Source organism: Numenius arquata, chromosome 13, assembly GCF_964106895.1.
Source record: "Numenius arquata chromosome 13, bNumArq3.hap1.1, whole genome shotgun sequence".
Classification (NCBI taxonomy): domain Eukaryota; kingdom Metazoa; phylum Chordata; class Aves; order Charadriiformes; family Scolopacidae; genus Numenius; species Numenius arquata.
Window position 1 is genome coordinate 18,467,227 of NC_133588.1, and position 72,089 is coordinate 18,539,315.

Below are 72,089 nucleotides of genomic sequence, written 5' to 3' on the forward strand. Positions count from 1 at the left end.
CCATTATTTTTCAATGGTTACCATAGACTCCGTTGTTATTTTCCCGCTGGCTGGAAGCACGTGGGAACAGGCACAAGTGAGTCTGTTGCAGCAAATGCTGTCCCTGTACTGTTTAAACTGTCTGACGTTGGAGAATGCTTCCAGAAAAAGTTCTCTGCAGGCTGCTTTTGAGCTCTGCATCATTTTTTGCATGATTTCCAATGGAAGCACTTCGTTAAGGAAATTTCACGGGGGATGTGTTGCAGTTCCTCTGTACATAAAAGGGATCTGCGATGAGTCAAAGGTGATTGATACGTCTGTCAGATCCATAGGTAGAGCACACACTACTGCAAAATCAGCAGTTCAGTCTGGATGGCTGTGAAAGGAATGAGGGGAGAAATTTCAGAAGGCATTTTTAGAAAATCTTAGGCATTATTGTGGAGGAATAAAGAGTGTGCAAAGGATATTCCTGCTCCCCGGTGTGTGTTGATGTCTGGTCCAGAGGGACTGCACAGCTGGAGATTACCGCAACTCCATTCACATTTCTGCAGTGCCCAATACTATCCCCAGCATACCTATTTCTGCTTTTAAGTCAACAAGAATTTATTTTAATTGTTATTTTCCCTTATATTATTACAGGAGAGTGAATCCATTCTGACGACCGTCTCGGTAGATGTTACCCTCCTGACTAGTGAAGACTACGGGAAACCAGTGTGTCATGGGGATGCGGTATGGTTCTGGTGTATCTCCTCCTAACTCACATCTGACTAGGATGCAGTATTAGGCAAGGAAGGAAAAAGTAGAGGGGAAAAGGTCAGCCTCTGACTATTTTTTTTTTTTTTTTTCCCTAGAACTGAGTAGTCTGGTTTTACATGCCAAGGCTCACAGGTAATCCTCAGCTGGGATGTGCAGCGGTTCCTCGCTGAGAAACAACCAACCTTAGTACCCCTGTCCCAGGGGCATAAGGATAAAGAGACACAAGATCTGAGAGGCAGCATCAGCCCACAGAAGAGGGCAGAGCGATGTGCACGCTCTCTCGCAGCCGCTCTTTTCCCAGTGAAGAGCTCTGTGTCCCGCTCAGGCAGAACTCCTGTAATTTACAGATCCCTCTGTCCGAGATTTGACCCTTCCTTTGAACGGCTGTAAGATGAACATTAATTGCCCAGATGACTACAAGCTAAGAACATCAGATGAATTTAAGCAGTCAGCCATCTGACAAAGAGATTTTCATCAATATTCACAGCACTTAGAGTGCCACAGAGCAGATACGCGATGTGATACTGATCTTACTCTGGCAAAGATGAGCACACACACACTTCTAGAAGAGAGGACTCTTCACACCAGCCATGCTTTCTGTCTCGGGGTAAGGATGTACATGCTGATATACAGCCCAACCTTGGTAAGGAGGTAAACGGTTGCCAACTATCATTCTCATTCGCTTACCTTTTTGAATCGAGTTAAAATTTCAGCACAAAGGATTTTCTAGGTTGGTGACTGTCATTTTGAAGGAATGTCTTTTGCATGTCTGAATTTACTAGGTAATTAAAAGGTAAAAGAGAAGCATAAAACTAAGACAAAAGCCTTACTGTTGCATAATGTTAAGCTTTTTTAACCCTTAGACAATGGTAAAGAAGGTGATATAAAAAAATACCAAATAATGATTGAGCAATGAAAATCTAATGGCACGAACAAAAAAACACGCACAGTCAGTCTTCTTGTACCTGCCACAGATCAACACATCTCATTAAGTCTCTGCTGCTTAGAAAGTCACTGTAAAAACTAATCATTGGGAGAAGTATTTTCTTTATTTTGTCCCATTGTTTAAAATATTTAAATTTCTTTTGCACTTGAATTGCTTTATGTTTGGACCCTGCTGCAAACTTGACACCATTTCTATTAAGAAAGAGGCAAGCTTTCCAGATTCTTTAATGTTCCTTGGGTGGATTTCACCAAGATGTAACATACTTATTGGTGTTCTCAAGTGAGCCTTCAGCAGATCTGAACCATTTAAGGGTTCACCCTCATCTAGTTAAAAATCAGTGTTTGAATATCTATCAGTATGCAAAACATTCATTTGCTACTAGAGTTAGGGCTCCTTATTATACCAGGAAGAATTTAAGTTTTAATTAGCATTTCCTCTGGTGTACTAAACCCACTGAGATTACTACACTTAGTAAAATTTAATTAACTTGACAAAAGATCCTAATTGTTTTCATGCCACTAGTCCTTAGTGGGACTAAAAATAATACCCTTCAAATTAAGTGTCTAAAACCAACTTTCCTTTTGGTTGTCCTATATACATAAAATTGGTTGGCCTACATATAATTATAGTTGGGAGAAAGTCTTGCCCAATATGGAATCAAGATTGTTTGCTCAAAGACAGAGATTTTTGTGGCAATGCCTAATGATAAAAACTGATTAGTCGAAAGACCTCAGCTAACATTAATTCTTCCCACCTTCCTATTAAGTTTTGCAAATGGGAGGTTTATTGATTTACCTAGGTGCACAGACTAATCAACGCGTTATAGTATTCTTTTAAATCAATATCGTAATGTAATATTGGCAAGAGAAAAGAAAGATAAATATATCAATAATGTAACTATGATAACCAATATATATCTATATCAAGTGCAGTGTGCTAGGAGAAATTTGCAATTAAAATGAAAATACTTCCTGTTCAAGACTCTTCTCATATCTTTACTTCTTTCTCAAATAGAGCTGGTCACATAATGCCAAGGCTTTATTCACCTCAAGACACTCATCTTGAAAGAAATTTGAGTATGGAAAGTATTAGTGCATAGACAATCTTAAGAATACTGGGGACAGCTTTCAGCTCAAGAGATTTGTTACGGAAGTTTATATATAGAACACAAGTACTGGACTCCAGAAAATCCTTTGGCTCTGGATGTCTGAAGAAGAGATTTTAAGGAGAAGGGATCAAGGAAGATCAAGCAGTAATGACACAAGTCGCTCTCACTGCCTGGTGAATTGGCACCATCCGACGCAGTGATTGTGGATTTCCTGTCCTGGCTAACCCCATTTCTATACTGACCATGATGTCTGGGGTATGGAATATTCCATTGGCCACTCTGTTGTTCTGTCTATGCTGCTTCTCAGCATCTGTGGGAAGCTGAAAAGAGTCCTTGAAAAGTATAAACATTGACTAGCAACAACTAAAACAATATGCATTATTAATGTTCCTTTCACAGCAATCACAAGAAATAAAACTAACTCTTTCCCAGCTGAAACCAGGACAGGAAATCAAATTAATCACTTGTTATTCCTGTACTGAGCTTTGTCGGGACTGAATAGCCTTGATGTGCTTAGAAATTACTGCTAATACAGATACGGTTTTGGCAACATAATCCATTATGTGAATGCTCTTTTTAAAGAAACCAGGTCTTTGGTAAGAGTTGAACTCCATCCCCTCATGAAATAACAAAGTTGAGACCAAGGTTTTACTATCAAAACCGCAAGAGAATATTAACTATAGGCATGTTAAGTCCTTATAGTACTGGGAAGAAAAAAACCTGTAAATCTCTAAGTATCTAGAGTCTTCAGCTTCCTTTTTCTGCCCGAACATCTGGCTGCTTTATAACATTTGAATACTAAGAAGATTATCTTGGCTGATTATTCCTCCAGATTGGCTGTTAAACACCTCTTTTCTGCTTCCTTTGCCAAGTTCCTCCTTTGTTTCCTTCCCTCTCAATTTAAACCACAAGGTGCTCTTACAGACCTCAATCTCCATCAAGATTTATCCATGCGAGCTCGAGATACCCATCTATTCTAGTTAAATCATTAGAATTTTCTGAATATACATAAAAAACTAATGAACAATGCTATCAAGTTCACATTGATAACTTTTGCCCTAATAAATGCAACCTTTCTGATGTCTTTCATTCAAGAAGACCATATTTCTGTGCCTGTTTTATGTAGACAAATATATAAAATTACACTCCCATTAGCTTTTCTCTGCCTGTATAAAATAGTTAACTCTGAAGAGTTGTCAAAGGCTTAAGTTTAGTACATAAAAATCAAAGTAAGCCAGGTATAGAGTTGATAAAATGGAGACCATAGGAAAAGCAGTCCACAAAAGAGTCACTACAGGAAACTTTTTGCATTTAGAGGAAATTAAGTTCATATTTCTAGGAAAATGCAAATGCTCTTCACCTTTGTTCCTGCTGATAATATATTTAGAACATTAAAAATCTTAAGTAAATTGTTGTACCTCTTCTCATCTCTGCCTTTGATATTTTTCTTCATATGGTTAATGAGTCATTGGCAACATTAGATAAAACGTAGGAACTTTATCTCTCTGGTTTAACAAACTGTGAATAGCAGCTTGGAACGCTCTCATATTCTCATCATCACTTATTAGAATGCATTGACTTTTAAAAAGACTGTTTTCAGCAGTTTTTCATGACCTGACCTACTGTTCACCTCAAGTATTTAGATACTTAATATCTATAATGAAAAAGAAGGTATTTTATAAAACAATTAATTATGATACAATTTTCTGATGCAGCATTTTCACACACCTTTGGAGTTTTACATTAGACCATAACTATTTATGCATTTAGAAAATTGAAGCGTAATTGAAAATTATAATGTGTAAAAGCAGTTCTGATTAACATAACGTAGAGGCATGTAATAGGAATGTTAAAGACTCGAGAAAGGAAATAAAGTATTTTAAGCCTCTGAAGTTTTAAGTGTCTCTAGCCAGAATATAAGCCATCAATACCACAGTGATTTGTGGGAATGCTGAGAACATTTACAAAATCAGTTTCTCATTATCTTTCATAGAGAACACTGATAATTTGATTTGGATCTAGTCTTGCTCTATTCTAATACTCTTTCTTCTATTATGTAGATACATTTTTAAAAATTGTGTATTTTTAATATTTTATTTTCAAATTACTTGTGAATTTTAAAGGAAAAATAGGTCCTCAAAGCAACTAGTAGTAGCTTGAGAATGGTCCTTTGGAAAGAAGTCCTTTGAAAAGAGAATGCATGCTCGATTTTAAATGAGAATGAGTGTTCTTAAGTACACTCCAGTTTCTGTTGCAAATTTAAGGCTTGACTCTGCCTGACTCAAGCAAAAGAATAATTTATCATGGAGTAATTTGTCCAATTTAATTTTTTGGGGCTGTCAATAGCTGATGAGGGATACGTCTAGTACAGTTCCCCTAAATAAACGGAGAAGAGAACAGAGTTAGAAAAATGTGAGGTTTGGTTTGGGGGTGGATTGTAAGGAGGTAAGAGAAATATTGGTGGGATGAATCTCTGATATTTGTCCATGAAAAGACTTTGTGTAAGATGCTCTTAACCAATTTTAAATGTCAGCGTCATGAATATTCATCTCCTGCTGCTTAGAACAAAAGCATTTTCAAGAAAAACCTGAAGAAGGTAGAGCCTTAGCAAGTGTTAACATCTCTCTCTTGAAATCAGTCAAGCTATACTGATTTATGTCACTTATGGTTTAAAACACAAAAATCATGCATTTTTTGAAAGAAAACCAGCTTATACTTTCTTTAACTATCAAATTACAGTGAGAGATTTTTCTAGGAATGAAACATAGCATCAGGCTGAAGAACACTGGCGCCGTGAGGAAGGAATAGCTATTTCATAAAGTTTTACCAGCCATAAGCATTATATACAAGACTGAAAAGACAAGTTAATATTTTGGTAGGAAACATCCCAAACTGATGGAAAAACATCTGCTCCATTTAAAAACTAATAGAAAATATCAGTGCAATAAAAAGAAATAGTGCAATTAAAAGAAAGGGAAATGCTGGGGGAATGTAATTTGTGGGAAATGTTTATCAGCTTTGTTCATCTATTGAGGATTGCTGAGGCACTTCTCTCCAATCAACAGAAATCCAAATACTGTTACGGTATATGCAAACAAAATGTGTGATTGTTTATTTTTTTTTACAGCAGAGCTACAAACTCAACAAAGTTAACATTAAGTCATAGCAAATGCTGCAGCCACAGTGTTGCTGTACTTTTCCTCTTGGATTTTTCAGTAAGTAGAAGAGACATACTGTATATTTATGGGGAAAAAAAGTGCACATTTTTCTTTTCCAAGACACTATCCTCATGTTCTCTGAACCTAAAATAGTAATAATAATAATTTGGCTTTATGTAACAGCAACAGCTATGAAGCAATGATATTTTCTGACTATGTTGGCCAAAATTGTAAGATTCTCTTCCAAACTTTGTAGAATCCAGTTAAGTTTTTTGCGCATGCGCTGTCTAGTTTTAGTTAGAATGTGATATAGGATTGAAGAGAACTCATTCCACTCCTGATTGTATTACTCTCTATACAACTATAACTCCACAGACTTCATGTAACAAAGGCTACAGAGCTGTAATATAGAAATGAACTGAGGTAAATCCATTTAGAAATAGATCTGGTTATCAACCCCAAGTTATCTATAAGTAGACTGGAAGTCAAAGCTGATAGCAGAGAGTTAAGGCTGTATTTCACCTCCCTGTCTTCTTTCAGAGGCTGGAAGTCCTGAAGACTCTGATCATTCAGTGATCTAAGCCCCGCGTTGTGCTGGATTCCCTGATGGGACCACACCACTTGCCCCTCTGGACTGAACCACCCAGTTCCACGGCAGGTACCAAAACTGTCAGCTAAAGGCTTGATATACAGCTTGATATTCTTAGCAAAGAAAATCCAGAACATCTTCATTCCCACTGGTTTAAACGTACGTGGCTTAAGTCACTGTTCAGTGATGAGGGTCACTGCTTCTGACTAAAATCCTGACACTGGTTGAAAATCAGCTGCAGAGGTTACTGAAATACACATCATCTAATCGCTAATTAAGTTTTATAGGAATACTTAAGCATACAGAAAACCAGAATTTTCCATTAGACATCATTTGAGGCGCCTATCTGAATGTATGAATGCTGTAGTAAGTATCTTAATATTTTTATAGTGATAATATTGTATGAGAATAGAGTATTTTGTTTGCATATTTTAACCTGTGGTGAAGGTTTTGGATGAGTTTTTTTTCTAAATTGGTGTGACATCAGATGTCCTATTCATACCTTTAATTGCACTAGATAAGCATATTATTTAACATTTTGTGATTCAAGAATTGCTTAGTTAACAATGTATTCTTTTATTGCTAAGACCTGATTAGATTTCGGTGTTTACTTCCAGTCACCACAAATCAGAAAATCTCTGATTTGGGTTCATACATTTGTTTGGGTCTTGGTTTTGCACAAACACTTCTCCGTGGCGGAGGGAGCCAGGGGGAGATGGATACTTAGGTCACAGATATTGTACAGAGGCTTTTCTGTAATTGTCACTAGCAAATAAAGGCTTTACATTATCTGTTGGTTTAAGGTAATACCTTCAATGCACAAAGTGCCTTCACACCAACTCAAATGTAATTGCTGGTGTGAGAGGAAAAATTGATTGTTTGTAGTAGGAAATAGCAAAAAAAAAAATATCTTGTACCTGGAGAGGAAATTTTAACCTTTTTTTCTCATTATTTTAATGTGTTTCTGCAGTGTGTGCAATGTTAACAGAGAGATTTGTCAGTGTTCTGGGTTCTGTGTATCAGTCCCTTGTGTCAGATGCTTCCTAGAGAAAAATCTTTTTCCGTTGTCATTCCACACATGAAATTGTCAGAAATTCCTGATAAACAGACTAAAAAGGATTTTCCATATTCTTTTTTTCCACCTCTTTGCAGTTGCATTAAACTGCAACAACAAAATCTTTGAAAGACCTGAGTGCATTAAGGTGGGCACATGCTCACTATCTTGAGACGCTGATTTAAAAATGCTGAGATCTACGGACCTCAGCACAGATACTGACATGACTCCATAGGCAGGGGTGTTATAGATAAATGCAACCTGAGTGAATGTTATAATAGAACCAGAATAGTAGGATTTAGGAGCCCAAGTTTTTTCTGCTATCCTTGTCAGCTGATGATGTGTGGTCTTAGGCACATCTCTTTGGACCTCAGTATTCCGAAGCCAGACAAAGCCCTGCATTCCCTCTTGTCTCCATTTTACTCCAGTTTTACCAGCTCTGAAACCCAGTTCCTTTGTTGATCTGACACAAAGAGGGTTGTGGCCCAACTCCTGGCATTTGATTTCCAGGGGGCTGGTGGCTCAGCGTTCTCCAGTCTCCCAAGACCCAGGCCTGTAAAGCAGTTAGACGTGATGCTTACTCAAATTCCAGCTTTAAATGCTTAAATGAAAGGCTAAATATGTAACCTGACTATGTTCCCATGAAGATAAAACTGCGCCTGCTCTCCTTGTTATAACATTGTTAAGTTTATCATGCTGTCTATCTGCCTATATTAAAAACAGACTTCCCTGGTGGAATGTTGCAGTTAAAACACGAGCTCAACAGAGTCAGGAAAAACACAGATAGTTCTCTGCTTTACTTGTCTCAATCTAAGCTGATCCTACCATTTGCCATTCCTTAAAAGATAGGGATCTCACAACGAGCTGTTGTTGATGCCAGACGGGCAGATCCTTTTCTGTAGATAAGTGGGTGCTGGAAGCCTTCTGCCAAAATAATGTCTGGAATGCTGGAAAGGAGAGCTCCAGTGACTGGGAATGAGACGCAGCAGGCGCTGCCGGGCCATCGGAGCTGGAGAACTCACTCAGAACTGTAAAAGTATTTCTTGGTTATACAGAAAGCATGTTCCGATTTCTCATATAATAAGATCAAATGTTGTGGAGGGAAACGCTATTTAAAGCAAAATAGGAGGGGTGTGCTAGGTTCAAAGCAGTGCAATGGTGCTCTCAACTGAGGGGGCCTTAGTTTATGGCTTGGTTGTACGTCTCGTTTTCCGAGATCCCAGAAAGCCATGGGATGTCTCCATACCTCACATCAGATACTGCTGTTTTGTTTCCTGGGCTCACTTTTTGAAGTTTAAAGACAGATGAAGAAAGGGTAGGCGAGAAAATTAATGGTACCTAAGGAAGCAATTAATTCATACACTGATGGTATTTCGTGTCTAAATTCGTAATTCTAGGTGAAATCAGCCTTTCTGAACAGCAGCCCAGAACATTTATGTAGGGCATAGACTTTATGCTGGCCTGCACAGAAGAAAATTTCTTATATTCAATAGTGTTTCTTTGTTTGGTTTATGTAGATCATGTAGCCAAATACTTTGTATTTTTAGCTGACATGAAAAGACTGTCTCAGTACAATGTGGTTTAGAAAAATCCATTCAGTCAGGAAAAAAGGGTTGTGGTGACCCATTAAGGAAATGTTCCTTAAAACCCAGCAGTTTAATTTAAAAATGTCTTGTTTCTTCAGTCTGTTAATCCTAAACAAGCCCTGGACATTTTTGAACTATGCAACTAATCCTGAGAACGCTCGCTCATGCAAATTGTTGCTTAGAATGGGAATAAAAGATTATGCTGTCAGGTTTCATATCTAGGATATGTAGGACTTCACATTTTAGATTATAGAAATGTCACTATTCTTCCAGAGTAATGAAACATACTTTAACCTTGCAGAAGTTCTGCTTTACTATCGTTAAGGTAAATAGAATGAATAATAATAGTAGTAGTTGGCCTGTTTAGGATGGATGGCAGTTTCTGTACCAAAATGCAGTTCATAAAACTGAAGTCTCCATGTCTTCTGCCTCTGTATCTATGGGTCTTCCAGCCACAAGCCATCAGACATTGTGGCTACTTACAGTTCTTGTGGGAAGGGGAGGAGAGAGTGAGATCATAGCCCTAGATGATATGGTCATAGTAAATTATTCATTATTGTGATGTATGTATAGCATCTGCCTTAAGTGGTACTTCAGCTACATAAAACATGACAGGTTGTTTCTTTGTTTGTAAATAGACAAAAAGCCTGAGAGTGCTTCTTTCTTCTATTTCACCTTTTTGTGGGTTTTCTCTTGCGTTTAACTTCCTGAACATGAGCTGTAGATGAAATAATATGATGCAAGAATGAAGACAGCATTTACAGCAGGGCAGAACTCCTTTTCCAACGCACTATGTAAAGCATCTTGCAGGCATTGACATTACTCCTTTCATATAAATTTAACAAATATATATTTCAAAACTTTCCCATGCTTCTGAACGATAAATATTTAATTCTCAGTATTATCATCAACCGGGTTAGATGATCTATGAGAGGTATCGGTGGTAAAAGCTTTCTTGCCCTGTTCATTCTAGAGCTCCAAAAGCACTCCACGTTCAGGGAGAGCTTCTAAGGAGCTGATGGCAGAGGGGGGGCTGTTGATTAATGGCTCCCTGGGACACTCTGACACCTCTGCCTGGATCAGAGAGATAAGAGACAGCCAGACTCTGCCAGAGAGCGGTGCTTTCTACGAGGGAGGCAAAGGTTAGCAGCACGGAGGAATTCCTGCAAGAGCCGAGAGATACGCAGCTTCCTCTGGGGCAGGATAGTGGTCTGCAAAGGGGAGAAACAGAATGGGGGATCGTTTTGTAGTGCTCAAGTGAAAACGAGAGAAGACAGATGATGTTAAAGGGTTAGAATAAAAGCAAGAATAATAATCCATGGAGAAATGAAGCTTAAAGCATGTCGAGTTTTGGTTGTCGAGGGGTTTTTAAAGTACACTTTAAATTATCATCCATAACAGAGGGGTTTTGCCATGAGGGTTTTGTTTATTCATTCTTTTATATCGTAATTTGCCATGCTAAACAAAGTGCACTTCTCCATTGTGGAAGGAGTATCACCAGTACACCTAACAGTACAGATCTTATTTAGTTAAAATAATGCTCACGTTACAGTGGTGTAAGGAAAATTCAGATAGATTGGTTAGAGTAGGCTGATCTGCAAATGTGTGTTGCTTGTGATAATTGGCACAAACCAGCTATTGTAGCGAGGCAGGTTCCACGACCCAAGAACATTGCTAGCATTTCTTCCATGTAAAATAAAACAGAACACAGGAATTTGCAATGCTCAGTCATCCATTTATCCTGGCACCGTGCCTTTGGAAGTGTCCAGAATCACATGCTTCAGAAGAAAATGGAAAAAAATGTATTTTAGGTTAACTTTATCTGTTCCCCAGGCTCTGCTTAGAATTCACGGTACAAAGCAAGTAGGCTTCTTGGAATCAGTTTCCACTTGAAGTCATCAGAATATTTTTCTTGAGTAAAATGCCATCACACCAGTTGCATTTCTGACCAAGCAGAGAGATTTGTTATTTACAGATATAACTATTAGTAAATGCTGTGCGTAAAGGTGGCTTTAAACTTCGCAAAGAAAGGCACAAGCCTTGGGAGACTCCTGTAAACAGGGTTTGATTCAGAGAACCTGGGAATCATTGGAGAGAAAAAATAATTTGGCTTTAATGAGCTTTGACGGTGTTCAAAGTTGGAAATTTTGATGCATTTGGGAGTACTTTCCATCAGCACAAGTGAGCCAGCAGCACAAACCACCCTTGGAATGGGAATTATTTCAAAATTATTGTAGACTGACGTCACTGACTGGGTTTAACTGTGTCCCTTTCGGTGGGAAAGGTAAGGGGGGAAGGTCCATCAGTGCGTGACAATATAAAATTGTGCCCAGCTGGAGTCTGAACAGGACAAACCTCTACAGCTTCTCCCAGATGTGGGTGGGTGAAGCCTAGAAACGGTTATTAGAAACTTTATTAACTGGTTAGAAGTAAACTTTATTAACTGCTGGTCTTGGAGAGAAAGCTGCGGGTGAAAAGGGTGAAACGTTGGGTATACATTGCTTGGCACAGAGGTGAACATCACACATAAGTGAACATCACCTCCAGGAACTCCAGAAAAAGTGTTTCTTTGGGCCAAGAAGGAGGACTTAGAAGGCTTCTCAGAGAGTTTTTTTTCAGAAGAGTCATTTGGAGAGCTGTTTTGAGCCTACAAGGATAAATCTTTCAGTTACATCAACTAACATGTGCGGCGCTCATTTGCAAAATGCAATAGGAGAGCAACAAATCATCAACTTAGAAAACAACGTAGTGTCATATGGAGTTGGGCTTGCTACTCTCTAGTAACAGTCGAGGGTTAGTAAATGTCCTTTTACAGAGAAATCATTGCTGCATGAAGCAGCAAAAATAAAAATAATGCATTCCTTCATGATAAGGAAATAAATTAATTTCTTTAACACTATTGTCATTACTATAATCAGAATTGAATGGCCAGAGGGTAGTGTAAGCAAAGGTCTTATTCGCTACACGGCATAATTGCAAACAACAATAGTTTGTGCCGTGTTTACTTTCTTCGCTACAACGGTGCTGAGAGATATCACTGTAATCCAAAAGCACAGGATTTTTTAAAAGGCATTTACATCTTTTTTTTTTTTTTTTTTTTAAGCAAACGGGCATCTGATGGAATTTAGTTGCCTGTGACTATATTGAAAAATCCCACTAGATACCCTGCACCAGTGAAAGAGCTTAAAAAATAACACTTGTAATTTCTTAAGTTTCGAAGGGCCGTTTCTTTATCCCCGGGCCTGGGAGAAGTTGAGCACGTGGGCTTAGGCCTTTAATGTCAAGGTTGTTACGACTGAAAAGAAAATCCGTGAGGGGAGTTTTGCTAGTTTAAAAATCTTAAAAGTACAGTCTCTCTAGGGAGAGAGGTTTGGAAATAAAGGGATAAGCTAATTATTTATAATTAGGTCAGGCTGGGTAGGCTGATTGCCATAATTAACATTGCCTAATGACTGTCCTCAGGGTGTTACTTGGATATACCAGGTGAAATCTGGTAAAAGTGGGTATCTATTCTGCTCCTCGGGTGTGAGCGTGGAGACTGGAGCTGGGGAGGTGTGTGGGAGGCTGGGGGCGTTGGAGAGATGTGGGTGAGTGTGCGGGAGGGCTGAGCAGACACCGGCGCCCTGGGGAGGGATGTGTGGGCTGGGGAAACACTCCCGAGCGATGGGGGAGCTGGGTGAAGCTGGTAAGTAGTTAGAGATCTGCGCATCAAAGTAAACGGCAGCATTTCTTAATTGAAAAGGAATCTCTGGGAAATTGGGAAGGAGTATTCACGGGGCTCAAATAGCTAGGGGGACTTCTCACAGACTGAGTCAACCAGAGGTACACAGACAGTGCACGTAAATATTTCAGACAGGAATAATGAGTCATGAACATTTCCCTTCCTATAGCTTCTTGCAGAGTAAAGCTCAGACACGACCCTGCGGGCTCCCGTAGGGAGTCTGTGCGAGCGGCTGTGCCTGACTGCACGACGGTCTCCCACAGCACAGTGTTTTCCTGCCTGCCCTTCTCTCACCATAGGAACATCTTCTTCCATCGGCCTGGTTGCTTTAATCCTCCCTGTGACACACGTAACATGAAGCAGAACAAGCCAAGTGGACACGAGATAATTAATGGCAAAGAGGACAGAAAAGAAGCAGAGACTGAGTTGCTTCAAGCCCGCCTGGGAGGAGCACCATGGACACCTTGAAAGACAGGTACCGTGATCGAAACTCCTGCCATGGCCCTCCTGCAGCTTTCCACCCAAGTGTTCAGGAACACTTTGTCAGGAAGTGTAGTGACAGGACAAGGGGTAACGGTTTTAAATCGGAAGAGGGGAGATTTAGATTGGATAGCAGAAAGAAATTCTTTACTGTGAGGGTGGTGAAGCACCGGAACAGGTTGCCCAGAGAAGCTGTGGCTGCCCCATCCCTGGAGGGGTTCAAGGCCAGGCTGAATGGGGCTTGGAGCAACCTGGTCTGGTGGGAGGTGTCCCTGCCCAGGGCAGGGGGGTTGTAACTAGATGATCTTTAAAGTCCCTTCCAACTCTAACCATTCTATTCTATGATTCTATGTTCAACATTTCAGGCTACATCCAAGCTTTGGCCTTCACAAGCTGTATCGTGCTGGTTGTCCTTGTTTCTACTACAAGGAAAGAGTAGCCCAAGTGCTTTGTTGGCCAAATGGTAGTTGCCTGATGAGGAGCAAGAAGATATAAAAATGACTGGTCCAGATCACTTAGTACATAATAGGAGACAAGATGGTTTCTCCATAGAGAGAGTGACAGGCAGGGAGTGGAGGCTGATCAGTGTTCCCCCAGTTCTTGTTATCATCTGTAGCTTAATTAAAAAAATGCTTTTCCATCTCCACTGACGTCAGGCTCAAATGATTTAAGAAGGCTTCCAGGTCTTTCATAGATACGCGGTTTTATGGGGAGGGCAAATAAATACATTTCTCTGCTTTGAGCAAGTTGATGCCTCTCTGCTGCTTCTTTGGAAGCGTGACTGGGTGTGGGGTGTTTTTATGCAGAGTTAAAGTGTCTGTCTGAGGTAACAAAGTGGTTATAGGATCTACAAGATCCACAGCTGTCAAGATACACAACCAAAAGACAGATTATTACTAGAACTGTGTGAAAAATGCAGACACTTGGCATTGATGTGCATTTCCAAGTCACAAGTTGCTTTCATTGAAATATTCATGCCCCAAAAAACACCCCCCACAAAATTTTATAAAAGTCAAAACATTTAGTTTTGACAGATTTTAAACACATCTCCCTCTTTCCATTTGCATTGGTTTTCATTTGGAAGTCTATTTCAAGTTTATGTAAACTTTTCCTCTGTACCATACCAAGGTGTTCTCAAAATACTGAAATCCAAAATGAAGTGTTCATTGCAGATCAAAGTAAATGCTTTCATTCTCTGGTGAGCTTCTAATCCATTCCTGTCCCCCCAAAACTTTAAAAACATTGTTCTGACAAATCTAACTTTTTTTTTTTTCAATTTAAAAACAAAACAACCCAGCCAGCCACTTAATTTGGAGGCAACATGGGCAGCGTCCTGATCAAACACAGCCAGATGCTCATGGCGCCACAATTTTATATATGGGCATCTAACAGAAGAACGACTGTTAAAAATGACCTTCATATTGCAAATTTTGGTAACCAACAGCTGCAGTCAGGCACTCGGGGCCGGGGGGGGCTTTTTGTCTCTTGCTTCTCCAATGGCTACTTTCCCCAGGTTACCATCAGTGTCTCACCCATACATTTTTTTGAAGTCATTTAGGACCTGTCTCAATTAGGCTAATTTTTGCCTCCCACCCGTGTTGAACGTTCCTGTTCCTGTTACCTTCTTGCAGGAGAGGACTTTTGGGGCGCAGAGATTTAATTGCTGTGTTGGAAAGGACATTACCCTTCACCATATAAAAAATACGCCATTGTCTTACAATTACAGACCATTTTAAAGAGGCCCATTGTACGTCTGCAATTCACGGGCAGGGCTGCCAGCCTGGCAATCCCACGCTGACGCCAAGGGGTATGTAGCAGCCACTGGGGGAAACTGTGAATGAAATGAATGAGTTCCATTGAAACTGGTGCTAAAATAAAAGACTCGTGCACTCTTAACCAGCACAAGATTGTTCATTATAAAAAAATAGTACCTCCACATTTTAAACTAATGATGACTTTTAGGCACGGTGTAATTATAGCACCAGTGGGAACCCATATGTCACTGAACTTTCAAATGTAAAGGTTGTGCCTACAGAATGAAGCCATATATTCCCATTAATTGAAGCAGTTGATTTCCAGTTATACAATATTAGTTTTAATGGTGAGACTATTAGGAAGCCTATGAATTTCTTTTTGCTATTGTTCTGTAGTGTTAAGGTGGCCCACTTTAAAGTGATCAAAGTTGGTAAGAGGGTGACATTCGTGCCAGCAGAGTTATAAATGTAAGTGACTCTTATAGTTGCCATCTGTAAGTTAGTATTAGAATAACCTTGGAGGACTGGTGGTTTTGTGCTGTCAGCACAGCCTGCACAGCTAGAGGATAAAGGATTAGCAAGAGAAATTTTGATGAGGGTATTTACTACTAATGACTGCCTTCAAAATTGCCTTTTATCTACAGCTTTTCAAAGCATTTTCCATTCATTAAGCCTTATAAAACCTTTGTAAAATCGGTAGAAGATATAGAAATGCAGATATCTTTGTGCCAAAACACACAGTAATGCTTTGACAGAAAAGGGCAGCAGTACACACTAAACATTATTTAAAATAGGAATTGCACAGTTTTACAGTGATGCTATCGCTCTGTTAATTAGAGTTTGACCAGAACAGGGGAACAGTCCCGCTCTTAAGTAAAATGTTGTGGAATAATCGGTAAAGAGTGCCCAGGGCTTCTGTTCTGTGTTGTATCAGTAAGACAGATGTATATTATGCAGTGATAAAAAAAAAAGTTAAGAATGTGAATGGCACCTGTTCTTTTATTGTAATGAAATCTGCTTCCCAAACTGCCAACCCCAAGAGATCAAAAGCAGTGAGCCAGGCCTACTAAACTGATGAGCTGAAAACCCTGAGATTTAAAAAATAATAAACATAGAGTCTTTTTTTGAGATCTTTTGAACCTTTAGAGTCAAATTTCCATTCCTCTGCAGCCTCAAGGAATATAAATATGGGGGCATATATACCAATATATTTTGGTAAGTCCATCCATCTTTCCTTCCTTCCTCCCTTCCTTCCTTTCTTTCCCTCTCTTTCTTTCTTTCTTTCAACTACGCTATTTATTACTTTTTTAATAGTGGGTTAAGTCTTAACATTGCTGTTTAAATTTCTGGTTACTTGAAGCGCCTCAAAATTCAGCAGTTGCTATAGGAGCAATGTTTAAGGGCTATCAATACGATTACTCAGTCCTACAAAAACACAAGTAATTTCATAGCAATAAACGAAGGCTGCCAAAATATACACTAATCTGTTGGAAATCTGAAGTTATATGCACATGTGTCAGTCTGAGTCAATGAATGATATGTACATTAAATAAAAAAAAAGTAGAAACACATTTTTACTTGGAAATGACTTGCGGAACAAGCTTCACAGTATCTCTGAATATTTTTAAAGGGAAGGACGTAAAAGATAATGCACAGGGTGACTTGCGGAATCAGCCATGCACTGTTCCAAGGGCTACAGGAATTTCTGCGTCAGTAAATGGTAGCACCTCCCTGCAGTGATCAGAAGACTTGGTAAGAACGAAGGGTCATCGTCACAGTGAGTAAAACTTTGCATCCAATTTGGTTGGCTTCCAGGAAATGTTGTTATTTAGTCAGTTCTCTTACTGCTTTATCATTTCATCTCATTAAACCAGACAGAATTTAAAATAATAATAATAAAAAAGAGATTTCTGCCAGTCAGATAGCACAGAAGAAGGTTGGGTGAGCACCAGAGATGGTACACTGAGAGTGTGGGGGAGGCAGCAGGAGGGTGCAAGAAGGCTCTTTGCGGCTCCCCCCATAACTTCCCTAATGGTTTGTAGAGGGAACCTATGGAAATTTCCTCTTTAATTTTTGGTGGGTGTGAAAATCCCCACTGGCCTAGTGTAAAGGCCTAACCATGTCAATAATGACTGTGATTAGGGTGTTATAAAAAAGAAATTAAGCTTTTTCTAGGTAACTCGGCCTGTAAGTGCTTCTGAAGTAGTTAGGGGTTTTTTTTGTTTCTGAGGGCTACAAAGCTGTAAATTTGTTGATTAAAGAATCACTTGTTGGGTGTGAAGAAGCACTCTGGTTCCTGGGTGGAGTGCAGCGAGGTAGGGTTCAGTTTGCAGTGGTTGTGCTGGTTAAAATATTCCCATTCTGCAGCGTTAATCTGTTCTTTAATAGCCTGGCTCTGGCCATTGAAATGCACTGTAGGATTATTTTTTTTTCCACGCTGTTTGATTCACAGCATTTTCAATTATTTAGATAGCAAACAAACAAACGAGCAAACTAGCAAACAAAAAATTGCTTAGTTCCACAAGAAGATGGAAACTTTAAAATAGCTTCATGGAGCACGGATCCTTTTACAAGGAGGATCTCAGGAAATGCTTTGAAAAAAAAGGACATTTCAGATTTAGGGTTCTTTTGAAGCCCCCACTGGGCACCAACAGAGCTTTGAAGTCCTTTAATGCTTCTTTTATATACCATGGGCACACACTCAGCTAATTTTTAATCAGACATAAGAAAAAGCATAGCATAAGCGTGTGGATTGCTTTCATAAGGCTTGTTGGCTACTGGAGTACTGCTGAAAAAAGGCAGCTAGGTTTCAGTGCTTAATGTGACTCTAATAACCGCATGGCCACAAACCATTAGGTTCTTCGGCTGATAGGTGATTCATTTCCAGGGAACAGATGTTACAAGAACAACGTATTTCCCCAGACCTCCTCCCCAACAAGTAAGCCTAAGAAAGGGTTCTCACAACGCAACGTCAGTGCTTTGTATTTACTGACAGAGAAATGAAAAAAAAAAAAGAGACAAAGACTTAGAAGAATAATGTTTAAAAAAATTATTCCAGCAAAACTAGTTTCTAGTGTTTTGGGCACAAGAGGGAAAACAAATATTCCCACAATTTCTGGAAAGTTCTGTAAATTAATACCTTAAAGTAATAACAGTGGTCATGAAGAAAAGAGTGATTGCAGCTAACGTATTATGAGTATGAAATGTATCGTCACTGTTCCCTGACTTCTGACCCCGAGTAGTGCAGGTTCATAGAATGACTGTAATTTCTTAAGAAAACGTGTTTACATGCCTTTAAAATAAACAGAGATGTCATTACATTGACTCCTCCCGCATCTTGTTTTAACCCTCTTCAGAGGCAGCTCAAGGCTCAAGCTTGTCGGTGGGGGCTGATGCTGAGCCTGGGGAGGGCAAGGAGAGGATGGGAGACTTTGCTGCCCAGACTCTTTAGAGAATTTGGCTGCCAAGTACTAACAGGTCCTCACTGAGCATCTGCACACTGAGAGGCTGGGTTGGGTTTGGTTTGTTTTTTCCTCCCCTCTGAATTGATACCTTTTTTACAGTTGGATGGGTTTTCTTAGGGAGAGCTGAGTGTTTATCAGTGACAACACGGTTCTCCTGCCAGGTCCACATCCCTGCTCCAAACCTTAGCAATGCTGAAACGCCGTAACAAAAACAGTTGTCAGGATTCTTTTAATCTTAGCTCTAACATATTCTCTGAAACTTTTCACCTACTTTTCCTATTTTCCTCTGAAAATGTTAACTTTTTTTTTTTTTTAAGTAATTCAGGAAAAAAATGAGGTTAAGTGGTTTATAGTTGACAATTTACAAATATTTGTGTGTGTGTCTGCACGTGTGTGTCCGTCCAAGGTGGATCTCATAATGTGAAGTTACAGTGCTGTCTACGGTGTTATTGTGTAAGGACATTTTAGCAGCGTTTTCAAGGATGTCTTATGTCAACACAAATGTTTGAAAAATAGTGAAAAACTAAATCTGTCTTTAAACCTCCCTATTTATTGTGTAAGCTTTCGACATATGGACTTAAATATCAGTATCAAAGTAAGTCATCCATTTCACCTGTCTCATTACAGAAGTATATGTAACAGCTATAAGAATATAAGGGTTATATAAAATTGTATCCACTATTTATGTATTATTGTATCCAACACATATGTCCTTTCCATATGGGATGTTCTCACTGTACAGAACATGGTCGGTTCCAAGTATAACTCAACAGAAGCATTCAACCTTTGATTTTAAAACTGTTATCATCTCCACTTCAACAACCCACGTTGAAAGGAAATTCCAGATTGTGGGGGGGGAATGGCTGCCAATCTGAATAAGGAGGAACATCGTCAGATGGCAGGGAAGTATTTGTACTAGTTGTATTAACAGAAGCAATGACCTTTACACACTCCAAAACAAGCCATATGGGCCCTGGATCACAGCAACCGTTTGTCAAGCAAAACTCCTGAATCATTTCAAGCAGTGTTCAAACACAGGCGTAAGAAGCCCGAACACAAAACGCTCTTATGCAACGCATCTCTGAAAGAGGGGAGATGCACCAGATTTTTGAGGTAACTGCTATTTAAACTTTCAAATCTTAGAGCAAATTTTTTTTTTTTTTTTCGCTTAAATTTTGGCCTATCCATTGTCGGGGATGGAAAACAGATGGGCTGCAGTTTAGCATTGCAGCAAGAATCCAAATTCAATTCTCTGGCTTGTTCTTAGGAGAGTTAATGAAAGTTGAATAATATGCACTGGCAGCCCCTAAAACCCTCTGTGTTTTTTTTTTTTTTCTTTTTTTTTGGCAGGGTGAGACTATTCTGCATTAGATTTGCATATGGCCACCTTTCTCCCTAGCGTAACTCCAGTGATCCCTCTGGCCTTATTTCTGATTAATATGGGCCCTAAACTTTACAAACGCTGCCCTCATTCCTTAGGCAACATCTATGCTCCTTGTAGCTTCTGCAAGTGAACCAGAAGGACCTGTAGAAGTGAGCAATGCTTTAGTATTTATCTTATTTATTCATTAAACTGCTGAGAGTGATATTCTGCTCCTCCATGACAACACTGATCTTTAACTGAAACAAATTAAACCTGTACCGTAAATTTTCCTTACAGAGACTAATACACTGAGTTCTGGATGCTTGTGGCAAGGACGTTAATGGAGTACTCGGGGTGGCAAGCAGAATGCATTTTAAATGTAATCTAAAAGAGATTAAGAAAGAGAATCTTTCAGGGAAAAAAACAACAGCAACAAAACCCCAGAGAGCAAATCAAGCACCTGTCCTTTCCTGTGAGTAGCACAAATAGAGTGAAAAAAGCTGAACTCTGCCTGGAGACCCTCAAAGAGGTGAGGCGGTCAGGTGTCAGAAATTGGGTCTAATAAAGCAATGCAAACAATGAAGCCATCTGAGTTTAAATGATGACAGGATTCAAAATGACAGACAATGACTAATTCTGAAGGTTCTGAGGTAGAGAGATGGAAACTGTTTGGCAGATACATAACTCTTAATTTGGCCCATTAGGTGCAACAGTCTTTTACCTGCTGGACGACCCACTTCACTGCCATTCAGCTGTGAGGAACGAGGAGGCTTTTGTGAGCGATCTATAATGCTTCATAGAGATGCTCTGACCTGACCCCACCACCGCGATGACAGCAGAGATGTACCAAACCAGCAGGTGAGTCCTGGAGCACGACATGATTGGAAAGGGACCCAGCAGAGAATGGATTAAAGTTTTCTAGGTGTCTGTCACTATTCTTAAAGCTCAATGGGGTTATGAGAGAAAGAAAGGGGTTTTTAAGAGCTGCAAGGTGATATTTGAAGTCAGCAGTAGTCTTGACTCTTGCACCCTCAGCAGATCTGCAGGAGATCTCAGCATCTCCTGAATGGACATGTTCCCATCTGCAGGGCCTCAGAGCAGCCCTCTTTCTTCTAGCATAGAAGCAAACCTTTTCCCCACCTTGATTTGTCTTCCCTATCTGTGCTTTGGTGTCGGGTCTCCCTTGGTGGCAACACAACCAAAGTGGTGGCTGGAGAAGGAGGGGGCTGAGATGAGCACTGAGAACTACATCCCTTTCACGCCTTTGTATGTGCTCAGATTATCTTGTCTGGTAGACTTCTATCTCTCTCCCTAGATGACATTTTACCAATCAGCAACAAAGTACTTTGCTTGAATCTTCTCTCCTCCCACTCTTCCCTGAAAGAGCTTTCTAGACAAATTTTAAAGTAAGCGCAGGGAGACGAGGATGGTTTAAGGTGAGTTCCTCCTCCTTCCCCTGCTGCCTTTGCTTCAGCACCTCTCCTATTGCCTGGTGGCCTTCCTAGAAATGCTGCTTATCATCAGTGTCGCAACGCCTCAAAACTGAAATGTGTTTTTTCTCATCAGAGGAGGGGTGGGTTTTTTGCTGGTTTGATCACAGTGTGGTGTTGCCTTGGCAGATGCAGCTCCGCAGCCGGCAGACCCACGCTGCTCCCAGGACAGCCTGGTTGCCCCCTGCACTGGGCAGGGAGCCCTTGATCTCTCCTCCGTGAGTGACTATTCCACGTCCTGGCTCACAGGAATAACCCATGAATTTTGCCCTTAGACTCTGCAGCTAACACAAATTGGTAGCAAAGAATGATAACGCCTGAGGCTTACGAGGGAGGTCACAGGAAAGGACGTGGTCAGGGCTCTCGGAGGCAGATTATTATTACGGTGACCTCCACGGTGCCAAATAAACAGCCCAGCTGGCTGTTACTGAAATTTGGCTCACCTCTTGTACCTGTGATGGGAAGGGGCCACTTCTGCAATGAATCGCTGGCGTAAGGCTTCATGCACCGCACTGGAAGGGTTAGTTTAGGTTCTGAATTTTATAGGTGCAGTGGGAGTCTAATGCTCTTTTATTAGCACAGCTCCACGCTGACCTCCATGCTAAAAAAAGCAGGGACTTTTTCATATTAGCTCGTAATCCACCAAGGGCAAATAAACAGTCAGACATTCTAGTCTGTGTTTTTCCCCAACTCTCATTAAAACTGTGGGCTCTGTTATTATCAGGCAGACATTTTGCACTAGTTTTTTTATTATAGTCAAGTACAGATGCCCTTTTTATTTTGAAGCAGAGTTAACAGCAGAGCTTGCTTGCTAAAGTTTCTGATTATCCTCTATGGCTGAGAGCAGTTTACCAGCAATAGTCTCCTTGGAATATGCAGGGTTATGCACAGCTTTTAATTCTTTAAAGAGTTTGGTGATAAATAGCTTGTTTATACTGTGATCTCACTTGAAAAGCAGCCAGCAGCTTTCTGAATGCGCTTGTCCGCTTCTTCCACCACCGAGCCCCCAGTCCAGCACCAGGAAGGTGAAGCTGGTGATGCAGAAGCCATGCCAGGCATTTACAGATGGCTCCAGGGAGCATTAGGTGGCTTTACAATGGACCAATGGGCACATATATATATATGAAAAAAAAAGAAAAAAGCCCTCTTATCCATGTCCTAGGTGTTGGTGTGTCTGTGCGCTCTGTAAGGGGGGGGGGGGGAATGTCTGACCTTGCGGCTCTGCGATCAGAGTGAGTTTAGTTTTGCGAGTGTGATGGGAAAGGGGCAGCAAGAAAGAAAAACTCCTGATTTTTGAGCTACATGTTATACTGGCTCGATAGCAGGTGCTGACCTTGCTGGTGAATTACAGTATATCGCAATACAATGCATTCCTGCTGCTTGCTTCTGGATTTTCAAAATGTTTTAAAGCGGGTGCTATGGCTTTATTTAGTTCGCTCTTCTATTTTTTTCCCCCTTTACTACAGTTGCGTATTGTTACTTACATGAATGAAACGTGCAATCAGTCCTCTTTGGGTGGCCATGACGAAAAAAGTATGCCTTTTGAGCAGGGCTCGGTGAGACACTTAGGTGTTATTGGTGGAATTTTTCCTCCATGAAAGGAATTTTACGTGACACCGGGCACTCCAGCGTCGTCGTCAGTGCAGTGGCAGTGTGTGCAGGCACAGAAAGTGTTCCCGTTCTTTCATTTAAGAATGTTTCAACACAGTGCGAGATACTAGCGTCCAGTAGTGTGGGAGCACTTAGATTACGGCACTGTTACCTCATTATACTTCCTATTATGAGGGCTACCATTTATTCGCAGTAGTAAATTTTGTGCTAAATAGTGAGGGTATACAGGATCTGGGCTTTAGAAAATAACACCACAGTTATGAGTACTTGTGTGTGGTGACAAAGCGTTTGCTGGAGCATTGTGTACAGCCACAGAGATAGGCAGCTCTCAGTTGTCAGAAGCCTTCCCTTTGAATCCCTCCCCCCCTTAAAATTCTGAAAGAAATTACATGTCTGAGATTAAATGTGATTCATTAGCAACTAAAAGTGCAGAACCTAGGGCAGTCAGCCATTTTGCCTTTGACCTCTTCTGAGCCTGTTAGCAAGGCTGATGATAGATAGTCAGAGGATGGGTTTTGAAGTGGAGATTTCTGCTAAATCAATGGACAAGATATGTCAAATTTCTAATAATTTTCAGGAGCTTCTGCCAGCCCCCCAGGTAGCTACTCTCTCAGTCACTATTGCGCTGTACTAGAGCCACCTAAATTAACACGAGAGAAAAGTATGTTCTGTGAGTTTTTATAGTTCAATGCATCCAACTTTCCATTTTAGAAAGCAAAGAACATAAACAACAGTTTTGCTTCTATGTCCGCATAACGCACAACAGCTCCAAAATCAATAACAGAAAATGTTACTGAAAGGCCCAATAGACCTCAAAGAGATAATGTGGATCGGCCATTAACAGTAAGTCATTATAGAACTTATTAAGTGAAGCCTTGGGGCTGTCAGAGAGCCTAAAGGTTGACATAAATTTTTTATACACATTGAACTTTGCTAAATGTGCTTGCATTTGATTAATGATGACTTTTCTTCAGTACGCTAATAAGAAGAAGGAAAAGATGAGCTCAGGCTGCAGCAGGGAGAGCAGTGTCCTGGAAGGAAGGCCACTTTTGGTGGCAGGGGGACAATGGGGCTTTCTAAAGACGCCCTGCCAAGTACGAGGGACTTGATTATGCCCTGAAAAATTGCTCCTCACCACCCAGATAGAGGGCACTGCATGCCAACAGGGAAAGCCAGTTTTTTTGTAGTCGTGGAAGTGAAAGCATTGGAGAGCCAAAATAAAATTTAAAAAAAAAAAAAAAAATATCCACCCCCTGGCTCTCTTAAGGCCTCTGTATATCACAAAGAACAATACAGAAGTGTTTCATATTTATAAAGTGGCTTTACAAGGCCTGCTGGTGATAGAGCGGGAGGAAATGTGCCTTGGCAGCCAAAGTGGTGAGTCACGGACTCATGGAATGATTTAGGTTGGAAAAGAAGACAACAACAACAAAATAAAGCCTTCACTTGCAGGGAGGCCTGGAGAGCAGCATATGGATTTGGTCAATTAAAATAAACATGTTTTTCACTTGTTAAAAAAAAAAAAAAAAAAGAGAAAAGCAATCACTAACCTCAGTCCAAAGCAGCCACAAAGGCGAACCACCAAAAATGCTAGGCATGTCTTAAAGTTCCGGGAAGAGCTTTAAAAAAAAAAAAACAAAAAACCTACAGCGTGTGTTTTTTTTTCTTTATCTAGTGTCAGTACTTCCTCTGCTGTGAGACGGCAGAAGATCTGATTTTTGCAAGCAAGGCCCAGGACTTTGTGGAGAGCTACAAGCAACACATTTTTCAAGTGAGTACAAATCTATAAATCTCAATCAAGAAGAGGTCGGAGTTGGTTAAGATTGTTGTTCTTGTGACTTGGGTATCCACAGCCATCCCAGTTTGGTCACTCAAGGATTTGAAACAGCCTTCTTTGCAAATGGTGAGATTAGTGACATTAAATAATAGAAAACTTGTTCACTAGCATCCCTGGGCATGGAACCGGGTCACACTGGGCTATCCCCAGTCTCAGCCTAAATTAGTGAAAACAATAGCAAGGCTCCAGAGACCTTCATCTAACTAATTCTGACAAGCTCACTCGTCCCTCCTTACACGAGCCATTCCTTTCTAGTCTATGTTTGGGGGTTTTTTCATACAGAACATGATTCTGGTGGCAATTGTTCAGCTTTGGTTACAGTAGCTCAGTATTTCAATCAGTCACCAAAGTGGAAATCTGCACAGGGTCCACCTAGATCAGTTTTTTTACCGAGCCTTTCATCAAAAAACACGTAACGCTGAGAATTCTGCTGGATGGAGAAGTCATAAAATAATTCCAGGCTTTTGTGTCCCAGAAAGCTAAGGCTGCCTCTTTGTGAGCTTGATTTAAATTCCCATTCGTCACTTTTTCTGTAAGCTTATCAGCACCAACATGGTAAAATTCAGCATTTTATTTTGTCGGTCAGTCAACAACATGGAGCCAAGAACACATGGAAATTATTTAAAGGCTTTTCTCATCTGTGGTCACATTGGCTTCTGAGGCACAATCTTGCACAAGGTGACGTAAATGTTGGTGGCAAGCTCACGAAAGCTTGAACTCCTTGACACGGCATCAAAACCCGCTTGACATAACTGCAAGAACATGACAGAGGCGATCTAAAAAATCCCAAACAAACCCTCCCCTTCCATATCAGGGGAAGTTTTGAGAGTTTCCTTAGCAACCGGCACCGAACTTGCATACCTAATTGCTTCTTGCCAGTGAGGAGAGAAGCTGTGTACAAAGGAGCTGTGGATGTACGTGAGGTGGGAGGGAGGGACATCAACCTTGCTGCTCAGATGCCAGTTCTTCTGGTGATCAGCAGCCAGGCGAGGTGCTGCCTATTTTTGCCAACAGGAGCACGCTCGGCTCTCAAAATAAACATCACTCCTGGTGATGATGGCCATGCTGTTGGTTACTGAGGGTGTTTGGAGGGGTTTCGCTGTGTCCCACCCTCCAAATGACATCTCAGGCAGGATTTCCGAGGCCAAAACATCATCTGTGCTTGCTACTGTCCCTTGCCTTACCTGGCTCAGGCGTGGTGATCCTCCTTTTAATTAGAGTTTGTCTTCTTCAAACCCGCTGAAGTTGTAATTAATCTTGCGGTTGCCTTCCCCGGCTGTGAGGCTCCATCAGGAGAGCGAGAGAGACTGCGCTAAAATAACTCCTGCAACCAAATCCCTTCCCGGGCTGCCGAGATCCTGGGGAACAACGCGACAAACTCCAACCCCAGCCCAGCCGTCTCCACTGGGTGTCGGGGACTTACCCCGCACGGCGGCGCTGGGCTGGTTTTAACACTCCCGGGTTATAAACCCACGACTCCTGAAATCTTAACACGAATACACGTCCTGTTGCCGTGCCAAAACACGCTGTTGGGCGGGGGTGCTGCGGGTGGTACGCAACGAGTATAAATCCCAGCCTGTCAGAGGTAGCGCTGGCTGAGATTAGCCAGACTAACTCAATAAAGCGCTAGTGTAAGTGCACAGTCACTGGGAAACGGGAAAAATAATCACATGAAAAAGGACAAAACCAGCAGGGAAAGAAAATTTATTTCCAAGCATCTACGAGAGTGCTACAAACAATAGAGACTAAAAGCATTTAAAACTATTAAAAAATGTAGTTGACAATGTCCTTCTTAAAAATTAAACATAAAAATGTAGAAAATGCAGTTATTAACTCTAAAGCTTGCTCAATACTGAAATAAACCGATAGCATCAATGAGGATGGAGTCCTACAAATGACTTTTTTTTTTTTTTACTTTATTTCCATTTGTTAATTTGTAAATTGATACTCATTTCATTTTTTAATGTTTATTTAAATTTATAATGGAGAAATGTGCAAATCTAGCAAAATATTCTTTGGATTATAAACAGAGAAAAATCAACCACCAAAGAAATTTGAACCAAGTTAATAATAAACTATAGAATTATATAGAATGCATACAGCTATAATAAAGTGAAATATTACAATAAACATTGTAGAGCAAATCTGCTGATTTAGCAAACTCTGCCTTATAAAACATAGGGATATAATGGGACAAGTGAATATGTTATGAATATAGAGTTGAAACATCATTCATAATTTTAACGAGTTAAATTTTAATCTAACTACATATATGGGGGGTCTTCAGAAAAGCAATACACCAACAAATCAGATTTCCTCTCGGATCAAGCAGTTTGGAACCTGACTGCAAATGAAGGACAGGGTCTGTAAAATGAACAGTAGAAAAATGTATATCATTTCTATTTATTGCCTCTTCCCATATTGCAGCTGCTGATCTCTGACCCTAAACAGCAAACTATATTAAATTTAGCAGAAGTACAGCTGTACACAGATGCTGAAAATGTTGATGCGCGGAACATGTTCCAATCCCTTGCTCATTCTGAACCAATATAAAAAAAGTTATAGATCATTTTCCGATTAAAAACATACATTACAAAGGACAACTCTGAAAGCACTCTGTATTTCTGTCATCACAAATTAAAATGTCTTCCTATCAGTAGACGATGCTATTCTACTGCAGTAAACGGGAAAAAAAAAGCAAAAGGAAAAAAAAAAAGTAAGTGCCAGAATCTTAATTACTACTCAGGTAAGGTAATTGTCAGGTAGAACAGTCTTTAGGGAACTTACAGCTAAACTGGGTCAGATTTAAGTCTCTAGAACCCGCAGAAGCTTAGCACAGATACGGAAATTCACAAGCCTGGAGTAAATTGTAAGCACAGAGTACTCCTGTCCACTTATAAAGTCATTTCTGAAACCTCTGGAATTTCTAAGATATAAGATAAATGCATATTACATGGGAAATATTGAAAAGTATTACACTTAATTTAATCCAGAAGACACAGTAGTATTATATGGAGATTATTACTGTGTTCTGGGAGCAGCCACAAGCTGTAGATAGAGAGGGTACAAAATGTTCACCAGACGTTACATTTTTTTTTAATCTAAAAAACATTTGTAAAATGTACTTGATTTTTAAATAATCACTTAACAAGGCAACAAACCAACTACAAACACATAATAAATAAGGCTATTAAAAGGTCACAATTGTAGTAAATTAGTCAGAACTATAAATGGGACATTAGAAACACTATGTTTTTCCTTATATGCTTAATAACCAGAACAAGAATTAAAAAAGAATCAGTTTATTTCAAAGTCTGCTTCTTATATTGAAGCACATATTAAAGCAACAGTACAATGTTCATAAAATATAAGTGTGATGCTGTAACATTTCTTACATGTCAGAATACTGATATTTGTATGTATACTAAAATAAGAATTTTAAAATTGTACAAATAGATACATTAAAAATGACATAGAAATAGGGCGCCTCCCACTGCAACAAGACAGAGTTTTTATATCTGGCACGTATTAGTTCAAGATGAAAGTATAAGCAAAAAGATTTACAAGAATCAGCAGTAACAAGTTTGATGCTCAAGAGACATAATAATTGTACATTGTACTGTACATACATCATATGGGTTTAAGCTGGCTGAATATTATATATTTCAAGTTTAAAAATGCACTACCATATAGAGTGTCCATAGTTTAAGGCGAAATTACAGCTCAGAACTGTTATCTTTTCTAATTTGTGGAAGCTTCTTTGACATAAAAGATGTAGATGTTCATAATACGTAAAAGATTTCCCTTATTTGTAGGTTCACTTTTAGCATTTTCCTTCATTTAAATATTTTGTATTTCTTAAGTGGGTTTTTTCCTCTAGTGAAGTTGGCAGCCAACTTCCATATTTGCCTTTTGTAGGAAAAGGTACTTCACAGTATTTACCACTTTTATGTCCTTTTTTATCAAAGGAATCCTCTCTGTCAAACTTAAATGTTTAAATGAGATTTTTTCTTGATTTTTAAAAAAATACCTGCTTACATTTCTTCTGGATTCTTCAGAACATCGGACACAGTTCTTAAGGCCAAATCTTAAACTTTATTGTTAAGAATCGTCATCGAAAGTGTCTTTGGAGCCATACAAGTCTGCAAGTTTCTTAAATCGAGGTCCCCAGTTTTGTAGATAGTCGTAGTCCAAATCAGAATCTGTGGTCGCTGACTCTAAGGAGCTAAGTGAACCAGCCACTGAGCCTCTCCCTTCGTAGCCATAGATCTGGATAGAGTCATAAGGAGGAGCCGTCGGATCGTTATCAGCCTCTTGTATTCTCGTGTTGATGAAATCATCAACATCAACGCTATTAGGAGCTGGCCGGAGCCCTGGTCTTGGCATATACTGGTACTCGGGTTTTATGTCTTTACGAGGAATAAACCCATTGATGCCATCGGGGTTCTGCAGAGTGGCTATGTCAAAAGCTTCGGTATCTTCCTCTCCTCCACCTTCATCATCATAAGTAATAATGTTCTCTCGGACGTCTTCTTCTTCAAAAACAATCAGAGGTTCTTTTTTCTGCCTTTTCAGCGTTACAAACAACACTACAATGACTAAAGAGAAAAAAAGCAAGTTAGCACTCTCAAACAGTAGCTGCTTTATAAATAGATTACTGTATTCACCGAAACCTCAGCTTTTGTGCTGCAGTTCATTTTTGCTAACATCTGCATTTTTAGCGTACCTAGCTGGGGAAAAGCACTGATGTTTGTACATGGAACCGAACATACTGGTTCCAGGTTTTCTCTTTGGGCTGAATGCCACCGCTCCTACTAATTGCTCATTACTGCAAGACTAATTCAGTTGTGGGCCCCCAGTGCTGCATGAAGGCTGTGGCCCTGCCTTTGAGCAGCGCAATCACACGTATGTCTGCAGCACAACAAAGAGGAGTCTTTACTCTCTCTCCGGTGTGCCCAAAGCTGAAATCTAATTCCATCTCTCATTCCCATGAAAATGGATTTTTTTTTAATCAACACCTCAAAACACATGCCTTTGTCGTCTTTCTTACTTCAAAGTTCTATAAAGTAACTTTAAAATACATAAAGAAAGAAAGACTATCAATTACTAGGGGCAAATTAAAACATTTTATATAAATATTTTTGAATTTATAGCACTGTCTTAAAAGCAGGTCTTCGTAGCCATTCATTTGTCTTCACTGCAAGAGGAGTCCGAGGGAAAGAGCTGGCAGGAGCCATGAATCCCGGCTGACCTCAATAAGGAACCTGTCATCCAGGGGAGATCACAAAACCTAAAACTGTGTGTCGTGACCTCCTTTAAACAGTGCCCCCCGATTAACTGATACGAGGCCACAAAAGGACGTTCTCTGCGCACACCTAGACTTGCTGTTTGCTATTATTGGTGTTAATAATAATATTGCTATTAGTATTATTGGTGTTATCACATATTGCATTCCAGCCAGGCAAATTAGTACCTCCTATGAAAATAAAAGCTAAGAAATTAAAGATTAATTTTTCCACCTTGGAGCTGAAGGCAAGGTTAGTTTTTTAACACAAACAAGTAAAGAGCAATAAGCAAATAACTTTTGTTTTTTACCTAACAGAATCACAATGCAAGCAAGAATGGCCACTAAAGCTCCGGTGCTTAGCCCAGCGTTGAGGACGTAAGCCTCGGCGTTGCAGGAGAGCAAGGAGCCGTTGCTGTCGCAGCCGCAGACCCGAATGGTGAGGGTGTTGGTGCTGCTCATAGGGGGGAGGCCACCGTCGCTTATGACAATAGGAAGAAGGTATAAATCTTGCTTTTGGCGACTAAATCCTTCACGTCTAACAAGAACGCTCGCTGTGTTATCTGTTTAAACAAGAGAGATACTCATAGTTATTTTTTTCCACGAAGTCATCCTCTTAGTAAATATTGAAAAAATGCATCTTGCTACAGTGGCTCTGAATTTTCAGATGCTTTAGCATTATTTGTACCAATACCAAAGTATTTTATCAAAACCTGTTTTTCCACCCAAACTCCCCCAAACCAGAAATCAGAAAGCTTGCCCACACGTGCACAGTATGTCTGGGCACGTTTGGAATTACGTGGCCGTGAGGAAGAGTTAAAAGCATTGTTCTAACGCTATTTTCCATTGTTCTCTCTGAGCAGTTGTCAGCCGTGGGCCTCCTGGTGCAGAGGGTGGAACCACAGTTGCCTTCTCGGCACAGAAGGTCATTTTGGATAGTCCTTCACACCTCCTGCCACAAAGGCGTTCGGAAGGGAAGTGTGTGACATGAAATGGTGGGACGAGATGGACAGTGCTTCCCGCTCCTGGCCACGTCGGAGAAAGGTGAGGAAACACCAACAGCGTGCGTTTCTTGCGCTCCTTGTTCCTCAATTCGCAGATTGAACCAAAGTTTATAAAATCATACACGTCCTGAAGTAAATAAAATGAAACAATCGTATCCATGGTTTTTCAGACCTTCAAAAGCTAGTTTGGGATGAGAATTTACTTCACGCAACCTTTTCTTTTATTTTTCATTATATAGTGGAAAGGGAAAAAAATGAATGGTTCTTTTATCTACTAAGGGAGGGCTGTTCACCTCCAAGGGTACCCATGTGACTATTGCCTCGGGGCACTGCAGACAATTAATCATCTTCCTGTTAAGAGTCAGCATAAATTCCAGCATTTAATAATGCAAATCATAAAACCTCTGTTAATGATCTAATCACTGCTATTTCCATGAAAGTTTGTGAATAAATTATACCAAAAGAGAAGTATTCTCGCCTTACGTTAACCACCCGTGCAGGCAGTACCCCTGATGTAGGACAAGGTCTGAAACTGCCCCCAGTTTTGGTGGGCACAGGTCAATTCATGGGATGAGAAGGATGTCTGCACTAGGGCCCTGGCTCTCCCACCAGGAACTTCTGCAGGTCACACCAGAACGGATGGAATTTTTGTTAGGACTGTCTTAGATAGGATCTGTGTGTGATAAAAACAGATCTTAGTTGCCAAATGAATTCATCTTCCCACATATACGCCTCTCCTGCTAGGCCCACCACACCTGATGCCCAGCATGGTCACCTCGGCGTGACACAACTGTAGTCCTTCTGACACTGAAGTCTCACAAAAAGAACGTCTGGATAGAAAACAGCTTGTTAACTTCTCCTTTACGTGATGCTCATATTTGCTAAGGACAGAGAAGCTGATAAAGATCTGATTATTTATTGCTTGTGGTTTTTGGAGGTGCCCTTTGTCTCTTTTCAGAGTCCTTCTAACCTCCTAAATGTTTACATGCCACATTTGCCCAGCTAGGCTTTGTAGCACAGTTTTTTAAAGGACCTTAGTGACATCAGTGTCTGTGTGATAGGAATCTGATTTTAGGACTCTAAATTAATGGGCTTGTAACAATTTGGTATAAATAGAAATGTAACATCTAGTATCTATTAACCTATCAACTAATACTTGAACTAATATGTACTGATATAGAGTAAAACTATTCCACAGGGTTCTCTAAAATGCATTTAATAATTCATTTCCTCAATATAAGAACAAGGATGTGCTCTGGTAAATGAAAGATCACAATAGGACACATTATTCTTGTGGCAAAAAATATGAACATTAATAGTGGGCTGAGCTACAACTGCCTAGAGGCTGCAAGGGCGATATGGAAGGAAACACAGGCAATATTATATATTGGTATATTTAGTCTGTTGGCTACACGTTTTTTGTTATATTATATTGTTTTACATTGTATTTTTCTTGAATTTTGGCAGCTTAGATACTGTTCCTAAGTAGAAATAACATAAGGACAGCAAATTATTCAGTTGTTATACTGACTGGCCAATTCCACTGCAGTCAATTACATTACACTAAGGCTGAATTTCATCCAACGGTTGATTTATCTGGTATAACTTGAAGTGATTTCTAGTTTAATATTTTTGTTGTTAAAAGACAAATCCAATCTACATGCCTGGCTAAAGTTTGAAAAAGGACTATCACATATCAACCTCAAAGGTCATTTTTTTAAACTTTTTTTTTCCTGTTTATGTTCATTTCTTGTATTTAGAAGAAATATAATATCCATAAGAGGAAAAAAACTCTTATCTAGATAAAAGATAACATATAATCCTAGCTAATATTCTCATCCTTGCTTTTTCATTATTCCCAAATCCCAGGAGTATAACTATAATCCAGGTATAATGGCATTTTTTAAGCCAAGAAACAGAAGTTAAATGTCAATACCGGCTTAAAACTATCACTTAACACATACGGGGGCTACTCGACTGACGGTCTTAACGGACACAATGGGGGTTAACACAAGACAGAAGGAAGAAAATAGCCATCTCAACACCGCCCAGAAAAATACACACGCTCTCGTTTTTCCAGCTCTTATTGTCTGGGATATCCAATATCCAAAAGTGGAGATTACCTATAGCCTCCGTGAAATCTTCACAATTAGTTTATGGTGATCTTTAGAGTGATCTTCCTGACCTTTGATTTTCATCTTTTATTCTGGTGGTTTTACTGATGCTTTTCCAATTTTTCTTCTACATACAGGCAAATGCAGCTTAGATTTTGGGGGCTTGTTAACATGGATATTGTGTGATGAGGATTCTCGACTAAAGCAGCTGACTGTAGCCTGTGGAAGGTGTCCACGCCCATTGGGGGGGTTGGAACTAGATGATCTTTGAGGTCCCTTCCAACCCAAACCATTTCATGATTCTTTATCAGAATGTGAGTGCTGATTCAGCGAGAAACCTAAACAATTTCAGGGGTCCAGTTGTCTAAAATCATTACCGGGCACTGGCAATAACCCATGAAAAAATCCCGTAACTTTATTGTTCCTATGATTCAAATTTTCTTCATTAGAAAGTCTGAAACCGAGAGCCAGAGGACACATTTCTATTAAAAAAAGTGGATTTTAGTCACTGATTTTAGTGGGTTCACAAATTGAATTCCAGTCTTTGTACAGCACTGATTTGTGTATCTGAGAGCATCGCTACACCTCGCTTTTGCCATCGGGGTGCGCAGGGTAAAAGCCAGGCAGCCCCAGCCCTTCCGGCGGCGTTGGGCACGTGCCAGGCCTCCACCCGCGGCCAGCGAGCCCAAGGCAAGAGCATTTCATTTAGGATTAAAAGCAGGAAAAAACCCCCACATTTGCTAAAAGCCCGTCTCTCCGCTGGGAAGCGTCGTGAGCCTCTACTGCTCTTTTTGAAGCTCTGACTTCAGCGGGAGTAAAGCTGAGCAGAGCCTGGGCAAACGCAGTGCTGTTTATTTACGTGGTATAATGTAAGTAAACAGCGCAAAAGTAATTCAGTGTTTTATCCCAGCATGTGATAAGCCATTATCTCATGTTTTCTATGGAAGATAGTCTCAGCTGAAAAACTTGGTAACACAGTAGGCTATTAATAGGATGTAGAATGTGATTACGTTTTTTTGGATTACTGCAGTATGTGATTACTTTTAGGAGTTGGTAGGAAGAAACTCTATTAAATGATAATTATAGGACTGTATTCACTTTAAAGTTCTGTAATAGACCCAAACATTGCAGTTTTCATTAACTGTTCTCCACAGTTAATAAAGCCATTTTTCTTTAAAAGTAGCAATTCCCTCTGAAAGCGGTGGCATGGTATATAGACTACTCAGATTTACAACAGAAAAAAAGAAATTTTAAATGATCGTGTAAATTATTTGACTTGCAAATGGTAACACACTCGCTCTGAGAATTTTTTTTTTGAAGTACATATAATTTTAACTTTTTTACTTTGCTCTCTACTATAACTTATAACTAAACTAATACTATAATTAGAACAAACACAGAGATAGTTAAATTAACTGCATTAACATCACTGCACTGAGGATTGTCCAAATATGAGGGAAAGACAGGATGGAAACTGTTGGATTTCATGACACTATTCATTTCCTAAACACGAAATTATATGGGACAACTAAATCCTTAAATACTGTCTTGTTGAAATAACCTTTTGCAATGTTGTCAGGTACAGTCACTACGTCCAACCGACATCATAATTTCCATTACAAAACATTTTTATCTGGGTATATTTGTCATTAAAAAAAAGAATTAACTTGCTGCATATGGAAATGAAGGATTAATGGAATTGGCTGGAGTCAGGAACCATAATACCATTTCCCTGCAGCTGTATCACAGCATCTCAATTCTGACCTACGCTTCCTCTGTTAGATTAGAAAATCTAATCCATTTTTCAGTTTGACCATAAAATATCTTTTAAAGAGAAACCTGGCCTCAGGGTCTCAAGCAGAAACTACGGTTTTATTTACTTCTCTCTAAAAATATATTCATCAATTTTTAAAACAATGTGTTTTACTACTTTAAAGAGAATAAATATACCCCCCCTCCACTGGGTCCTTTATGAATTGCTTATGTACGTACAAGTGTCAAGCACCAGGCAACGGTATTACTTTGATCCTTCAAGAATAACAGAAATTTTGTTCGGGAACTCTGATGCTAATTACCCTCACTTCAGGTGTGGCAGAGATATAAAGCATACCACAGCATAACACTCCAGAGCAAGAAGTTGTTACTGAAATCACATATCTGAATTACGTTGCCTTTTGTACGTCTGGCAGTCTGGAAGAAATCCCTTGGATTCATTACTTAAACCAGTTCGACAGAGTCCTGCATTAAAGAAAACATTCAAGTTTTCCTTCACACATTAAAACTTGCTAATTAAAACCAATTTCTTAGAGGCTCAAGCAGTTTTCTCCCTCTGCAGGAAAATAACAAATGAACGTTGAACGAGAATATCACATTGATTATAAACACTGAATCTGTCTTTTTTGGCAGAAAATTGGCAAAGGGATCAGGACACCCATATCCTGAGATACACTCAATCCGGGTGTGTGTCACAAACAGAAATTCCACACAAAATGTGTGTGCGGCAGTGATTTTATCCCATTAGGAATCTAGTCCATGTCTCTTGCGATCCATAATTTAAAAAACAGTAAGCACAGAAAGGTGAACAAATACAAGCAACCTAACAATTTTCCTGCCTCGGCTAATTTTTGCTTAGCAAGTAAGTTTTCTCTAAATCAAGGAGATCTGCCAATTGCATTTAGTCAACGTTTAGTGCATTTTCCCTCTTCCTGGGAGATAAAATGGCAGTGGATTTTTCACGTAGGGTATTATTATGTAATTTAAAATATATATTCAAGAAAATTAAAGTGAGTTAACAAACATTATGTTATTTCAAGAACATCCCTGTATTTCAAGCTGCATTTTTTCTGCTTTCCTCTCCTAAATCTCTGGAAAACAGACACTCTGTCCAAGTTAATGAAAATGCTGTTGCATGACATTATGTTGGCCATTAGTTTTCCTCTGTCATTTCTTTGGACACTATTATAGAGGGAATCTTCACACAAACCTCTGTTGTCTCTGAGAGTAAAATTTGGATTATGAATAATTTCAGGTGGTAAACTGAAGATAAATCTTGGTCCGTTGGCGGAGTCATCCTTGTCATCAGCACTAATTGTAATAAATTGCTGTAAGAGAAAAGTACTCTGTAAACAAACAGGTCCTTCTCTGGTTACATCACATCTAAACAACATTCTGAGAAATCCCTTGAATACAAAGAAATTTGAAATAGCAGAACCCCCCCCAAATACCTCAACAGATACATGCAACTGTAAACACAAAGCAGACTCAAAGCTAGAACAGGCCATCTTTATTTGTTAGTACGTTTAACCCACACAGAATTATAGATGGAAAAGCGTACACCAATATATACATACCTATATAAAAATATGTGCTAATGATAACTTGGTAGACTAAATAAAATTATGCAGAAAATTCAGCAGCTCAGAGGGAGTTGGCACAATGTCCTTCCCCAAACGCTACGCTAACTCCCAAAGTGCAGATAATTTATATGATACTAACCCCCTCTTCCTCACAGATGGCTCAGGGGCAAATCTTTAGGCTAAACCCTCCAAGCACTGTACTGTGATTCTTCCAGTAAGATGCTGAATATCCAAAACAGGCTTCTACACGGGAAAGCTGCTCCCAAACAGCTTCGTTGCCCATGTGGTGGTGGATACCCAGGGTCTTATTCAGTGCACAAAGCACTGTATCTATAACCGCTGATAGCAATTCAAAATAAAATAAAAACAGGAAAGCACCTTCCTGTGTGCTCCAGGCATTTTGGCTAAAATTTCAAAATAAACATTTGTTTACTACCACTCATTTGAGCTGCCAACACAAAAGCGGTGTAACACCCCGAAGAAAGGAAGGTGGTGGGCACAGAGGTACCTGGTTGCTTCGAGCGTTCTCACAGACAAAGGCTTCGTAGGCTGCTGCGAATTTGGGAGCGTTGTCATTGACGTCAACGACCTTAATTGCAACTGGAACTTTGGCTTCCTGGTGTTGTTTGTCTATGGGAGTAAGGAAAACCAAAATGGACCAGAAGCAGGAAAACCCCTCAAAACAAACAAAATCCCAGCTGTATCCAGGTAAAGCTAAAGTATTTCCATTAGGATTTACTGTAGCTTATCAAACGGAGACAATTAGGAGGCTACAGAGTTTATACCACTGATTATAAAATATCACAGTGAAATACTTACGGACTTCAACTGCAAAGACAGAGATATTATGCCAAGCAATTTCTTCCCTATCCAAAGCTTTTATTGTCTTGATATTGCCATCTTCTGCATTAATCATAAAATATCTTTCAAGGTCAGTGTGACGATCAATTGAATATCTAAAGAAGATTGAAAGTCAGTAATTAGACAAAAGAAGGCCTTAGTACTTCCATGTACCCAAATTTGACCTGTCTCGTTAATATTTTTAAATAAACGTAAGCAGTACACTTACTGTTACCCTTAACATCATTGCCAAAGGGATGATATGCAGTTCTTTTAAAAGGAGATTCAGCCAGTTGGTTTCTACTTTTGGAAAAAACACTACGTCAAAAACTTTCTACTAAGTGAAAAATTATTGTTCTTTGAAGTCTCTATAAAGGCCCAAAATATTTTTCTCAACATATCTTCTTCTCTTATAAAACATGATAAGAGTATCTACTGAGATAGTTTTATTTTCTTCTGTTTCATACTAATGAAGATCTTGTAAGCCTTCTGATCTTCGGATTACTCAGAATGTCGATTGATCATACCAGATTATTAAATATTATCCATTATCTATACATTTGTACAGCATTATACAAATCACCATTTTTGTAGTTCTTTAAAATGTCAACTATACCACAAAATACAGGTTCATAATTTAATTTAAACTGAAAACATGACAAACAAAAATAAACGAACAGTAGTCTGCCCCACGTAACTGCAGAAAGTAGGTGCGTGTATGTGCTTGTCGTTAGCAATTAATGCTTAACAATTGCCCAGCATACTCTCTGATTTACAGCATGGCTCCAAGATCTACTGCGTAGGCTTCTATCTTTTGAGAAAAAACATGCTGTGATAACAGCATAGGATATTTCATAGAAAAATACGATGTAGAATAGAGTCTAACACAGACGTTCTTAAGTATATTTTAGGTAGACGTAGCCATGGTTTGCTTTCTTGGTGATACAGGCTTTGAGAAACCGGTAGCTTATGGAACAAGACATAAAACCAACGCTGTATGCTTAAAGTTGTTAATATTCTGGGTGAATTCAGAATATTACTACGCTAGATCTATGATGTTATTTTAATAACTTGCGTAACAACTCTAAAAGCTAACGCTTAGGAAGAAGCAGCCTGCTCTAACGAAGCGTACCTTATAGCGCTGTTTGCAGCATCAGGGTCTTTGGCATGTACTTTCCCAACCACAGTGCCAGATGCTGCATTCTCTTGTACTTCAAAAATATAACTTGGCTTTAAAAATACAGGTGGCTCATCAGCATCTTCCACTGATATCTTCACTGTCACCGTGTCCTTGAACGGCCCGTTGCTGATGAACTTAGGATCAATATGTACATTGGCTGCCTCTACCTTCAGACTGTAGGACTTTTTGGTTTCAAAATCTAGGAGCTGTGAGAAACAAGAAGACAATGCGTTCCACAGTTAGGAAAACCAGAGCGTTCAAAGCAGCAAGCAGTCCCCTAGTATTCGATGACATAAAACAAATGTGAGCATCTCTCAAGAAGCTTGGACTGAAATGTGTGTATTTAAAAACATAAAGACTCGAAGGGAAGGAGCTACATTCTATGTATGGAGCAGCACTGGAAGGCACTCAAAATATCACGACAGAGTCCTTGCCTTGCTCTTTGCTGGCTGTATCACTGAGAAAATCATCTTTACTGGGAAAATTAACCTTTTCTTCATGCGGCCTTCCAGGTAGCACAAAAGGGTGATGGACAGGAAAAGAGTTCCACAAAATGCCAGGCTTTGTTTATCCCAAGCCGGCAGGCATTCCTAGAGAGGTGTGGATGTGCCTGGAATTGCTACTGGGGGCACCATGAGATAGGACAAAGAGAAGTTAAATCATTTAAGTAGTAGGGGAAATACGAAGATGGTTTGCAGTGCTGTCATTTCTGCAGCTCTCTACATCCATAGATCTCAAAGCACTTTACAAAGGGCAGGTGAAATAATGGCCCCATGGGGTAAAAGTCCTTTTGGGAGCCCGATCAAAGTCACAGCATATCTGCGTTGTCATCGATGTGGAATGGCTGCGGCGTTGCACTATTGGTGCCTCACGATGACCGTGCCTCTAAATATCCAAGAAACAGGTGCCAACCACAATTCACAAAGCATGGTAACGGTGTGACAGTTCACCCACGTTTTAAAAATATACAAAAATACACTCCCACCTCTAGAACAGACACAGTAATTGACCCACAGCATAGTTTTGACCGCCCCGATGTGCAGGGCAGGGCTAACTCTGAATTTAACTTGCCCAGGCCTTTTTCTTTGAGTTTTGATTATCTCCAAGAGAGATGAATAGCTATAAAGATACAAAGGGCAAAGTAATGACGGTCAAATAATGAGAAAGATTTATGATTTATACTTTGTAATTTGAAATTAATTTAACAACACTTTTAAAGATCACACTGACAGATTGCATATGAAATCACCTCAGTGTTTTTGCTGCTTTTTGCATAGCCTGTGACTCCTTCGGAACAATACTGTGGACAATGCAGAGCTGAAGAATTCAAACTATAGGGCATGAGGCTGCTCACACCGAACATAAAGCAACAGTGAATGTCTGCTACTTATCAGCACTAGGCAAAACTTCATTAACAATGAAGCTGATGGCATTGTATTTTACCGTGACTTTTTATAATGAATTCATTTAGTTTGTGCAATTAATCCACTGTACAGTATTTATGTAATTCTTCTTGGTTATTTTCTTCCATTTCAATTCAGCTAATGGGGAAATGGAATATTAAGAGTTAATCACAGCTTTAGAAACAAAGTAAGTGAAATTGCATTTACTGATACTTTAGCTTAGATGGTAATCCATTATTACCAAATATTCTGTCAGCAGCAAAGGATACCGCACCTTAGTAGGTGTTACTCACCTTCTTAAGCTTTACAACGCCTTCCTGAGTCTCATAATCTGTTGTAATTTCAAACATATCCACGCCATCTCCATCGATGATGCTGTAAGCGACTAAGCCATTTTCCCCAATGTCTGGATCTTTGGCCTTCACTCTTCCTACTTCCTCTCCCGGGACAGCCGCTTCCGACACGGACATCTGGTACACACCTGGAGGAAGAACAAAAGGCATTTGCCTTAAGTACACAGTCTGCTCTCCAGTTGTATATTTACTCATTTAACTTGTAAGTTCCAAATAAACACAGTAATTTTTTTGCATTTTCAACCCCCCCGAAGGAATGTGGTGTTATGAAGAGCTCCGAGAAGCAAGTCATCTGTGAAATCTTAAAAACACATCGCTAATCTATACAAAATTACCTCCTCGCCGATGCTTTACACGACAGCTGTGAATCTCTGTTCAGGGCAGGGTTAAAGAGACAACCAGTCATTCAGAATGCAGAAATTGTTGTGACATCAAGGTTATCATCCGTATCAGAAATGTTATTACAAAAATGGAAGGAAAATTCTCCTTCACATGACTCATGGTATGACCTTCAACTCCACAGAGTCCAGAAGCATTTCTGCCCATTCATTCAGGAGCCACAATTACATACAACGAATTGGATAAGACCTTTCTGCTGTGCTGGCTAAAGAACAGATCTGTGGCTTTCTATGGCTTTAATTTGGAGCGTGAACCTATGGTAGCAATGGTTATGAAAATTTAACATGCCAGAAAATACCAATTTGTATAGGTTTCCATACGGAACAAAAAACCAGCTTTCCCTCCCCAAAACCCCAAAAGGAAAACCATCCCCAAACATCCCACAGATGTGTTGCCACAGGTTTTTCCTTGCGCAGTCAGGGACACAGAGGAGAGCAATACCGCTCCTGGATAAACCTCTCTCCCCAGCAGTTGTCCTTCAGGCAGCACTGAAGGTCCTGATTCCAGGAGCTTCCCAACCCATTCCAGAGTTCAGACAACATAACCTGATCCTAAATGTACAAAGTCTGTGTCAGCATTTTCTGCCACTTTATCAGCATTAATAAATTAGGGGGAAAAAAAAAGCATGAACAAATAAAATAATCTAATTTATCTCCCCCTCCATAATCACTCTTTGCTGCTCCATGAGCACCCTAGGAACATCAGGAGACTTACACCAGGAGGGGACTTGGCTCATTACCCATGGAAACAATTGGCACATGTCATTGAAATAGGTCATTAACTCCAGTCACAAAGCACCCAGAATTTAAGCACATAACTCACTAAGGGTTTGAGCAATGAACAAAAAAAAAAAAAAAAGGAAAAGAAGAATAAAAAGTCAATCACTTGGATGTTTATATAAACAGGTCAAGTCCTGGTCTTGAGTTAAAAAGCATTGCAAATTAAGGTTCTACGTTGGGTGTGAATGATTAAGTGGAGTAACTGCTATTTGGCATTTCTGATAACTTTAAATATTCTCCCAAAACACTCGGTTAAATGGCTTGACTTCGTAGAAGAAAATCCATTGTGTGATGAAGTTACTTAACAAAATACCATGTACTGGGGTCCCAGATTATGATCTGGGAAAAAAAAGTGAAAAAGTGTGTTTGTAAGGTATCTAAAACCTGACATTTCTAGGATTCGATACTTCCTATTAGAATGGAAGAAAATGCTGACATTTTTACATTTAGGGACTGGGTATATCATTTAAGCTCTTGCACGAGGGACTGGGAAGCTGTGACATTGGAAGAAGAGCTGATAGAGAGATGGTCATGTCCAGGAGGTATCAGTGTCCTATCGGCGGCTCAGAGGAGAAACTGGGTGGGCTGGGATGGTGCATACACTGCTCTCCAAAACAAACCCAAACCCATGCAGAGATGAGATGCAGAACAGATGTGTGGATCCATTAATGTACTTCCACCCAACTGTGAAGACCGAATCTGTTAATGTCAGCCCTGATTAATTTTATATGTGAAAAGCAAATAGCACAGGTATAAAAAATTACTTTATTTGACCACCAGTAATCACTTCAACCATCGATTTAAAAATGTAATTGTACTAAATTTGGTTTGTATTGCCACGGTAAAGATAAGTCTTGAGCAATGTCCAGTCTTAGCTTTTATCCTGGGGGCCGTTCACCATTCACTGAGAGTGTTTCTAGAAGTAAAGGATGAAGCATCAACACTTAAAATGAACGGCTACGTGAAATAAAAAATGATGCTCATGCACTTGAAGGTCTTTCAAAGACTTGGAAGGGCATAGTCAGGAGCTGTTAATTGACTGCAACACTTCCATCAAAAGCCAGGAAAAGCAAGAGACCTCAAGCCTGAGAAACAGCTGTAAGAACGTAAAGTAGATCTCCTTTCCTTTGTCCATCTTTATCAAAAACCAAAGTGGATTTGTTCATTGAAAATGACTCTCAGAACTGTGCTTGCGAACAGCTATGAGCTTGGAGTTCTGAAAGGCACGACAGGAGGCCACTGGGAGACTTCTCTCAAACACCGTCCATCTAAGTGGGGAGCTCTCTGCTGCCCACCCGCTGCGTGACTACAGCACACTGCAACTGCCCACACAGAACAACCTGCTCCTACACAATCCACGGCGGGACTTTTGTTTTAACCTCCTCCTATTTCCCCACAATGATTTCTTAAAGTTGTTGTGGTCTGAGCAGAGTAGTAAATACCATTTGCTTTTTTTAAAGTGTCTTTTACATCCACACTGTCATTACGAGGAGGAAGCAAAGCAGCTTATCCCAGCACTGCTGCAGGGAAGGTACATTTCCTCGTATTTTTGCCTGATTTGGTTTAACACACAAGAGAGCCCTCAAGAAGTGGGGCTTCTTTCTCCATCGACAGAGAAGTCCAGACTATGTCTCCCGATCATACCACAGGTATATTTCTAATGTAACATGCTCTAGTAGTTTCAAAAATTAAGTGTATGGTTAGGAATCTTTGTAATCTAATCTTGACCTTAAAAAGTCCCATTTTGCAACACAAAGCAAATAATCCAGATACTTCAGCTCTATACGCTACTAGCAAAAAAGTGTAAATAATACTTCTCTATTCACACGTGTGCTGTGATAATCCATCAGTTACTGCTTTTTGAAGCTTTGAATATGCCTGATACTGTATAAATACGGGTACTAATAGTAAATGTGAGTAAGGATTTTATGGTTACTTACTTTGTGGGAACTTTGGTGGGTTGTCATTGACATCTGTAAGTGTAATCGTCACTTTGGTTGTCCCTGAGAGGCCTCCCATGTGTCCTCCCATATCTTTCGCCTGTATTACAACGTGATACTCTTCCTTAGCTTCTCTGTCCATATTCGGAAGGGCAGTTCGGATAATTCCTACAAATACAAGGAAAATATGTCACACAGTAATTTTTGTGAAAAATTGGATACTGCATTTTTAGTTTGCATTAAAATACAGCAGTATTTGCAGTGATGGTGCAGATTCTCTTTTCCCTACACCGCGCATCATGCTGTGCAAGGGAAGTACCCCAGATATTCAACACCGTTGAACATGGAACAACCCTGGAGAATGACAGTTCAGCACAGAAACTGCCACTTCTACCACACCATACCACAAAAGAAATAGTATAATCTTTCCAGCGTGTACCCAGAAGCTCTGCCAAATGCCAGGGGACCGACCTGCGAAAGTGCTTAGCTGGAATCACGAGAGAAAGAAGGAAGCTTTGCTCAAAAGCATCAGTCAACAGATTTAGCTCTTCATTTTAATGTATTCCAGTTATGAGGTCCTACTCAAATAAACTGCTCAATAATACCTGTTTGAGCTTCCACCGAGAAGTACGGCTGACCTTCAAGAATACTGTAAACCAATTTGGCACTGTTCCCATAGGTAGGATCATCAGCGTCTGAAGCTGTTACCTGAATAACTGATGTACCTAAAAATGGAAAGCAAACACAGAAGGAATACAGTCAGAAGCAAACATGTCTGTAAGAACCACGCAGAGATGCTTTCAGTCACACGGCCTAACTATTTCTTAACTTTTTTTTAATTTCCAGGTTTGGTACATGAAAAAATTTACTTGGCGATTTATATATGACAGAATAGACTCATACGATCCAAAAAGATTTGTCACCAGCTGTGATGTGGATTAATGTTCTAAAGAGTGAAGATATAAAAGTCAGCAGTCGCTGTGTACCATTATGCTTTTCTTCCTCAGTAGTTTAAGCGTTATATTGCTTTTGTTGTTAGACAGCCACACAATAGAGTTTTCTTTTACGTTTTCCTCAGGAAGTTTCAGAGAAATCATTGCAGTAGAAAATCTCTGAGATAGACACAAGCTCAAACAGGACATGAAAATGGAATAGATAGCGAGCCAGTAACTCCTTAGCTTTATTACACAGCTCTGCCAAAGGAATAATATTGATGTTTACCCCGGAGGATTCACACTCCATAAATTCCAGGGGACCCTCACATTCCTCCTAGGAGGAAATAGTCCTGTTCTAGGAACCATCTACAGACACTTCAACCATGACGGTGAGTAGCTGTGCGGGGTTTGATTTGGTCAGCAAATCAGATAAATTGACTGAGTCAATGGCTGAGCACGAAGTACATTTTACTTCCCCAAATTCTAGATGATAGGAATTAAACAAAGCCAGCACGTGCTGACAAAGCAACATCTTCCATAAGGCCGGGAACCGAAGTGCATTTATGAGTACTCACCTACATTTGATCTCTCTGGCACATTGGCGTGGTAGTTTTCATGAAGAAACTCGGGCGGATTGTCATTTATATCTTGGACTTTAACAATGAATTCAGAAGGTGGTTCCAAAGGTCTGTTAGTGTTCCTGTCGACAGCTTGTGCCGTGAGAGTGTACTGAGCTCTCTCTTCCCGGTCCAGTGTCTTTGTTGCGTGGATGTTCCCTGATTTGTCATCAATAACAAAAATGATTCCTGCTCCTTCACCTGAGAGAATGTATTTAATGTTTCCATCTCCAGAATCAATATCTGAATGAAGCTACAAAATGAGAAACAGACGCAACTTAACAAGATGGTACAGGTTTCACGTATGTGTTTATGAATACGAGAAGATAGTTATAACAGGTTCTTTATACAAATGAAGTTGGAAGGCAGAGCGATTTTTACCAAGATTTTGTGTGCTTCGTACTATTCATACTCCACTAGGTTGCATGTAAAAAGCTGTGAAGTGACAGATGGGATGTAACGAATGAGCCAATCAGTGACTGCCAACTAGTTTTTAATTACAACCTCTTTAATATAAAAGTAACAAATGCTTAGTAAGCATTCTTACTTTCACAGCCAGGGCACACTTCAGTTTGATGTATGAGAGAAACATTGAGCCAAATTACAGATTTCTTGATTTTATATTGACATCTACAAATTGCACAATACTAACCAACTTTTAAACCAACATAGCCGGAATGGCATTCGCTGTCATTGATCCTGTTCTTCACTCTGCTGTGCTGGGGTTAAGTCAACACAGTTCCGCTGACCGTTTATAAAGTGGCAAATATACTGTTTTATTTATGTATTTATATTCTGTTAGTGTCAGACAGTAACAGAATAAAAATATCAGTCAGGGATGTGTGTACATACACATGTGCAAACATTTACGTATCTTCCTCTGTAAAATAACCCTCACATTATAACTTGAAACCAAAAGGATGAGGAGATACCTGTTGAACTGTACGCTTTTACTGAGCTGCTTGGTTAAGCATTACATTTTTAATTACTATTTTTAAAGACCCAAGAATGACACCACATATTCTTGAGACATATTGCTGCTCAAGTCGTTGCTGTGGTTCTTGCTGTTGTGCGTGTACACCTTCGTTCAACAACTGCTGAGGTCAATGGAAAAATCTGTCTTCACCTAGGTAGTATTTTGCTTAGCACCTTAATTGAGCTTCAATAAAACGATTAATTCTAGGTGAGTAAGTAGCTGCTCAAGGAGCAGCTAATACAACAGAGAAGTAACGGCAAGAAAAAAAGCAAGTCACAAAATAATAATACTAACTGATGAATGAAAAAGAAATTCTTTCTTACCCTTCCTACGAGCACAGGATCTGGTCCCGTGTACTCTTCTATAACAAAGAACTGATTCCACACCCAGCCTCTTTTGGAGCGATGCAGAACTTGTCCTTCTTTTCCTTTTTCGTGGTGCCCATGAAGCGATGGCCTCGCGTGGTTCAGTTTCTCTGTAGTTACGGCATGGCTGTAGCACAGCATGCCCAGGCAGATGAGAGCGGCGTGTAAACAATTGTCCTCCTTCATTTTTGGTTATTTTGTAGGCACAGGAGTATCCAAGAATCTACCCCTTCCACCTTGGAAGTCAACAAGTTTGGGGCTGCTGGAAAGTTTCAGATAAAATGTCCTGCACATAGGATGCCACCACACATTAAGCACATCCCTTTAATGCTCTGCAGCTTCCCAGCTTAATTCCTGAAAGAAAATAAAATGGAGAGGATTGACAGTTCTTTAAGGTGCAGTGATTTTTTTTTTTCTTAAGCAAAACTCAACTAGGGCTGCCTTGGAAAATGTCAAGATAGTAAGATTTAAATATATTAATAATTATGAAATACTGAGTAATGAGCATATAGGTGTTTTGTTACATGTAACTGCACCTTGCGAGATCTCCTGACTTGCTCGTCAGAGCACTCATTTGGAAGCTGAAAGATAGAGAAACATATTTTCTCATGATCCTTCCAAATGGATTTAGCCCAAGATGCAAGGTAATATATAATAAAATACCTAATTTATGTCTAAGCCCTCTTTGGAGCTTATATATAAGCCTTAGATATAAGCTGTTAATCCATAGGTTTAGATATAAGATAGATACCAAGATACTTGCTTATCAAGAATGGAATATTTCAACACATGCCTGGAAAAAGGCCTTTTCATGACCAACAGATTTTCGTGCTGAGAATAACCACCTATGTTTTTCTAGGCAGGAGCAGTGCCTGACCGAACTCCAAGGACCTACATTTTCGATTTAGACCCTTGAAGTAGCCCTTCTACCTCCCTCTGAGCGTCGAGTCGTCAAAGCAGCACTGATTGCCAATTCTGCTGGCTTTGTGCTGGTGATGATAAATGCCATAAACCAATAAAAACATATTCAGATACTTTTGATAATATAACAATTGATTCCTACTTTCCCTGGGATTTAAATGACCAGAATTATATTGATTTCTTACTTTCTAATAATTCCTAAAACACTAAAGTAATTCCTAAAAATTCAGAATTATTATTTGAAGCAGAAATTGCATAATACAGTGAAACCTGAATGAAGGTCTACACCTCCAGCAGCTAACAATCCATCATAAAGCCCACTTTGACTTATCCCTGGGGTTTCCAATATATATTCTCCTTCAATCTTTACAGAACAGCCAATTTTTACAAGGTCCCTACAATATTTGTTTCAGCCCTCAGTGTAACACACTTTACTCCTCTGCAAGATACTAATAAAACACTCAATACTACATTCACACAGGTGTATGTATAAATATATGCTACCATCTTCTTTAAAACAGAATGATTTTTTAAATGAGAAATAAGGAGATCTTACACATAGTATTTGTAGCAGACAAAATGTGAATATAGGGAAAAGCTTGAACCTACATCACATTCTATAACTCCAGCCACAGATACACAGCTCACTAGTTCCAAACCCACTCATCTTGGGATGCTTTTCTCAAATCCTGAGCAGTCGTGTCCTCCCTTTGCACCGTTACATAAAAATACACACCCAACACTGATACAAAGGGGTTTATAAATAATTAAGTCATAAATAAGGAATGAAATATTTGGTTTTCTTTCCTAAAAAAAAGCTATTTTTTGATTTTTATCTTATTGAAAATGGAAATTATCTCAATTATAACAACAAAACGGCTCCAGCATCATGAATTAAATGAGAGTCTTACATATAGATGCAAACATAATCTGGCTTTCCTAACTATATTTATTACTTAAAACATTTGGTGTATCCATCTAATTTTGTACTATTGTTGTAAGATGTCACATTACAGATAACTCATACCAGCTTGGAAGACATGACAAAGAACACAATCTCTATTATTTTTGTCAGAAAAATGCTTCTATTCTGACACAAGATGTGTGTGTGAAGTGTGGAGCAGTAGGTCTGTGGTTTTAGAGCTCACTTTGTATATTCATTTTGTGGAGTAGTAAAAGTAAGGCAGGACTTAAAAGGACCAGAAAATTGAGATTTAACCTATTTTGGAAGTGGCTTAAATATGCAACGTCTTTCAACACTAATTATTATGATAATAGTTAATTCTAAAAGGAAAGGACACTTTTTTCTCCCCCAGTTTTGCAGATAAAAAACTTTAAAAATTTAGTATTTACTTACCAAGCTTCCCTATCATTTAACTTCATTAAACCATAGGAAGTCTTTTTAAATAGAACCCATCAAATTCCCTACTTATCTCACAGACGTAAACGAGTTATCCTGTCCTGTTTAATAAACACCTCTGGATTTACCTCCTTGTTGCAGGTGTAAATTTTACCCCACAGCAAGCAGGCTCTGAAGTTACCTCTTTTGTCTACAGAAATTTATCGATGTAACCAAATTCTACATATTAAGGCCGTTGAGTCTGCTTCCTAACTGCATTCAGTTGATCAATGGCACTGCTGGTTTGGATGTGGTTTGCTACGGAGTGTCCTTTGAGCCTTTGAGCGAGTCTCCAATGCCATGCCCAGTATAGATAATTACGCCGGACAAGTTCACTTGCTATAGGGATCTATAGAATGTTACTCGTGTGCAGCAGTTATTGGTGCTTGGGCTCGTGGGCTGTTGAGCTCCAAACGTGCTCCAAACAGAAATGGAACAGGAAGGTTTGCCTCAACAGCTGCGCATTTTTAAACCTGCTGTGAAAAAAAACCCCTAAGTATAAACTGCTTACAGTAATAGATTTTGGATGCATTGGAAAATTAACCTCACTGATAATTATTCTTCATTAACATCACATAATGATCTCAACAATGAAAATAAGTCAACAAATATTACCATTATTCCCAAACTTCTCAATACCGTTATGTAAATCGGTAAACGGTTTATAAAGATGCAGAACAATAATGGAAGAGCCAAGCTGATGCATACGCTGCCCGTTATCAGCTATTCGAGTGTGAAGTGCTGGAAACAAAACATTAATCACTTATCCATGCTTAATTTCCTAATAAGGATTAAAAGCAAAAATTGTTTGCTACTTTTCATTTTATCCTCTGCATATATATGTATAGAGAGGAAGCAGGAAGGCTACATGTCTTCAAGATAAACTATTACCTCTCATCCACTACTTGGGCTATAAAAATAATAATCACTAAGGCGTTTTATGGTACGGTGTGAGTTATAATGGGAAAGGACTCGACGGCAGCGATGCCAAGTTGGCTCTTTAGTAAGTGACCTACTGCTAGAGAGGCTGCAATTAAAGCTCAAGCTGCAGGCAACGAGGTCCCCCGGTATTCTTCTGCCCCTCTCCCCTTCTCCCTTCCCCAAGGTCATACCCTGCTCAGTAGCCCAGTGGTTGCCACAGCGGGAAGCCCTCTGAGACCCATCGGCGTAAGAAAAGCTAACAGAATAAATCTGCACGGTTCCACTGAAGTCTGTGAAATTCCTTAAATTCAAAACAACCACGGTTTGGCTTTTTACAAACTACTTTCTTCCTAAAAAGAAAGGTGCACAAGATGCTCTATAGTTAAAGCTAAACTGAACTCCGATGGGAAGGGAGGCGGTGTTATTAACAAGAAAGGAAGCCTTTTTTTTCACTTTTTTTTTTTTTCAAAACAATCTACTTAAAACGTTTCAAACATTTTTATGTTAACTCAGCCGCTCCAAGCCTACCGTTTCCTACTTCTTCAAGCAGAAAATATGGGAAAACAGCTGAACAACTTATAAAGCAATTCCTTTTCTCTTGTGGAAAAATACCTCCTAATCCTGTAAGCGTGGAATACGGATCTGAGGACAGCAATCGCCACGGCCGGCTGGACTGCTGCTCCAAAGGGTCTGCAGATTCTCTGTCTGCAGCACATCTGCTGTGAACATTTCTAGTCTTTTACAATAAAACCCCAATCTTGGAGATATCCTCAATGTTACTGTTGTTTCTGCACATCGATTGTACCCTGCAGCTACAGCAACGCGAAGCTCACTGGGCAGTTGCCCAAACTGCAACATCCCGATTTTTTTCCATTGTTGTTCAGAATTGCACAACGTGTAATTTTGAAATCCTAAGTTTTCCTAAGAAATTTGTAAAAAAAATCTGCTTACCACTTCCTTAAACATAGCAGATGGCAGGTTTGAACTAAGAAGAACCTTTTTCTCAAAGGAAAGAATTCCATTAACATGTTTTAACTGCATACACACAAACACTGGCAATTTTGGTACTGAACAATAGCTCTACTGGGAATAAAGGGAGACCAGGAGTTAACCAGCCACCGCAGGAGATCAAACCCCATCCAAGAGGCACATGAACGCAATGAGATTCCCAAACGCTGCCCACGTAAGTTGCTCAGCCGAGGTATGCAGGAGCGAGAGATGGTAACCCTGCATCTAGTACACGTTCTGAAAAACTACACGCACGGTGGGGTGCATACACAACACGTTTGCATGGACACAGAAGATCTCCCTAAATAACTGTGAGGAGATGCCTTCCGGGCACTTCTGGCATCACGGGTGATATGTCTACGGTTTGTACCTGTGGTTGCTACGCAGTTCTGGAAAGGCAAAGCTAAGAAGCTTCAATTTTAACATAAGAAGAGTCTGTTCTTCTACAGTTAGAAAATAAAATCCATCAATATTCCTAATGGAAATACGTTATTCAACTAATTAAGAACACATCTATCATGAACCTGAAAAATGCTGTAGCCACGTCCACAGACTGTGGCACGGAGTGGAGCCAGGGTCTTGACCGCTCCCCAGCACATGGATTCCCTCTCCCCAGGCACCCTCGTGCGGAGACACGGCCAAGGGCAGAGAGCCAGCGTAGGGAGGGGGTGTCAGGGGTTACCCCCGCTCCCAGGGGCTACTCTGAAAAGTCTCCCTACAAAACTTCACACACCGATTTGAAGGACTGTTTAAGGATGACTAACAGACAAAAATAAAGAGCCTGCAAAGATTATTTTAATGACAAGACCAGTCGCGGAAGTGAAGTCTAGCCAATTTTAAATTTCTTTCATTATATTTATAGCAAAAATAATCCCAAACGTTCATGCTGACTTCCTGCATGCTATTAAATGACCATATGCCAAATTATAATAGACTAAACAATTTTTCTGATTTGTCTAGGCCATAACTTCTGGATGATACGTTAAAATAGCAATTGTTCTCAGGAATACGCTTGGCAGAAAGCAGTCAAGAGCACAGTGTAGCAATATAATAATGGATGATTATGTTCTGAAATGTTTTGCAAAAGTATCAAGTAAATATAGCAAACTCCCAGTCCAAATGAGATTTTAGCTGTAATTAGAATTAGCTGAAAAGATGAATGATTTATTTTACAATAATTTTATCGTCAGACAAGGAAATGAATAGTTTTTTAATGGCAGAATAAATATTGGATCATATTAGTTCTGAGTTCAGAGTGCTTTGGGCTGAGCCCCCGCTGCCCACGGAGGCAGGGAGAGGCAGGGGTTCTCCTCCCTGCAATCAGGAACAGCAACGCTAATGAGAAACGGGCATTTCTCTGCTTTTGGGGTAGGGCTGTTCTGAGCAGCCTCCGGGCTCGCGCTCCATGGTTTAACTGAAATGGGAAGCCAAGAGACTTTCCTTCTCGAATACTGTAATCGGGGTCATGAAAAATGAGCAGTTCTCATGGAAAGAAGGTAGGAAAAAGATTTCCAAATCAAATAATCAGTCGAGTCCCACTGAGCCCATACTGGTTAATCTTCAGGGCATAACATGAATGTAACTACTTTGGGAGTCTTTAATAAAATACATGAATCGAGGGATGTGGAATACTTCTGTGCACAACTGTTTCATTACTCGTGCGCTGGTGAGGGATGCACAGCGGTGTGAATGCAGGAGTTCAGTCTGGCGTGTAGTCTTATCCTCGTGTAGATTGCTATATTCAAATAACTGATACCTAAGTATTTTCAATAAAATTATATAAATTAATATGAAAATATTTCTGAAGGATACTAATTCTTGCGGCACAAAGCTATTCAGCCCTAACCATAAATTTCACACATCTTGATAACCTCACATCTGGTTTTAATTTAATTTTTTCCTGCTTAACAAAACATTGTTCTCTTCCTTGGCTGATTTCAAGAAAACGGTACATAAAGGTAAACAAATAGTCTGGTCCCTTTTGTTGATGAAATAAGATAAAACACCTAGAGTCAGTACCTTCCACATTTAACTTAATTCTCTCAATTGCTTTCTGATTTTAAACTGCTGCATTGTCAGACCAATCTTTGAATAGTTTTTAGCTTAGACTCACTGCACGATATACTTGTGGAAAAGAAGGCATCTCATTTTATTTACATTAAATACTGTTATGCAACATATCAAGATCTGCCATACGGCACATCTCGTTTGCATCACACATATAGCAAAGGCAGTTCTTAAAATAAATCCTTTTGTCCTAAAAAATGTCAGGCTTTGTGTGAGATCCTAGGTACCCGAAATCTGGACAAGACTAGAATTAGGATTGCTGCCTTTTTCCACTGGGACTAGAGCATGCCTGATTTTTCCTTCATAGAGCTACTTCTTATACGATACGCAGAATTGAGAAAGGTGCAACAGTGGCGTATCTACTTTAAAAAGACCGAGTGAACTGGAGGGTGAGACAGCACCAGCTTTTTTTTAACTTTCAGCTGCACCCCAGCAGTTACGGGCTTTATGCATATCTTTCCAGTCAGGAAATCATCCCATTAGACGATGGATTTTTGCTTCCTCCAATGAACCCCTTCTCCCAGGGCAGCACTAGGACATAGAGCTCTGTTCATACACCAGCGGAGTTCCCCCTCGTGCCAGGACCATGGCCCTTACTCATCACACACAAAATAGGAAAATTAAAAACTAAAGGAGTCCATACCCAGCAAACTGACCTTAGGAATATGACTAAACCCATTAGACTAATCATACCTGTATGTCTCTACTGGGAATCAAGCATTAAAGGCCAATATGCAGTAGTCTAATGTAAAACATTTTGTTTAAATGACAAGAGCTGTGATCTCTGATACAGGAAAAGATTTTCATGCTGTATATGTAACTGGTAAATCTCATTTTTCCAATGTGTAATTCTAAAACAGACTGCCAGCAACTAACTCCCTGGGAGCCCTTCTGAAAAACCGGATCTCTCTTCTTGCTGAAGAATATTTCAGGTCTCACTGGAGCGAACAGCAAATAACCCTCATCTGAATGCAAATTGATATAAAGTCTTTTGTGTCATTCACAAAACATAATTAGTCTTATGAGACAAAAGTATTTAGTCCAGAAAAGGAAATTTTTCAGATTTACAGATACTTGGGGAAAAAATTATCTTAGTTATTCCACTGAATAATGAGAACCTCACACTCCTCCAATTCATATTCTGCTGTTTTGCAGTTGTAAAGGACTATAATCTGAGGTTGCAGTTCTGCAGAGCTAAGTGTGTATATATATAATATATGTCAGTCTCACCTCTGTGCCTGGCAAGATCATGGAGCAGGTCCTCCCGGAAACTATGCTAAGGCTCATGGAGAATAAGGAGGTGATTGGTGACAGCAAACAGGGCTTCATTAAGGGCAAGTCATACATGACAAATTTGGTGGCCTTCTACGATGGGGTTATAGCACTGGTGGATAAGGAAAGAGTAACTGCCATCATCTACCTGGACTTGTGCAAAGCACTTGACACTGTCCCACATGACACCTTTGTCTCTAAACTGGAGAGACATGGATTTGACAGATGGACCACTCAGTGAATAAGGAATTGGCTGGATGGCCATGCTCAAAGAGTTGTGGTCAACAGCTCAATGTCCAAGTGGAGACCAGTGACGTGGTGTTTCTCAGGGGTTCTTACTGGGACCAGTGATGTTTGACATCTTTGCCAGAGACATGGACAGTGGGACTGAGTGCACCCTCAGCAAGTTTGCTGATTACACCAAGCTGTGTGGTGCGGTTGACATGCTGGAAGGAAGGGATGCCATCCAGATGGACCTGGGCAGGCTTGAGAGGCGGGCCCACGCAAACCTCATGAAGTTCAACAAGGCCAAGTGCAAAGTCCTGCACCTGGGTTGCAGCAATCCCAACCAGAGTTAGAGACTGGGTGGAGAATGGATCGAGAGCAGCCCTGAGAAGGATTTGGGTGTATTGGTTAATGAGAAGCTCAAAACAACCTGGCAATGTGTGCTCACAGCCCCAAAAGCCCCCCACATCCTGGGCTGAAAACCAGTAGTGTGGCCAGCAGGGTGAAAGAGGTGATTCTGCCCTTCTGCTCCGCTCTGGTGGACCCCACCTGGAGTATTGTGTCCAGCTCTGGAGCTCCCAACATAAGAAGGACATGGACCTGTTGGAGCAGGTCCTGAGGAGGGCCACAAAGGTGATCAGAGGGCTGGAGCACCTCTCCTATGAAGACAGGCTGAGAATTTGGGTTGTTAAGCCTGAAGAAGAGAAGGCTCCAAGGAGATCTTATAGCCCTTTCCGGTACCTAACGGGGGCTATGGGAAAGATGGGAAGGGGCTCCTTATCAGGGAGTGGAGTGATAGGACAAGGGGTAACCCTTTTAAACTGAAAGAGAGGAGATTTAGATTAGATCTTCAGAAGAAATTCTTTGCTGTGAGGGTGGTGAGACGCTGGCCCAGGTTGCCCAGAGAAGCTGTGGCTGCCCCATCCCTGGAGGGGTTCAATGCCAGGTTGGATGGGGCTTTGAGCAACCTGGTCTGGTGGGAGGTGTCCCAGTCCATGGCACAGGGGTTGGAACTAGATGATCTTTAAGGTCCCTTCCAACTCTAATGATTCTATGACTCGATAGGCCAGGATTCTAAGCATATCCTACTACAGAGGGATTCTAGGTCATGGCAAGATTTGAATGTACTAAGTACATAAATAAAGTCTTTACAGAACTGGCGATTTTCATCTTTAGGAATAGAAGTTACCTTAAAAATGCTAAGTAAGTTTTGTAGAATCCTATTCTGAGTTCTGTAGAATCCTATGAAAGGAAATCTTAATCCTTTGCATTTTTAAATTACGTTCTATAGCACAGTATTGGATTACTGAGATGCTTAAAGCCAGTAATCCCCAGCTGCTCCAAAGAATAGTTTTTGAAATGTAGCCATATTTCCCTGTAGCAGCTTTGAGAATCAGTATTAGGAAACCACAGACAAAACTGTAAAATGATGGCTCTTTGAAAATAAAAGTAATTTTGCAGGAAAGAGGAAGAAAAATAACCTCCTGACTAATATGATGTGATATATCCTTCAGTATCCACCTCTGAAATCATCACAGAAGGAAAGTATTTTCACCAGGCTTTGATTTAATTTGTACTCATTCAAGAAGAGCGAAATTGTCATTGGTGTACCTCATACAAAGCAGTAGAAAGTAGGAAGACAACTTAGTACATTATGAAGTGAATGACACAGAAATAAGCCTGAGAGAGTGATATTAAAAGGCTTGGGAAATGAAAAATGGCTGTAAACAGAGTTTTACATTTACTTGCTGCCCTGGGGAGATCCACTTAAGATAAATGTGACAGAGGCTGTCTGTTTTTAAGCTTAAACTCTACAGGAAAACAACTAGCATAAGAAAGGTAGTCTTATTAAAGAACATGGTGATTGATAGAGTCATTTGAAGTAATGACTAAGCTCTTGGTAGAGTTTGTTTTAAATAGTAATTGTGTTCTTGTGCATCTCAGACAAACTGGAATTCTCATAATTTCCTGTATACTCAAAGGCCAATGTAGCTGCAGCCAATGTCCACGCTACTTTCAATACAGTTTGCTATTAAAGTGGCTATAAATGACAGCACAAGGAGGAAACAAATGACAACGAAAGTCAACTTACTTCCAACTACTAATGCTGTACTTACACGCTAAGCCAGCACTGAATATTATTTTTCTCTAAGAATCTATACTTATGAATGGCTAAATAACACTTGTGCTGTGAGTGATGGCCTTATTGGTTTATGCCAAAAATGAGACAGCAAGTCAAGATTAAAGAGTGATAACCGAAAACCTATCAAAACCTAACGACTACAGGCAGGCCCGCGCAGCTACCAAACCAAACCAGAAGGAATTCCAACACGCAATCCATTTCTGTTCTGATCTACCATCTCTTGCTGAAGGGCTGAGAGCCTCCACGCAATCAGAAATATAAATATAATCTGTGGTATTCCACTTACAGCTTCATTTCTAGAGGCAGCTTCAGCAGTGCTGCTGGGATACCACACTATTAGAGACTCTTCTGTGGTCTTTGTGCGACCAATGTGTTCCTCTACAAAACAGTTTTCCACTTCGAATATCATTCTACCAGACCACTCGATCCCCTGGTGCGCTTCAATTCGGTCTCCCTCAAGTAGGAAAGTTTTTGATAAAAGATTGCCGCTTCAGAAGCGCACGCAAACCACCCCGACAGCAGCCTGTCTGAGCCTAGCAACCGTTGTGACTCTCATTTGGAGAGGTTCACATAATTAGATTCTCTGTAACACTTCTCTTCAGAAAACTTGACAAGTTAGTGAGTTACTAAGAGTCTCTTTCTTTTTCTAATTCATTTGCTAGAGAAAGAAAGGTGAGAGCTAAATTTCTCATCAAAGAGCCTTCTCCCTTTCTCAGCTTTCATGGAGCTGCAGAGGGAAGAGTTCAGATCCTTCAGCCATGCGCATGTAAGGTTCTCTTTGACAGTTTGCTCAACTGTTCCAGTTTAGTCCAAATTTCTTCCATAAAGACCATAAAACCCACTTTGAGATTTTTTGGAATAAATAATTAGTTTTTTCATAGGCAGAGATTGTCTGTGAAAAGACCTATTTTGGCTCAATAGCATGAGATTATAACATCAGAATATTCAAACACATTCCTAATCAGCATCAATAGCTCTAATAAAGGAGACCATCACTGTTTAAGTACCTAATGGGAAGCTAGAGCTGAAAGGACCAAAACTGCAAATTTACATTATTATTTACAATCCATTAACTCACAAGATTATAATTCCAACAATATTTGCATGAGTATCTTCTGAGATGTCTTGTAAGTATTCACCATAGAAGATTTTCATTTAACTTAAAAAACAAACACAAAGAAAACACCATCTTCATTAGATACAACCTTCCCTTTGGCTTCCTGTGCAGCCTGACCTGCTCTGAGCACAAAGCAGAGGAACTATCTGTATTTTCATTGTTCCAAAGCTATAAGGACTAAGACACAATTCAAAATATTATGATAAAAACCAAAAATGCACGAGGTGCTAAGGTGATGCAGGTAGATGCTAAGCATATAAATAGCACAAAAAAGACAGGCTTGTCAGCTTGCAATTAGAATTTGTTTTTTCATGCAAATGATACATTCGCAATAAAGGCCAAATGATTCAGTATATTTTGGAAGAATGTAATTAATTTTGAGTTAAACATGTTTATTACATATTTCTAACTGATCATATGAAACACGAACACATCCCAGAGATTAGGGATTGGCACTATTTCTGACCTGTAATTATAGATGATTGTGACAAAACACTTCATTTCTGTCCTTGTGATAGAAAACAACAACAACAATAGTTTTAAGGCAGTGCCTTGCTACAGTTGGAATGATTTTTGGTGCCATGATATCATGCCAAAGAGGCAAAATTTAAATACCTTGAACCTATAGCTGCTCTTGCATAAAAGCCCTAGTTTCAGAACCCGATGTTCCACAGAACGCTGGCCATGGGAGATGGGAAAAAATGGACATTCGTTTAATTAGACTTTTTTCTGGAAGTGTATATAAATACCTTTTGCCACCATTTCTCTGATGTCAAGGGCAAGTCTTGACCTTAAGAGTGCAATAATCAGAATTTGTAGCATTTATCTGCTTCTCAGATCATCAGTCTTTGATTTCTGCGTGTTACATCACCAATGTCTTTTTTAACCAACGGGACCGTATAAAAGTACTTGAGTGTGAATGAATGTGTGTCCAGTCAGGTAAAGCTTTAGCTTCCAAATCAATGACAGTTAGTTTTCTCCCTAATGAAGACGAGCAAAATGTTACTTAAACATGGGCTTGTGAAAAAGAAACAGGAAAAGAACCTGACACTTGGTACATACACCAATATATATACACACATATATTTATAAGACCGAAAGCTTCAGTCAAAAGACAAGGATTAGGCATTTTTTTCACATTAAACATACCCTTACATTCAGCATATTTTCTACCAAAATGTTCTTCTCAAAAAGTTGCCAGGGTGATATCACTATTTCAATCCAACCAATTTCCTTTGAAGTCTCCCCTAATGGCAATTAAATAAATTGCTCTTGGAGTAATTATGTTTTCTCTGGAAAAGGAACTATTAGGGTAAAGAGAGATGAGAGAGTCTGTCACCAAACATAATCTTTCTAAATACGTTGGTACCTGTTAGACTTATTGGAAGAAAGATGGAATACTTAGAAACTTTGGACATTTTTAGTTTCTGTAAAGGAAATGTCGACTTGACGGTTGAAATAAGAAATAAACTAAAATGACTGCTGACAGTCCTGGGAGTGCACAGAGAAAGAAAATGGAAGCTGTGTCAATAGAAAGCTTTTAAAGACCATATGCCTTAAGCCCAAGAGAGCCAGTGTGAGCCAGAAGCTCAAATTACCATGTTAGAAGCAAGTAGCTGGTGGACAAGATGAAGGTGACTGAAAGCCCAAGACTAATGAGCAAGAGTACTGTATGAAATGGCATTCTCCACATGAGCACAAATACATCATGTTTGCAAGAGCTTGAGGCTTTGGAGACCAGGTTAAAGAAGGTTCTGTGTATGGCAATTCATCAGATCAAATACCTCTCATCTCTGTGAATTTTATCATCTTTGATAGAGAGAAATGAGGCTTTCATGGCTCCAAGTAATTTCCAAATACATAACTATACATTTTATCTCTACTTTTCCTCTTGCTTACAAGTCAGGCTAAAACTGTTAGTTGCAGGGTGTTGAGTATACAATGAGTTTTTTGTTGTTTTTCTTTTTCCTCAGATTAAGTTTTTTTAACTTTGCTAAAGATTTCCCTGTTATTTGTGGAAATTTACCATAACCCTGCTAGGCAACCCCTGGGATCCACTGATTTAACCATCAGAACAGACTGACAGAACTCCCTATCTTGTTCTGGTATCTCACACTTCACAGAATTTAAATGCAATACTGATGCTTGCTGGTTTTGTTCACATTACAAAGGATCTGGAGTTTTTAATTTAAAAGCCTACGCAAAACATCACTGGGTATGTTTTCCTTTGTGCATAATGCTGAATACTCCCATTTTCCTTTATATCTCTTGGGTAAATAATATAAGGTTGCATAAGACTAACCCATATAGATTTGTATTTGAATTTGTTTATGGTATCTTTACAATATCACACCAAGAATACTGATATAGTGCTCTTCTGCGATGCTAACCCTGTTTTTTCTTGCCACTTTGAAGACCAAAAGACAGTGTTTTCGACTCAAAAAAACTCACAAGAGTGAGTAAAAGGAAAAGGAATGATTTGGTACCATTTGTACTGCACCTACGATCAAAAATAGCTTCCTGGAAATCCAGTGGTCAGAGAGAATAAAGCACCAGACAGACACCAGCTGGAGAAAGTGGATCTGGGGACTCATCCAAGAACTGGGAACATCTTTCTGAACAGACAGGCATATTTCTTGTTCCAATGTAATGGCTGTCAGGGTAAACATTGCCTTAAAAAACTTAACATGATTTTTTTTAAACTCTCGGTGCAAATTTTGTGGAGCCCTTCTGGCTTTAGCTTCAGTAAGCGAGCTTAGAATCAGACCCAAAGAATGATAAATATATATTATAAGCAGGAAGTACTCATTATGAAGGTCATACGCAGACACTTTTGTTATGCTATGACTATTTGTAAACACAGCTATAACTAAACCCAACAACAATACGTGACACGAATGACTATGTAAGAATAAGACTGCTAATATGCATGTTTACTGAATGCTTATTCAATGATGGGTTTAATTAAATAGTGTAAAAAATAATTTTCCATGTGTAACACGAACTTGTAATTGCAGAGCTTTGTGAGGTGTTTGTAACGGCGTCACCGTTGCTTGGAAAACCCAAGGGCTATGTGTGATGCTGACAGCACAAGCCTCGGGACCCGCTGGGCCTTGTCAGGCTTCATGGGGACTTGTTTTGGCCTGCCTGGGGCTTGGTTTTGGTTAGTTTATTTGGCTGTAACGGGTTATCTGAGGACCGGGTGACGATTGCCTAATTTGTTTTGGCTTTTTGTTTAGCTTTGGGTGACTCTGTGTTGTAATAGAATCAACAAATGACAGAATGGTTTGGGTTGGAAGAGACCTTAAGGATCATCTAGTTCCAACCCCCTGCCCTGGGCAGGGACACCTCCCACCAGACCAGGTTGCTCCAAGCCCCATCCAGCCTGGCCTTGAACCCCTCCAGGGATGGGGCAGCCACAGCTTCTCTGGGCAACCTGGGCCAGGGTCTCACCACCCTCACAGGAAAGAGTTTGTCCCTAGTATCTAATCTAATACCATTGGTTTATGTATCTATTTTAATGAATAGATATCGATTCACTATTCTGTACAGAACATGTTGTCTGTGACCCCTGCATAGAACGCACCACAGAGAGAAGCACGGGATGATAGGAGGAGATTCAAAGTCCAGGTACAAGATGACAGCAGAGGCCCCAGGGCTGTGAACTGCTACCGGCCGTGGAACAGATGCAACCTCAGAAGCTACACAAAACCAGTTTTAGAGATAACACGGAGAACAAAGGACAATATTCAGTATAGCCAAACCACACCATTCACAGTAAAAGGGGATGTGATGCGGAACTACAGAACAATAAAGAAAGTGCAAGGTGTGGAGATGAGGAGCATGTTAGCAAACATAAAAATGACTCCAGGTGGATTCTAGAGAGAAGAGGAAGAAGGAACCATTATTGTATGGCTCTGGGGTGCCGGGGTCCTTCATCCCCATCCCCACCTGAAGACATCTACGTGCGAGGCATCTGATGGTGATCTGGTGACACCAGATACTAGAAAGCTCATGTGTATCACTTTTAACTGTGCATAACTTGTACAATAGCTCAACACTGGTCAAACGATAATTATTTGGTTGGACTGTTAAGACTTTAGGTTACCAGTACATTGTTGGCTTTACATACAAATTTTGTTCCTTTGGCCTGAACGAGCTGCACGAGCTGGAGCATAATAAACTGATGGCAACTTCAAGCAGCCTAGTCTGACACCTGGATGCAACACACCGGTCACCGCTCACAGGCAAAGCGGTTCAGTCGAACAAAAGACAACGCTGTCAACCATGGGTGAGCTCCCGTGAAAGGACACGGCGCCTGGGCTGAGGGGAGCAGCAGGACGTGGGGACCTGGATAACGACCGGGCCAAGAGAACACCAACCTCTGCTGAGGAGAGTTGGGTTTCACAGTTATTAAAAAAGCCATTACCATTCTGTTCTTTGCTGGGAAGCTTTCCCGCTTAAATATTTAATTGATCTTTAGATTTGTTAAATGAAAGCACTTTTTAAGCAAATGAAATCACTACTGATCTACAAGAAGAAGAAAGGTCATTCCGTTTGACATGAGGTTTCATGAATGCAGAACTATTGCATTACTCTGTTTATCCTGCGAGCAGCAAAGTAGCAGTAACCGCTGGGTCACAGCTTGACTGTGGAACAGCACAACACAGCCTTTGTTGAGCTTTCCTTGGAGTGAGTCATTGTGATTCACTGAAAGACTCTTCCCTGGGACGGGGCTGTTCTCCCCTGTGCCTTACGCAGGGCAGAGAAGAGGGAATTGGTACCTTTGGACATGGCAACAGGAGAGCATATAGCGGTGAAGTCTGCAGTGAGCACCCAGTCTCGAGACGAACAGCTTATTAGGGAGGGCTAAACGTTTTTGCAAATACATTCCCTTTAAAAACTAAGAGAAATATTCTTCCCTCCAACATGCTGTGACTTCTACATGTTGCCCGCGGTGAAAGTATGAAAACAGCTCAGGAGGTCGAGGGAGAGTCTTTTGGTTGGTTGGTTGGCTATTTTTGCTTCAGTGGAGCCTCGGATCACAAACGATAGCTCATAGCATGGACCTAAGCCAAGACAGCCAGAAGGCCCCTCTGAGTGACCAGACTTTTGAGGTTACATATTCTGTTTTTCTATTTTGGGAGGAGAGAAGGGAGAACGGGAGGCCAGGCTCCCAAGTTCTCTTGTAAAAGTAGGTATAAACCTGTAAAAGTACAAGGGGATCAGATCCCACAGCCACGACTTTTCAGGATTTTCGGGTGTTATTTCTAAAAGAAGACTGTGTTCATAAACAGAACCGGAGAATACCCCAGAGGGTCAGTCCTGTATTTGATTCCAAACATTGTATTGGCTCAGACTCCCCCTTTTCTGGCCTCTCTTGTTATCCCACTGAATTCATTAGAAGGTTGTGGCCACCGGCCAAAAGAAATGGTTAATGCATCCCAGAGCCCATATTGTTTGAAATATCTTCTGAGACAGGAATTTATAGCGTTGCTGTAATAAAACTCAGATTTCAACATTAAAGTATAAGTATGTGTACTTGCCACACATACCAGAATTATACAGAAAAGCTGAACCATGAAACTCTGAGGAAATTAGGAAAATATGCAGTAACATCGAGAAAGAGGCCGTTAGGACTTGATTATACCTTTAAGAACAACCTTAATCAAGAGATAAATCACAGATGATGCTATACAGGGAGTGGTAATGGACCTAAAAGAAAAGCCATTGAATCACAAATCCTTTGGTTTTGCCACACTGAAGTACAGCAATTTTAGACTGGTCTAAAGCAGTTACCACCTTAGATAAGAAAAGATGGGATGAGTCTTGATTCTGCTCCCGCTTTGCCCCTTCTCGCCTCTGCCCATCTCCAAGAGGGTTCTTTTTTTCTTTGATGGAGCTGTTTAGCGTGTTCTGTTCTATTCCCTTTTAGATTATGTTTGTTGTTATGCATTCAAAGTATAATGAAATATGTGCTTTCCATCACAAAAGAGTACATATTAATCTTCTGCAGGAATTACAAAGTATGGCTTTTATAGACAAGAAATTGTATAGCTTTTTCCTGTAAAGGAATAGAAGTATAGACTTTGCCTAAAATCTTGGAACAAACCTTCATTTATGAGACAGGGGAATCATTTTTATTCCACTACATGAATTCAGTGGGCTGCCACAGGCCAGTCATAATCTGTTATTGTTTCCCTGCAACCTTGTACTATTAATTTTTCTTTTTAATGAACTGTCCAGTCTAGTTTAGCTATGGGAACCATGATGGAGCTGCAATATAAATGGTTTATGTCATGCCTTTGTCAAAAGGCTTTCCCCTACAGCACTAGAATGTAATTGAAAAGCCATTTTAAAATAAAGTAACTGAATGGTTGCAAATGCAGGTTGTCAGGAATAAAGTGGGGAAAATCCTTTGCATTACATTAGATTTTACCCATCACAACTTGTGTGACTTTATTAGTGTTTATATTGATTAGTAAAGCCACATAAATTGCATATGTTTGCATGATTATATTAGCAAGTATTCCTGAAAGATACTGGAGCCATTTCTAAGAAGTTTTTCTTCAACTGAGACTAACAATGCAGTAAGGGGTTTGGTTAAATACCTCAAAAGAACTAAGTATACTAAATCTTGTTTTATTTTATAGCATACAGAATATGCCCATGTTTGAGACAGCAAACTAGCTTCCAAGTAGAAGTCAAGACAGTTTTTGTTGCATATGAAACTTTGAATGGCTAACTACAGAGTAATCTTTTTATATCTAATATATATGTGCAAGACACAAAGTGTAGTTTTCCGTTATGCTTACTTTTTCTAGCCCTGGATGTATGTTTGTTCTTGGAGGCACACTGGCGCATATTTTAATAAATGCTACTATTATTGTTGGTTTTATTATTAACGCCCAAAACAGCAACTATAGACAGCATTTATAGTAACAGCCAGCATCAGTTTTCTCAATAAATCCCCATCAAAATTGTTTCTGAAAGACTTTGATTTAGCTTTTGGAAACTATGGAAATTTTGTCAGAAATTCATTTTATCGGATTTATCATTTACATTTATTATTTATTTGATCTTATATTTCACTACGAACCACAAAACATTTGAAGTTGTTTTGACTCACAAGTGATTGGATTTTTGGTGAGTTTTTTTAGTCAACGTATCAATGCCTTTTTCTCCTCTGATGGCCAATCTCTCCTTTGCTTAGGCAAATCTCAGGCTTTGGGGGAACCTCAGGACTTGCCTGAGTCTCAGCATTTGAGCCAAAACAAGCTTTTTGTCACTGAGACCTGAATTTCAGTTCAGGTATAAGTTAGTTGTTTCCAACAACAAACTGCACATTTCAACAAAGTCAAGATTCTTTCAAGGCAACAGTACTTCGTAGAAACAATTCTCTATTAAAAAGAAGGTAGGAAAATCTAAAATGTCCGTATTAGGAGGTACTGAGACTATAAGAGATAGGGCAGTGTGAACATGTTTTCCCACTTGATGTCTTTTAGAAGTCTTTTATTTTATAACAAAATAATCATTTTTCTTTGCTATCTGTTTGACCAGAACATATGTCTTAGAACTCTTTTAACAGTATTTCCAAGGGTGTTTTCGTTCAAACAAGTCTTGGAGAGCACCAACAAAGCAGAGGCAACAAATTCAGACTCCGTCCCATTACACAGACTGTGTGAAACGAGACTGGCATGAACAGATTGCTCTTAAAATTTCACCCTCAGGCCTTACTTTAAGAAGAACCTAAGGACTGGATGCACTTTGGAGCGTCATCCTATTAAAATCAAAGCTTTTGCCCTCATATTTGAGCCTATTTCATTTAGGCTACCAATATCCATCAAGCTAATCCTGCAGATATACTAGGTGTTTGCTGTATTGTAATTCTGTGGCTTGAAGTTGGGAATTCAAAAATTCAGGTCTTAACACCTATATAAATGGCTACTTGTGTAGAAGTGAAGTGAGACGTGTAATACAGGTTAAAGCAGGCAATTGGAGATGTAACGCTTTCTGTTCAGATATGCAGGCCTCATTAAACGTGCTGTAACTGTACTAAGACAGGGTGATTCTAAGTAACTGAAAATTAATCTTTCCCCCGGTATTTGTGCAGAAACAAAACTATACAGGAATTCCCTTCCTGATCTACTTTCTATGTCAGGAATAGCGTGTTTTTCCGATTATAGTCTAGGTTTACTGCGTAGGAATTAAAAAACAATAGTAAAAAGGATGTTATATATGAAAGAGGTAAGGCATACATTATATAAGACTGATTTATATATCTAATATATAGAATATATTAGATATATATAAAATATATAATATATATTATTATTATTATATATAATATATATTATATATATCTAATAAGTGAATCTAAGTTTCTCTTCCTATATGAGAGGATTTTTTAAATATGGCAGTATTCTTTTTGGGGGGTCCTGTGGACCCTTTATTCATATATAATGCTTTTCAGAGTAATATAATTGAGAAGAAATTTATCTGTTGTGCCTACTCTCACTCCCTCTAGAATTTCAGTACAGAAAATCCAAGCAGTATACGATGGAAATCTCCAGTCAGGATATTCCCACTTAATGAAGCTACTGGCCACCTTCCGGTGTGACCAAGCCCATGTTATGGCTCCAGATGTGACCAGCAGTGCCATTGTCTGCCCTGTTGTTCTTTGTGCCATTAACAACAGTTAAACATGAATATTTACCTTCCCCACTGTTTGATTATCCAGATACTGTAACGGGAAATTTGCATTCCTGAACAGGCACAGCTGGAAACAATTTAAGAAAGAAAGATCCTTCTTAAGGATCTTAAGAGAATTTAAGAAGCATATGGATGCCCAGTTTACATGATAATCAACAAAAGCGGTGCTTGTTCCTCCTCTTTTGCAGGGAGGCACTTCACACCCCAACCAGGGGGAACATCCCACGGTCACTCTGCAGGAAGCTTTCTTTCAGAAATGATTTGCTTGAACTCTGAAATGTAAAAAAGCCTACAAAAATAGACACCGCAGTTTCCCAGATAAGACATGAAAAAAACTTGAATAGGGACCCGGTTTGTTAAATTCACTGATCTCGTATGCTAGTGAGAGTGATTGGCCTTCAAGTTTTCCTTTAAGGTTATTCCTCACAGTCCTTTAATTTGTAAAAATTAAATGCACTTGGAAGCGTAGCTCTGAAGTGGAGAACAGGAAGAGTAGAAAGAGGCCTGAACTAACCCTTGAAGTGAGATGTAAGAAGATGCCAGAAGAGGAGAACTGAAACGGTGAGAAAATTCACAGAACTGTGCATGGAGGGGAGACTCGGAGAAACTAACCCCATAACTATTTAAGATATTTTTGCTATGTCTTCTCGATACCCATTTGAAACCTAGTCAGGACATCTTCAGTCAAACCAGATGCTCATTTCCCACCTAAATTGAATTGAATGCTCTTGGTGTCACTGTCAAATAGGCTGTGTCTCAGCCCGAGAGTAATTGCCGCAGTCTACCTTAACAAGTCGGTGGATACCATAAACACATATCCCATATAGCTGCTCACGAGGATGTTTAAGTATACGGCCCATTTGGCTGCCAGAAATAAGATTATCATCATTCAAGGACATTTCCACAGAAATGAAGCATCTGTCAAGCAGGACTTGAGCGCAGTGAATGTAAAAACTGCGAATGAGTCAGCCAGACAAAGAGCTTTAATATCCTGGCTTTGTACTCTCTATCCCAGACGGTTCAGATGGGATCATGCCTTTGATTCTGTAAAAACGGTAGTATTTACATATTTGTTATCTATTACATTTAATCCGTTTCTGTGTTAATTGTCAAAAAAACATGGATACTCCTGTAAGTGGACAATTCTCACCCCCATGGAACCACTGGTTTCAGTAATAGCACAACTGAAAGTCAAAGAAGATAGGAAAAACTAACGGCATCAGAGCAGCAGATACAACTATTTTTAGGTCTAAGGTTTTCCATACTGCTCTATTTCCACACTTTCCACAGTTGCCTCCCCTGAAGCCTAACAGTCACCACTAAATTCTTTTTCTAACACAAGTTTGAGCCGCTATATTAAGCCCAGTGGTATTGCACAAAATATTGGAGAAATAAACCAAATATGGAATTAATCGCTCTCTAATGTAGGCCTAGAATAAAAGAAGTAAGAATAAGAAAAGCATGAATCCTTCTGACTGGTAAATTCAAGTTTGAATCCTGAATATTAGAAAATTTCTCACATTCCTGTTCTTCAGTGCTACATTGCTAGAAATTTTGATTTGTTTTAAAAAATAAATTTTGTGATCCAAAAAATGCAGCTTATCAAACCCTGCTTTACATACATGGAAGGATGGTCCTAGACAACCCTTAGGGCAAAAAGCTGAACAAAACAACCCTCCTACCCCTCAGTTTTAACAAAAATGAACAATTATACAATACACTGGAGTTACATCAGGGTTTCAACTCTAAGGCCATGTCCTGCAGCACCAGCTCTCCTGAGTGACAATCACAACAGTCATGATAAGCTCTATGAGAAAACGGTCCATGAGAAAAACCGGCTGACAGCACACATCAGGCAAGGGATTTGTCATGGCAGAAATATTCCCTGTATTGCACCAATATTGCAGACACTATAGAAACAAGAGACCAGCCATGCGTATCTGACCGCTCAGAAGATCATACGTTTGGAGGTACCACTTACCCTCACCCACTGGAAACTCGTTGCCAATTTACGTAGCATATTCCAGACATTGGAAATATCCCTTGAGGAGACTATGATGACAATGCAGATGTGAGCTTTCTGCTGCCACTCATCCAGTCCTTCAGCTCTGGCTGCAAAGAATGAAAAAGGCTCATTAGAAATCCATTGCAATGTTGGTACCGTAATAAAAGAAAACTAAAGTCTGGCCTATAAACTATCACAGTAGCCTAAAGAGAGTGGAAAGACTAGCAATTAAATAACACTTAGAATTCCAAGGAGAAAATTAATGAACAGCTTTTTCCTTAACAGACTTGCTATTGTAAGAAAGTTCCCATAACTAAAATGCTGGAGGCCATATCAAAATTCCTTCACATCTTTTTTGTTATCTCCTGAAAAAACAAGAGTTCTATGGAAAAAATCTGTTCTGGCACCATTATCCAATGTAAGACACACTGTAGGGAAAAAACTAACAGCTGCAGATACCATTAGCCAACAAGATGTGCTTTGAACGTTTCTAAGTGCTCTACAGACATATTAGAAAATTAGTATTTTTACCATTATGATGGAGCAGGGAGTAGATTCTTTTAGTAAGCAGAACTGCCACTACAGTAGGGAAAGGATATCAAGGAAAAGACACTGGAAAGGAGAAAAGGAGGAAGAGATGCCTCTGCCTGGAAGAAGTTCATCTACGGTTGTTCCAATGGTTCAAATTCTTTCATAAATGGGATAGTGAGCTGAGACAGTCTGTATAAAGGGGTGCAGAAGTGAAAAGAGACCAGCCGAATAATTTCTTATCAGGTGAGGTAAGTAATTTCTTGAATTTAAATCAGGAAGGTAGGAACACTCTCAGTTTCACAGAGCAGGCCCTTCTCATCCTGTCTGTTACACACTACATGTTCCCACACGAGTAAAAAATATCATTCACAAAAGAAACGCTCGGTGTGATCTATAGTTATGTCCTGATGTAGACACTGTACTTCTGATGCTCATTTGATACCCTGACAGACTCTTACATGGGTTCTAAATGAATCCTAGGACCAGGATTCATTCTACCCAAGGAAATCAGGCTACATTGCCCAGTACTTTCAAATTTATTAATTGAGAATTTCTAGGAAGAATTATTGCAAAATAGCCTCTGTGATTTGGGTTGATACATTCAAATCAGTAATTTGCTGCCATATTTAACTGTTAAAGCTGTCTCATCTACATCAATCCTCCATTTTATACCCACTTTTCACCCCCATTAAAGCGATCAAGTTTTACTTGCAAAAAATAGTTCAGCACGGTAATTTTGCAAGCAAATATTTTTTTTTTAAATAGAGGACACCTTTTAAATTAATTCCCAATTCATATGAATCAATGAAAACAAAGACTAAAACCTAATAAAATTTCTTACGCTGATAAATTGTCCAATATCTTTAGAGATGACAACATCTTTACAGATGACTTTGCAGCTCAAGATTCCTTTTCCTCAAGACATTTGAAGTTGCTTAGATAAGTATTTCTTAAAATACCCTCTTACATATTCCTATGGTCTAATTTTTTCAAGCTCTTCTTTTGCTTTTAAAAGCAGCAAATAGTAGGTAACAGATATGACCAGTCCTCAGCCTGACCTGCTACACTTTAAGCTTTTTTCTGGACACGCACCTGACCACTGGACAGTGAAATGCCCACATACATAGTAATTTAACTGTCAAGTAAAGGGTCCCTTTTCCAGTTACGCTGCATTTAAACAGACATCAGAGGTTACAAATCAATATTTTTGTAGCACTAATCATTATTTAAAGCAAATAAATCTTCATATTAAAGGCAAGCAAAGAAAATCCTCCCTATATAAAAATTTTCCTGAACAACATGATATAAGACTGCTGAATGATTCCCATCATTACTACAGCACAAGAAATAGTTTAGCTGATTAATTGATACATAGGTATCAGATATTATTTTTACTGCATATTATGTTTTTATTTGAGTATGGCTTCAACAGTAAAGTTCTACTAACTCTAACACCTTTACAAAGGGGAGAAAACCCAAAAGAAAAACAACTGCTGTATTTACAGAAGGCTGTTTCAAAGTCCAATTACAATTACAAGAAAACTCCAAGAAACACCCATTAAACAGTTCCAATGCTCCAAACAGATTTGACACAGTGGCACTTTCAATCAAATTTCCTAACAAGATTTTTTTTTGGGGGGGGGTAGAATAAGCTACGTCTTCAGAGTCGGTTTATACGAAGTGACAACTCCAACGATTTTGAAACGTTGCTGGTTAGAGGAGAAGGGAAAAAAAAAAAAAAAAAAGACCCAAACCTATTGTCACTATGGTAATTATTTCACAATGCCTGATGTTAAATGGGCAGTCCTGTGGCCTAAGAAGCAGCTGAATCCTGCATTGTCCTTGCATGATAAAAAGATTTGAAAGTCTGAAAAGCAGAGGAACGGAATCTCACAGCTTCTTAGGCTGCGCTCTGAAAGGGCCATTGTAACATCATCATAAATCCTGGGCTCCCCAGGCACTTGACAACTAAAGCAGTGGACAATAGAATTCTTGTGTCGAACAAAACACTCCTTGTCTGCCAAAGGGCTTATCTGCTTCATTTACAAATGTCTTTCATTGTACCAAAATAATTCCCTATTAGAAAAACTATTAGGAACAGAACTAAATAAATATTCACAGCTTTGTGGTCTGTTTGGCAAAATGAATAAACTAATACAATCAAGGAGCATGCAAAATATGAGATCGAAATCAAGGAAACCCAAAGCAACCCCAAACCTCTACTTACTCCTCTCTCTCCGTTTTCCCTTTTCCTGATTGCAGGGAATTACACTGACTCCACACTTGTCTCTATAAAAAAGACCTAGATATGTTACACTCCCTAAATAGATGAAAAATACCAGAAATCAGCAAAGATCTCACATTGGAGCAACATCGTGCCCAATGTGCTTTTGAAGTTAAATATTTCCAGAAGACCAATTACAGAAATAAGCTTGGGAACATATCTGAGAGTTTAATGAAATAGAGACAAAACACTTAGAATCATAGAAGGATTTACACTGTGGATTTATAACCACGTATGTTTAGCTCCTTGTTTCTGAGAGATGCAAAGGCATTAGGGATCAGTTTCTGAAGTTAAATGGTTGCCAGATTATTGCAACTTATTTCAAGCCCAATGAAAATTCTGGCAGCTGTCACAGAAATGAGTGAAAGAGACTAAAATATTCCATATATATATATATATGCAATTTCAAAAAGAATTTCTAACATAGTCAGAATTCCATTGCATCAAGTTTCCACATTAAACAGTTACCTGACTACAATTTACTAGAAAAGTGCTTATGGAAAGACAATTTACACCATACGCAATTATTAAGGAAAAACCCTACCAATCTGAAGTATTGCTCAAGCAAACTTTACTGACATTACTGACAATATTCAAAGTGCCAGAGTAATCCATATGGCTGAATTAAAACCTGAAGAAATGGAAATTTCTTGATTGAATTATTGATCATAAACTACTTATTCAAATACAATATGGAAAGAATGTTTTCACACAGCCCGGGCAAATGGGCTGAGTGGCTGAATAGCTTTTTATCCCGTGTCTAATTATTACAAGCCTACAAAACATACAAGTATTTCTAACCTGCATATTAAACAGATCTTCAAATGGAAAAATATTCAGAATGTACACAATAAACAACAATACTGTTAAAAATGCAAAAAAAAAAGAGTCTGACCACATTTAAAATAAAAATGACACGGGTTTAAGCTCACAATCACAAGAGAGAAGCCAAGATTTAGGAATATGTGAAGCTTTCCACTGTTCTACTGTGAACTTGCAGTCTGACCCTGCCACACACCACTTAACCTTGGAGCCATTTCTAA

General features: G+C 39.6%; 1 protein-coding gene across 3 annotated transcripts; it reads right to left on the reverse strand.

Moving 5' to 3' along the window:
* Window positions 1-28,184: 28,184 nt before the first annotated feature.
* CDH11 (cadherin 11) lies at window positions 28,185-46,627 on the reverse strand. 3 transcript variants are annotated; one of them, XM_074157974.1, is made up of 11 exons: window positions 46,400-46,627; window positions 45,059-45,353; window positions 44,154-44,273; window positions 43,549-43,716; window positions 40,371-40,558; window positions 38,627-38,880; window positions 37,474-37,610; window positions 37,163-37,284; window positions 36,282-36,399; window positions 30,492-30,743; window positions 28,185-29,494 (listed from the first exon to the last, which is right to left on the reverse strand). In XM_074157974.1, the coding sequence occupies exons 1-11, from the start codon at window positions 46,625-46,627 to the stop codon at window positions 28,998-29,000; spliced, it is 2,379 nt and encodes a 792-aa protein (XP_074014075.1). In that variant the 3' UTR covers window positions 28,185-28,997. The 3 variants fall into 3 exon arrangements, with proteins under 3 accessions (XP_074014075.1, XP_074014074.1, XP_074014076.1); XM_074157973.1 differs by having other exon boundaries at window positions 28,192-29,520; window positions 30,497-30,743; XM_074157975.1 differs by lacking the exons at window positions 44,154-44,273; window positions 45,059-45,353; window positions 46,400-46,627 and adding an exon at window positions 37,339-37,352 and having other exon boundaries at window positions 28,192-29,494; window positions 37,163-37,266; window positions 37,470-37,610; window positions 43,549-43,690.
* Between the last annotated feature and the right edge of the window lie 25,462 nt (window positions 46,628-72,089).

Excerpts from the sequence above, each read along its gene's own strand:
- CDH11 (XM_074157973.1), bottom strand. The coding sequence starts at position 46,627 with ATGAAGGAGGACAATTGTTTACACGCCGCTCTCATCTGCCTGGGCATG. Across the intron at positions 40,559-43,548 it reads CCCACCAAAGTTCCCACAAA|GTGTGTACCAGATGTCCGTG; the intron begins GTAAGTAACCAT and ends TTCTTCCTCCAG. Across the intron at positions 29,521-30,496 it reads CTTGCTTGCATTGTGATTCT|TGCTAACTTGCTTTTTTTCT; the intron begins GTTAGGTAAAAA and ends ACTGTTTGAGAG.